Source organism: Papaver somniferum, chromosome 3 (assembly GCF_003573695.1).
Source record: "Papaver somniferum cultivar HN1 chromosome 3, ASM357369v1, whole genome shotgun sequence".
NCBI classification, from domain to species: domain Eukaryota; kingdom Viridiplantae; phylum Streptophyta; class Magnoliopsida; order Ranunculales; family Papaveraceae; genus Papaver; species Papaver somniferum.
The window spans coordinates 148,898,098-148,970,186 of record NC_039360.1 but is presented as its reverse complement, the minus strand read 5'-3'; positions in this window follow the sequence as shown (position 1 = coordinate 148,970,186).

Genomic DNA, 72,089 nt, shown 5'->3' with positions numbered 1-72,089 from the left:
ATTACGAGAACGTGACAGGAAAAGGTGGACGGTTGAGAGTGATGAGAGAAGTGAGCAAAGGTGTGATCGTGTGACAATCACCACTCATACACGACCCCACTGCTCTATCACTTCACCTCCTCCACTTCCTACGAGAGATGAAGGTTGTGCTCCATGACTTGTATAACTAGGTCCTTCACCTATTTCCAAACAACACAGAGAAACCAAGTGTTGTCACAGTATCCAGAAAACACCAAGATCTGATAGCTTACATTGTGCAAGCCAGTTCAACATTCTGATACAAGTCATAAACAGCCAACACCTTAAGAATCTCAACACCTTCTTCGCTTCCCTCCCTAAGATCAACCCCATCTCCTTCACTTTGTGACAGAAGTAAGTCTGGAACGCCCATTTCTTGGTTTAGGCCAGAATTGTATAGATTGATCTCTCGAATCAAAAGCACTTCCATGCAGTGCATTTGTTTAGGGTTTAGATTCATTTCTCATCCACACACACCCAAGATTACTAAAACCAGCAGAAATAGTTTTCACCCATAAACAATTGGCGACCATAGTGGGAGATTAATCTCTCGGTTGTGAAGTCAATTTATTCAATACCCAATCCCATTTGGCTGATTTCAAAATGGTTGGTCTTAGGACTGCCCCTACAGCTTCAAATACCGGTCGAAGTTTCTCCAATGGAGATACCCCTCTTCCCAACAGTATATCTGATGGTGTGACCGGAAGAATCTCAACATTGATCGAGTTAGCACGGGTACAGGAGATTCACACGAGGAACATGGACCTGATCAAAGAAGCAATAAACGGCATACTCGATCTCCTCATCAAGATGACATCAGATATGAGCGGTTCTCCTGTCACGGAAACTTCTACATTGGGGACTGATCCTCGCAACGATCCTCCTCAAGTCAATAGTTTCACTATGAACCAGAGGCCGGTGGATTAGGAAGCGGCTTCTCTAGTGGAAATTTTATGCGAACTTTTACACCTCTCGAAGAATCAGCGGGTAAAGACGTTTGCTGCAATCAACCAGATAACCCTGGAGTGCATTTAATTCCTTTGCGTCTAGAAGCCTCGAAAACACCAAAGATGTCTGTGAATAATGTCACATTTACATAAGAATACATGATGGTGGAAGAAGGTCACAACCGGGCCCTACACATTACTGCACGCATCAAGGATTCAGAGTTCAAGAGGGCCCTCATCGACATAGGAGCGTCTTCGAATGTGATTACTCTCAAGATACTCAGGACGGCCAAGGTTCGCCCAAACAATATCGTGCGACAGCCTACCACGATGACAGACTATGAAGGAAACCAAACCAACACGTACGGGTATGTCAATCTGAATTTATCTGTAGGGCCAGTCCAATCAAAGGTAAAATTCGAAGTCATAGAAAAGGATCCGGACTACCATATGATACTGGGGAATAAAGAAGTCATTCGTAGCATCATTGTCTCCTTACGCACCAATATGTGGAGTGAATTGTTTGAACCAAGAGAAGCTCCGTGGGAAGGATCAGACAAAGTTCATTGCATCCCACTCCCCACATGGGCGTCAATCCAGGGGGAGGACCGACTTGCATCATTGAAGGATAATCCCCATGATGCATCCTTGATGACAAGGCATCTCAATTCTTCCTCATCATGTGAAGCCGCGACCCACGCTCGCACTAAGAGAGAATGAACTTTTGTGGCAAGCCGTGACCAGAAAGGAAAACCGTGTACCGACGCCGCTGTTAGCAATTAGCAGGAGAGACTGTTACCCAGTCTCTCCACCCAACGGAATGCTACAACAAAGACGGGCCACAAGAATAAGTGCTAGATGCTCCACGATAGATGCAAGATGGCACCAACTCCACAACTGATGAGCTCGAATCGTTAACATCGGGAATGATGGAATCTCCTAGGCCTATCTCCATCAGCTTAACCTTGTGTATGGATGAACGCACGAAGCTCGTATACCTTCTCAAAGAATACCAGGACATATTCGCTTGGACATATGAAGAAAAGCCCGGTTTAGATGAAAAATTGGTCACCCATCATCTACATGTCATACCTGGATCCAAGCCGCTTAAACAATCTTTGAGGCAATTCAGGCACGAGGTAGAAGAGAAAATCAAGATTGAGATTCAGAAGTTGCTAGTTGCTGGATTCATCAAACCCATTCATTATCCAACCTGGTTAGCTAACGTGGTTTCGGTAAAAAGGAAAAATGGACAGATCAGGTGTTGCGTGGATTTTAGAGACTTGAACAGATGTTGCCCCAAAGATGATTTTCCTCTACCTAACATCGACATGTTAGTGGATGCCACCAGCGGACACGGCGTGTTCTCCTTCATGGATGGATATAGCGGCTACAATCAGATAAGGATGTACGAGCATGACGCGAGTAAGACAGCTTTTCGAACTCCTCTCGGAAATTTTTGTTATACTGTAATGTCATTTGGTTAATGCCGGTGCAACGTATCAACACGCTATGACGGAAATCTTCCACGACATGATGCATAAGCAAGTTGAAGACTACGTGGATGATATAGTAGTCAAATCAAAATCTCGGGCGGCCCACACAGGAGTCTTACGACAAGTGTTTGAAAGGTGACTACTGAGGGAATCAAAGTGGACCCATACAAGACCCAAGCTATCCTCACGATGCTACCTCCGCGAACTGTGAAGGAACTCCAAAGATTCATGGACAAGGTGAACTACAGTTTTATATCTGATTTAACCCAACTTGTTGCTTCATTCACCCCCTTGCGGAAGAAAGGAGCAAGTTTCACGCTACAACAGGAAGCGTTTCGGAAGATTCAACGAATATTGTCATCTCCAAATCATCATAAAGGGTTCTCCTATTATGTTAGATGTCCGCATCATCATGTCGAGAAAGAATCTGCAGCTTGGGCGAATCACTCTGTCAGACTTAAGAGGAATGCTTCAGTGAAACAGCGAACATCCAAATTGAAAAAGCATGGGTCTAACAACACCACCCAATATTTCACTTAGAAATATGTATGGACTAACTCCGAAACACTTTCTAGAGAATCAACTAGACAGTCAGACTCAATCTAGGTAAAAGTATCTCAAGGAGTTAATATATCTCTTTTGTTTTGATTCACTCAAGCTAATAGAAATCAGCGAGTCCTAATCAAACACAAGGAATAACTTGGACGGTACCAAAGACCAATGTCCAAGGATCAATCAATATCAATCAACAACCAAAAGTCGGATTTCCAATTGATTGATTCAAACGCACAACCTGTATTATTTCAATTATATAAACAAATATAATGCGGAAATAGAAATAACACAGACACCAGAATTTTGTTAACGAGGAAACCGCAAATGCAGAAAAACCCCGGGACCTATTCCAGATTAAATACACACTGTATTAAGCCGCTACAGACACTAGCCTACTCCAAGCTAACTTCGGACTGGACTATAATTGAACCCCAATCAGTCTCTCACTGATCCAAGGAAAAGTTGTACTCCCTACGCCTATGATCCCAGCAGGATACTGCGCACTTGATTCGCTTAGCTGATCTCACCCACAACTAAGAGTTGCTACGACCCAAAATCGCAGGCTTTAACAATAAACAAATCTGTCTCACACAGACAAGTATATTAAAGGATCAATCTGTCTCCCACAGAAAAACCCTAAAAGTTTTTGTTCCGTCTTTTGATAATAATCAAGGTGAACAGGAACCAATTGATAATTCGGTCTTATATTCCCGAAGAACAGACTAGATTAATCAATCACCTCACAACAATCTTAATCGTATGGTAGCGAAACAAGATGTCGTGGAATAACAAACGATGAGACGAAGGTGTTTGTAATTACTTTTTATATCTTGGATATCGGAGAACTCTCACGATCTCAAGCCAATCAATATGATTGTAGTTTTACGATAGAAGATGCAAGATCAGATCATACAACTACGATAAAAGTAGTATCGGTTTGGCTTCACAATCCCAATGAAGTTTTTAAGTCATTAACCTGGTGTTGATGGTGGTTTTTATCTCAGGGTTAAAACCGTAAAACCTTACACCTGGCATGACGTCACTACCACCACTGACACATTTATTGAAACATTTAACACGCCTACGTAAAAATTACCGGGGTACCTTTTCTTTTTTACTAATTAGAGTTCCGATAGACCGAACCTAATTACCACAACACCGTGCCAGCAGCATGCCAAACATGCCAGCCGCACCACCGTGCCAGCAGCATGCCAAACATGCCAGCCGCACCACCGTGCCAGCAGCATGCCAAACATGCCAGCCGCACCACCGTGCCAGTAGCATGCCAAACATGTCAGCCGCACCACCGTGCCAGCAACATGCCAAACATGCCAGCCGCACCACCGTGTCAGCAGCATGCCAAACATGCCAGCCACACCACCGTGCCAGCCACGTCTCCACGCCAAGGCATGCCAATCATGCCACTTGCACGTACCGTGCAATCTTTGCGCCAAGTCATGCCAATCATGCCACTTGCACGTACCGTGCAATCTATGCGCCAAGGCATGCCAAACATGCCACATGTGCCAAACGCACATACCACGCACTCTTTGCACGCCAAAGGCATACCATGCCAGCCGTACCACCAAAATCTATCCTTGGCCATGCTGCCACCCCTCCCGAATTCTTCATGGTTTTTAATGTCGGGCTGTTTTCACCACCCAAACGAACTCAAAACCTAAATATTCCCTCGTAGGAGATGGAGAATTCTTTTCCGGTCAGATGGAGGGGTTTATCGTAAAAATCCGAGTTCGTATGCGAATTCTACGACGATTCTAGTAAAGGGCGCTAATTAGGGTTTCGGTATGCCAAACCCTTGGCCCCACCATGCCAAGCCAACCGCACCTTGCCTTGGCCCTATCCATGCTAGCCGCACCATATGCCAACGACATGCCAAGCCCTTGGCCCCACCATGCCAAGCCAAACGCACCTTGCCTTGGCCCTAGCCATGCTAGCCACACCATGCGCTCATGAAATTCCAAATCCGCGGCCCCACTATACCATGATGGCCTTCCCTACGCGGCTACCAAAACGAAGGCGTGCAACAATCAACGGTCTCCCTTCAATCCCAGGAGCAAATCCTAGCCGTCCAAGGTAACCAGACAACGCATGGTAACCTTTGACCCAAAACCCTAGTTTGGCCACACCAAACCGCGCCAAGGCATGCCAACCTTGCCGCGCCACCATGCTGGCCTTCCCTACGCGGCTACCAAAGCGAAGGCGTGCGACAATCAACGGTCGCCCTTCAATTCCAGGAGCAAATCCTAGCCGTCCAAGGTTACCAGACAACGCATGGTAACCTTTGACCCAAAACCCTAGTTTGGAAACAACAACCCGCGCCAACAGCATGCCAACCTTGTCGCGCCACCATGCTGGCCTTCCCTATGCGGCTACCAAAACGAAGGCGTGCGACAATCAACGATCGCCCTTCAATCCCAGGAGCAAATCCTAGTCGTCCAAGGTTACCAGACAATGCATGGTAACCTTTGACCCAAAACCCTAGTTTGGCCACACCAAACCGCGCCAAGGCATTCCATGCCAATGGCATGCCAACCTTGCCGCACCACCATGCTGTCCTTACCTATGCGGCTACCAAAAACGAAAGTGTGCCATGATCAACGACTACCTTTCCTATTAAGATGCAAAATCTCGACCGTCTAAGGTCACCAAGCCAGCAAGTCTCCCAAGCTCGACTTTCCAGGCGGCAACAATATGCTACATATTTTCCACGAAAACATTCGAGACATCAACACATATCACAAACTGGGGGATCCTCTTTGGATATTGGTTTGGCGGTTTACAGCGTGCGGCGTACACTACGCCCGTCATAAGGAAGTGTCATAAGGATGAGGCGGTTAGTAAATACAGGGAGTAATGGTGAAACGCTCTCTTTTATGGAACATCAATTCCATGCGTTAACGGTTACCACCTCCTCCCATTTACTCACCCATTTTCTCCATTCCTTAATGAGACTAGAGTACGTTTCACTTCGACTTGTATAAATAGGTCTTACCTATTTCCACCGAACAACAAGTTCAGTCAGCAGCATACAACACTCAGAAAACATTTGCTAGCTTTCCATCTGTTAGCTTCCCACTTTCTGATATAAGTCGTAGAAAACAACTACTCTTCCAGAATCAACTATTCTGGTCTCAACACTTTCTTTGCTTCCCTCCCAAAAACCAACCCATCCTCCTTCACTTAGTGACCAAAGCAATTCTGGAACGGCCATTTATTGGTGTAGATGGGGAAAAACGATTTGCTGGTTTTTAAGGAATTGAGGAGACGACCGTACGGAGGAGACTCCTCGAACCGAGTGAAATGTTAAACCTCACACAGATGCACCGCTGCAAAGGGGGTGCTTTAGATTCAAGAGATCAATCTGTAGTACTCCGGCCTAAATCAAGACAATGACCGTTCCAGAGTAAATTCGGTCACAAGAGAGGATGGGTTGATCTATAGGAGGGAAGATGGGAAATGTGTGGAATCAATGGTAATCAAAGATTTTGGGTGTGTGAATTTTGAATATGATAAGCTATGAATGATTGAAATTTCTCAATTGAGAGTAGTTTCTCAATTGATGAGTTGATGATCTCGTGTTGTCGATGAGATGTGAGATTGATGATACTGTTGATACCGATGATTCAATCATGATTCAGAGACTTATTTATATTGCTGGAATTTTAGACACCATGACACCATGAAGTGTGACAGTTGATGGAATCAAGGAATGGGGAAGTGGAGATTGTGTTTGAAATCAGTTGCTCAACGTGTGGAGACTTGGTCGATTTTCCACCCACTACCTCGTGAATTCCTTCAACTGATTGCACAACTTGCTCACATTCCATCGTGTGTTTGAACATACGTGTCGTAGACCGCCAGATCAAAACCCTAAGTGATATCCCCCCAAAGTGACACGATTGACGTCTCGTGGTATGTTAGTAAATTGATTACTTCGTGATTTGATGGGACAATGAGTCCATATAGTTGCTGAGTTGAATATGATGTTCTGAAACTCATGAGTTGAACATGTCATGAAACAGAGGTACAGTTCTTACGATGAAGTGAGCAAGTATTTCTCATTCGATGGATCGTTGAATATTGATTGTTGAACCAATATTCCTTGGTTTGATAAAATATTCATCATCTGAGCAAGTGTTGCTCATGTGATGAATTGTTGAATATTTGATCATCTGAGCATGTGTTGCTCATCTGATGGATTATTGGCAGCGTACCAAAAATATTAATTAGAATACTGGTCGTTGAACCGCGCATAATTAATAAAATTAATGACCATGAGGTCGTCGTAAAATTATTAAGGTTGGAATCTGGAATGATGATCCTTGGATTCAGAAACCCTAATTTGATCAATTGATGATCAATTCATGGTTCGTCAGAAGTTTAACCATGGGATGAAGGAGGGAGTGGCTAGATGGGACAGTGGATCAAACATGTAGTGTCCATATGCCCACGTGAGCAAATAAAAAAAACTCCTTAAGAGTTAACGATTTGTTGGTGAAAGAATGATCAAATGCTGGTTTAATCATTTATCCGAAAATGCTCGTCTGAGCCTTAGGTGAGAACCTAATTAATTATGACGGAGTGAGGGACCGACCATTGAGTCATAAAAACGGCCCTACGTAGTCACGTGACTGCCTGATGATCAATTCATGAAAATCTAAAGTGTTTGGAAGAGTCCTGGACCTAATACGTGCAATTGTGCAGATTAGGTCAAAACTGTGAAACTTGATGGGACCGGCTTCTGTAAGCTAAAGAGCCAATCTTGGTCGGTCAAGATAGCGTTCTCGTGTCCCCAAGGCGTCCGCGTCTCAGTCCTGAGAATTTTGATATTTTATGGCGTGCAATTGAGCATCCATTCGAGAAAATATGCCAAAATTAGGGTTTCGATGAAACTGAGGAAAACACCATGAGATTATGGAAAATAATTATAAAATAAGGAATAAGGAGAAGTGGGACCGCCGAGGCCAAGGCATGGTCGGCCGGTCGTGGCCACGGTCCCGTGGTGCCTTTTCCTTAATTTTATAATATTTTGATGATTTTATGAAAAATTCATGAATTTTGAGAAATTTGATGAATTTAGGGAGTTTCCATGAATTGAAGGAGTTTTTATGAGTTCAGGGAATCAAAAATATTAAAATAATAAAAAAAGGGCATGCGGGACTGTGGAGGCGCGGCCGGACGGCTAGGGCCCGGTCCCACGAGTTTCCCAAATTTTTATGTATTTTTAATGTATTTTCCCATGATTTGAAGGGATTTTCCTAATTTGAGAGAAATACCATGAAATCAAGGAGTTTCATGGGATGAAGGAAATCCTAAAAATAATAATAATGAAATACAGGGGCGTGTGGGACCGGCTGAGGCATGGTCGGCCAGTTGGGGCCCTGTCCCACGTGTTTCCCTAATTTTATATTATTATTTTTTTATGTATTTTGAAAATACCATGATTTGAAGGAATTTTCATGAAATCAGGGAATTAATAATAATAATAATAATAATAATATAATGAGGAACCATAAGGTGTGGGGCCGGCTGGGACCAAGGCATGGCCGGTTGGCCAATGGTCACGCCCCACACTATTTTTCCTTAATTTTATATTATTTTCATGGGTTTATGAAAACGCCATGAAGTCGAGGAGTTTCCTCGAGACGAAGGAGATTTGTTCAAATGAAAGAATTTTCGTCCGATGAAGGAAAATAATAAAAACATGATAAAATATAACACTGGCGTGGGATTGGTCATGGCACGGTCGGCCAGTCAATGAATCCAATCCCTTGGCGCCTTGGTCAATATTTCGATTATTTATTATTTTCTTCCTATTTTGCAATGGGTTAATCGTTTCGCCGTATTTTGAAATACTCGTTCGTGCGGTGACTGTTAGTGCATCGTCGTTGAACACACTTTCACCATTTGGATCGGGGCTTACTTAGAGGTAGCTCAGATGCCCGGTTGTTGATTATTTATTACTAATTGTGGAATTCAGTGGAGAATAATTCACAAAACTGAGTAATAAGATGTTTATTATTAATTCATAGGATCAGCTGAGGATTCGACTACGAATTCAGAATAATAAAGTGAGCATTACCATTCCATGGGATCGTATATTCGACCATAAAATCGGAGTAATTAAGTTTTATCTATTACCATTTATGAGACCAGTTGTGGATTCGATCATGAAATCGGAGTAATGAGATAATATAGTTATTGTTATTCTATGAGATCAAGCCGTGGATTCGATCATAGAATCAGAACAATTGTTTATTGCCATTCCATGGGACCAGTCGTGGATTCGACCATGGAATAAGATCAATTGTTATTGCCATTCCATGGGACCAGTCGTGGATTCGACCATGGAATAGGAGCAATAATAGATTATTCTGGAAATTCAGTAGTGAATGTCACGGCAGAATTAATCTTAATTAGGAATAATTAACTTTGTGGCTCTATACTAGCAGAGAAAGCTGTCTAGGATCATTAATTATCCCGATATGAGCTTGTCGGTAAGTCATATCCTTTATATAGTCAGAGTAAACTCGTTGTTTGTTCCTGAAGACGTTATCACTCTATAATAGCAGAGCAAGCTGTCTAGGAGCCGTTCATCTCGTGATATTATATAGAAATAATCACTGAAAGTGTTCAGTATTCATGAGATATGTCGTTGTCCAGTAGTGAGACTACATATCTACATGTAATCTGAGAGAAAGTACTCTCCGTTGAGAATTCGATGAGAGACCCGGGTCTCAATACTCGCGTCTGATTGCTGGATCAGAGCTTCGTATAATTATGAGTTTATGATTTTAGCCCTTGTCGAAAATCCACCATCTACACTTGGTTTAGGCCGGGCTTGTACAGATTGATCTCTCGAATCTAAAGTACTCCCTTGCAGTACATTGTTTAGGGTTTAAATTGTTTCTCACCCACACACCCGAAATTGCCGAAATCAGCAGAAACCATTTTCACCCATAAACACCTGGTTTTAGAAGAAGAAAACCAAAGGTTAAAGGAGAAACGACTATAGCATGCAAACTAGTATCACACCTAAGGTGTGGGGATTAGTTTTGCACAATACTAGATGTCTCCTTTATATAGCCTTTCAAATTAGGGTTTTTCGTTAGTTACAAAACAATCAATATTCACCGTTAGGTGAAACCCTGATTTAGCTTCAAGCTAATATTTCTCAACCGTTAGATCGAAAACTTAGCTGTCATACACAAATGATTGTACGCTTCTAGGTTTGTTAACCGCACCCAAACGTGTACATTATTGGTTCAACAATAGTCTACCCAAAGAGGTTAACCATATAGCGTTTCATACCAACCATGTTCTTCTTCACCATAACTAGTCCAATTGACTGAAATGAACTAGTTAAGAGAGTTGTTCAATTGCAAGGAAATCTTATGTAACTACACAAGACACAATTGAAGCAAAGATGATTTGATTGACTCGAATCGTTTCATGAACTTTGATAGCCACAGTTTGCAAATGCATTCCTTAGTCTTTTAAGATTAAGTTCAGAAATCATCTTTAGATATATAACCTTCTCAAGTTCGCAGACTAGGTTCGAGGACTTAAGACACCGGATAGAGTTTACAAACTCCAGCAGAAATTCTCGGGTTCGAGAACTACGCCGGTTCGCGGACTGGGCTCACGCAAGTAGTTTGTCAACTCCAGCAGAAATTCTCGGATTTGAGAACTTCGACAGTTCGCGGACTGAGTTCGCGGACTTGGCACTTGCCATACTTCTGGTTCTCTTGATCAACAAAGTTCGAAAACTTCAGTTCAAGGAATCCATTGGTTATGTAATCTATTCTCTCATTCCAATCATTGAAATATTTTTAGAGGTTGTTATATATTTGTTACACTATTTCTCGTCAAAGCAATTTTCAAAGTGATTGAAACATTCATGAGTTTCGTCACTAGGTAAAGATAAACTTGGTCGAAGCGAAAAGCTTACCAACAAATATTTCGAGATATATATAGGCGAGGTATACTCGGCTCGAAATACCAAATGTGTATGATCTAGTGTATATGTATAGCATACGACTTTTGTCTCAAAGAGTAGGAGATAAAATAGATAGACTTTTGAGTGACAGATAAGTTCATGTCTCCACATACCTTTTTGTCGAGAAGTTACACCGGTTCCTTGAGTATATCTTCTTCTTGTATGATGAATCGCCATGAAGTCCTTAAGCTCAACTACACTTACTATCCTAGTCCGAGACTTGTCTATAAGAGACTAGAAATCAAGACTTATAGTTTTAATCACTAACATTGAGAAACATGCTTGAGATAGCAACGCATGCGAGTTTGACCGAGCAATGCTCTAACAATCTCCCCCTTTGTCAATTTTAGTGACAAAACTATCAATACATATGGAATACAAAAAAGATAATGAAACTTTAGTAGCTCCTATTCCACATGTCTAATCTTCAACATTCCTCGAAATCTTCGTCACTTCCAAGTACTCCAATGATCCCAAAGGTTGTAAGTTTAGCATCACCGTTGTTGAAGATCCGGAGCTATAACAAATGAGAAAGCATCAGTCTGGATCATTGTTATACAGTGTCATAGTATTATTATATAGTGTCAAAGTCTAATTGTATCACAACTTCAACAATAATACTATGGTGATATATATATATATATATATATCACTCCCCCTTAGTCAATAATCCATCTCACATGAAAACCACTCCCCTTTACACAATGATCCGAAAATCATATATATTTGTAGTGTGAACTACATATTAATTCTCCCCCTTTTTATCAATAAAATTGGCAAAGGTACAAGAACGGGATCATAATGAAATTTCCGTAAGAGACATTTCATGACTGAGAGAAAGAAACACACATCATCTTATTTAGATGCAATCATATAGCCGAAGCTAACAACATTCATCAAGGAGTTTAAAGATACAAGATAACCCCTCTAAAATTCCACAGCCGCACACCCCTCAAGATATGACCATTAAACACAAGTTCAAAAGAACTCTCCCCCATTAGATGTCATTCCCAAGGGAACAACAACGAGCGACCTTAATTTCAAGAGAAACGAAGGGTTTTATTGGACACCAAAACCATGAGAATCATTTTTATATCCAACACTCAATCAAATTATTCATAAGTAAGCCCATGAATAATCTAATCGGAATACATAATCAAATTAACCACAAAAGTGACCAATTTAATTCATTGTGCTCAACATAAGTAAGCTTACGGAGCAACGACTAAGTTAATAATACAAGAGTATGATTGTCTTAATCGTTCATGTACTCAACACAATATAACTTGTGGAGTAATAACTAAATAACCAAGGAGATGATTAATTTAGTTCTAAATGCTCAACATAACGTGCCTCACGGAACAACCAACCAAGCTAATCAAATAATCAACTTAGTTATATCGTGCTCAACATAAGACACATCACGGAGCCTCACGGTAATACAAAAAGATGGATCAATGAAGATATATACCATGGAATACACAAGGATTCATTCTTCTGCACAAGCATATACAATAGGAATAATCCTTGGATACAAAAGATTTTAACCTATCTTCCGTCAAGGGTTGACAATATAGGCTTAACTTTTGTATATGTCAAAAATCTATTCATTCTTAAACCAATACATGAATACCGATCATGAACGACTTTACTTTTGACAAAAAATGAGACAACAAAGTTCACGGACGTAAACACAAATATCCCATAACAAGTTGCAATATAACAAAATCAAAAATATTGCAAAAACTCCTCCAAATAGTTTTAGAATTTTAAACCAAAAAGCCTAAAAACAAGAAGATGAAAATAATAGCTATGTGTAGTCACAATCATCGCTATTCAAAGAACTATTTATTCTTCCAACTAAACCAAAAAGAAGACTTACTAGGCAACTAAACTCAGTTTTCCTTGATGATTTCATACCTCTTAAATGGTCCATAGAAATAGGAATCACTGATATCCTTGATCCTGTTGACCGTAGAGACACCATGCTCAAAAGTTAGGACGTTAGTTTTTCGATCAACAATGCGAGCATAATGACGAGCCTTTGCGCATTCAAGGATAACTTTCTTCTGATTTCTGATCAAGATATTCTGAGTACCAAGGATTTTTGTATGTCCATCAATGAGCTGGTTTATCTGCAGTTGAAGGTTAGCAAGTTCGCTCTTGACTTCATTCTGAACGCGAATTAGATCCTTGAAGGATTCTCCAATCCAAGAGTTATACTCTTTCCTTTCAAGCATCTTCTTCATGATGAACTCTTGAGAAGAATCACATCCTTTGAGATCATCCTCCATATTAGGGTTAACTTCTTCTTTTGGAACAGTTTCCATCGAGTTCATTTCTGAAGATTAATGAACACCTATAAGAATTATATGTGTTCAAGTATACACCCTAGATAGAAACCCTAAAGTTCCTTGAGGAGATATGGACGTTCGTGGGCCGACTGAAATTCCAAAGTAACTAGACCCAATTCAGAACACTGCATACTGTGTTCTTTTCAAGGATCCTTTTGTCTCTAAAGAGTCATAAGAAAGAAATACCAAAAAATATCAAACATCCAAACTGAAAGAAAATCAACGAACATACTTGAGCATCTCTCAAACATCATCCTTGTATCTCTCAAGTTAGATACAAAAATAGAGATTTTCTACTAGGTAGTAGAGGGAGACATAGTCTCACCAAAGGTTATGAGAGAATAGTTGTGATTTCCTCCAGGATATCTGATTTCAGCATTTCTTAACTTTTCACGGCAGTCTCCAGATTTAGAGAACTGTCTCACAACCCTTCCTGGAAGCACAAGAGAGGAGTCTTTCTGATTACAAAGTCTAGGACCTCTAGAGATTGGTTCTAGGGGATCTTCGGAAACTGGTCTCCATACTCTAGACTTAGATTTACCATAATTATTCTTATAAACACAGGACATGCTTTTATGGGTATCACAAGAAATTTTACCGCTAGAATGCAACCCAGTCGTGTAATTAATTTTAGGAAGAAGATCATTTTTATAAGAAGTCTGATTCCTTGTGAAGAAGTTCACTGCAGTAGTCGTCTGACTATTTACTCCATTGACAGTGGAAAGAAGAAAATTGCGAAGTCTAGAAATTTGTTTCTTCCTGGCAAAACAATGGACATCATAGTGATTTCCTTTTCCACACAAAGTACAGGTTCGTGGAGAAGATGCAACAGTTGGTATCTGTTTTAACTTTTTATCCCTTTGAGAAGATTGTAAGTTATATAAACTTTACTCGACATAATCTTCTCTTGGAGGATATTTCTTAATGTACCGTATGTCAAGAGGAACAGTTGAAACACAAGAAATTTTCCTTAAGACAGAGTTTTCCTTATCCAAGGTCATGCATTGTTCATGGGATAATGAAAGTGATGCATATGCTTTTATTTCTCAACGCGAAGTCTTTCAAGATCGGATGAATGTGTCTTGATCAAACATTTTTATCTAATTGATCCTTCTTTGATCAGCTTTTCAAGATCAATAATCTTTTTATGTTGTAGATTATTTTCTTGAAGAAGTTTCTCAATATTCTTAGAGAATGACTCTATGATGTTATAGAGCACATGTTCACGATCAATAGACTTTTCAAATTCATCAATGAGCTGTTCATGATTCTGAAGATCAACAAACTCAGTAGAATTTTTTGCAATTCTGGTGAGCTCCATTTCAGCTTTTGCCATTGTGTCCAATGTCTCATTGGAGGAAGAGTGGTCAACACAAGATGGGACAGTCTTCCTACCTCGGAATTCGGAAGAATCAACTAAGGAGTAATCCTTTGAGGTATTTCTGAGACACTTGACAAAGTTGAAAGCTTTATGAGGCATTTTGGTATGCGTACGAGATTTCGTCCTCAGACTCAGATTGCTACAAACATAGACTTATAAGGTCTTGAACGTGTTTTCCTGCTCTGATACCAATTGAAAAGGCGGGGGTCTAACAACACCACCCAATATTTCGCTTAGCAATCTGTATGACTAACTCCGAAACACTTTCTAGAGAATCAACTAGATAGTCAGACCTCAATCTAGGTAAAAATATCTCAAGGAGTTAATATCTCTCTCTTGTTTTGATTCACTCAAGCTAATAGAAATCAGTGAGTCCTAATCAAACATAAGGAATAACTTGGACGGTACCAAAGACCAATGTCCAAGGATCAATCAATATCAATCAACAACCAAAATTCGGATTTCCAATTGATTGATTCAAACGCACAACCTGTATTATTTCAATATTATAAACAAATATAATGCGGAAATAGAAATAACACAGACACTAGAATTTTGTTAACGAGGAAACCGCAAATGCAGAAAAACCCCGGGACCTAGTCCAGATTGAATACACACTGTATTAAGCCGCTACAGACACTAGCCTACTCCAAGCTAACTTCGGACTGGACTATAGTTGAACCCCAATCAGTCTCCCACTGATCCAAGGTACAGTTGTACTCCCTACGCCTCTGATCCCAGCAGGATACTGCGCACTTGATTCCCTTAGCTTATCTCACCCACAACTAAGAGTTGCTACGACCCAAAATCGCAGGCTTTAACAATAAACAAATCTGTCTCACACAGACAAGTCTATCAAAGGATCAATCTGTCTCCCACAGAAAAACCCTAAAAGTTTTTGTTCTGTATTTTGATAATAATCAAGGTGAACAGGAACCAATTGATAATCCAGTCTTATATTCCCGAAGAACAGCCTAGATTAATCAATCACCTCACAACAATCTTAATCGTATGGTAGCGAAAAAAGATGTCGTGGAATCACAAACGATGAGACGAAGGTGTTTGTGATTACTTTTTATATCTTGCCTATCGGAGAACTCTCACGATCTCAAGCCAATCAATATGATTGTACTGTTACGATAGAAGATGCAAGATCAGATCACACAACTACGATAAAAGTAGTATCGGTCTGGCTTCACAATCCCAATGAAGTCGTTAACCTGGTTTTAGAAGAAGAAAACCAAAGGTTAAAGGAGAAACGACTCTAGCACGCAAACTAGTATCACACTTAAGGTGTGGGGATTAGTTTTGTACAATACTAGATGTCTCCTTTATATAGCCTTTCAAATCAGGGTTTTGCCTTAGTTACAAAGCAATCAATATTCACCGTTAAATGAAAACCTGATTTAGATTCAAGCTAATATTTCTCAACCGTTAGATCGAAAACTTAGCTTGTCATACACAAATGACCGTACGCTTCTAGGTTTGTTAAGCGCACCCAAACGTGTATATTGTTGGTTCAACAATATTCTACCCAAAGAGGTTAACCATATAGCGTTTCATACCAACCATGTTCTTCTTCACCATAACTAGTCCAATTGACTGAAATGAACTAGTTAAGAGAGTTGTTCAATTGCAAGGAAATCTTTTGTAACTACACAAGACACAATTGAAGCAAAGATGATTTGATTCACTCGAATCGGTTCATGAACTTTAATAGCCACGGTTTTCAAATGCATTCCTTAGTCTTTTAAGGTTAAGGTCAGAAATCATCTTTAGATATATAACCTTCTCAAGTTCGCAGACTAGGTTCGCGGACTTAAGACACCGGATAGAGTTTACAAACTCCAGCAGAAATTCTCGGGTTTGAAAACTACGCCGGTTCGCGGACTGGGTTCGCGGACTTGGCTCATGCAAGTAATTTTTCAACTCCAGCAGAAATTCTCGGGTTTGAGAACTTCGGCAGTTCGCGGACTTGACACTTGCCATGCTTCCGATTCTCCTGATCAACAAAGTTCGAAAACTTCGGTTCAAGGAATCCATTGGTTATTTAATCTAAACTCTCATTCCAATCATTGAAACATTCTTAGAGGACGTTATATAGTTGTTACACTATTTCTCGTCAAAGCAATTTTCAAAGTGATTGAAACATTCATGACTTTCGTCACTTGGTAAAGATAAACTTGGTCGAAGCGAAAAGATTACCAACACATATTTCGAGATATAGATAGGCGAGGTATACTCGGCTCGAAAAGATTACCAACACATAGTCCAAGACTTAGCCATAGTAGACTGGAAATCAATACATCCTCTGAACTCCGTGAAGCTGCTAAACGCTCAGTTGCGACAGCACCTTCCCAGCTAGAAAGAACAAGCCTTGCAGTAATGAAGAGACTCATGATGTTCGTGGAAGCATACATCTCACCAACAGGCAATACAACCTTCAGCCTTCTGTAAGCAGTTTCGCTGAAGCAGCAAGAGTGCATGACTGCCACAATGATGAAACAACGTCCAAGATATTCCATATATGTATCGACGGCATCAACATCAATGAGAGACGCTTTCAGAGTTTCGTCTCCCATGGAAGAAGTAGTTATGTTACCAAAAGAGATTGCACCTGTGACTTAAGAGGAACTTCCATATTCCTCAAAGACACGATCCAAAGATGATAATGGCAAAGAAGTGTGACTGGGGAATGCTTAGCACTGCCCATCTTAAAGATGGTGAATTTAGAGAGATGCAAGCACGCTATCATTATGATTCCAAGATGTCCAAAGACGAGGATATACTCGAGAGAGCAGACGTATTGTCAAAGACCAGTGATGTTCCTGGACGTCTATGAAACGCAATGCAGACATAAAGACGGCCTCATGAACCCAGCGTGATAACGTCTATCAAGTCGAAGGCTCAGTAGATACTCGTGGGCAGGGGACTGTCTCCCTATTTTTCATTCTATGAGGAAACATCAAGGAAGCTATCGGTTCTAATAATGAGACAAACTCTACCACTATATGAAGACTTCCAATCCCGAGCTTCACCATAGCAACAACCACTACGGACATAGGTAATCCAAAATTCTGCATATTTTATTTTCCCATAGGGAAGTAATAGAGTCACGGAGGCGAGATGGCGATATATTTATTATGATAAACCCGCCGACCATACAAGATAGAACCATGTAAATCACGCTTGGGGACTGAGGCTCAGCATGAAGTTCTTTCACCGTCAGTCAAGGACTTCTTCGACACGAGAGAGATGGTCAATCAAGAAGCATGAAATTCAAGGGTAAATCAAACTGAAGAGGAATCCGCTTCAACGCTCCCTCCAGCAGAAGCCGCTTCAATGCTCGCTCTAGGAGAAGCCCGCTTCAACGCTCTCTCCTGAAGAAGCCGCTTTAACGCTCCCTCCAGCAGAATCCGCTTCAACGCTTACTAGAATAAGATGATTCAACGCTCTCTTCAGAAGAAGCCTCTTCAACGCTCGCTCTACGAGAATCCGCTTCAACGCTCTCTCCTAAAGAAGCCGCTTCAACGCTCCCTCCAGCAGAAGCCGCTTCAACGCTCACTAGAAGAAGATGCTTCAATGCACTCTTCGGAAGAATCCTCTTCAACGCTCGCTCTAGGAGAATCCGCTTCAACGCTCTCTCCTGAAGAAGCCGCTTCAACGCTCCCTCCAGCAGAAGCCGCTTCAACGCTCGCTAGAAGAAGATGCTTCAGCGCTCTCTCCAGAAGAAGCCTCTTCAACGCTCGCTCTAGGAGAAGCCGCTTTAACGCTTTCTCCTGAAGAAGCCACTTCAACGCTCAATCTAGAAGAAGCCGCTTCAACGCTATCTAGAAGAAGATGCTTCAACGCTCTCTCCAGAAGAAGCCTCTTCAACGCTCGTTCTAGGAGAAGCCGCTTCAGCGCTCTCTCCTGAAGCAGCCGCTTCAACGCTCTCTCCAGAAGAAGCCTCTTCAACGCTCTCTCTAGGAGAAGCCGCTTCAACTCTCTCCAGCAGAAGCCTCTTCAACGCTCGCTCTAGGAGAAGCCGCTTCAACTTCAACGCTCGTTAAAAGAAGATGATTCAAACTCTCCCTCCAGCAGAAGCCGCTTCAACGCTCTCTCCAGGAGTCGCTTTGACGTTCGCTTCAGAAGCTGCTTCAACGCTCTGTTCAGGAGCCGCCTCGACGTTCTCTTCAGAAGCTGCTTCAACACGCCTTCCGGAAGCTACATAAACGTTCTCTTTGGGAGATGCTTCAACATCTTTTCAGAAATTGCATCAGCATCCTTTTTAAGGATACTCCTCATGATAAGGATCGTCCACGTCAGAGTCGAGGATTATGACATAAACCGACATCATGCTAGGGGAACGCTTACCTGGACGCCTCTTGAACGTAACATGTTCCAAGGACATGACGACCCATCTCTCCTGGTAACATCTAACTTTGTCTCATAAGTTTATCTTTATTTGTCACCATCTCATGCCTACCCCACAATAATGCAACCATTATGTGCTAGGCTGGGGACTTAATGTTGATGGTGCATTTTAGTTCAGGGCTAAAATTGTAAAAACAAATTTAATGTGCTGACATCCTGCAAAGGATAAACCCGTGTGCTGACATCCTGCAAAGGATAAAGTCGTGTGCTGACATCTTGCAAAGGATAAAGCCATTTGATAAGCGATGAGCGCAGAAAACCTCTCGCTTTATTTATTTGAAGCAATTCAACAAATACACAAAATCCACCCAGAATGGTGCATGTAGCAACAATCCTAAATATTCTGTGAATTTATAGCATTATTAATTAACGCATGATTTTCCTAGTATTTCCTGTGTTGTTCTCAGCAGAACTCTCATTATTGGTGCGGCATGATGACTGAGTGTTACTCTCAACAGAGTAACATGAATCTCCAAGTGTCAATAGTGAGGTATGCACGAAATATCCGTACAGTCTACACCATTCTCTAATGAAGAGAATCTCGTATCGGCGTGCTTATATTAGCCCGATCGAGCATATTTAATTTCCTAAGGGAAATCTGGACTCTCTGTATCAGTCTCAGAAACGATCACGGCCACGCAAGTTGACCGCATGATTTAACCAGCCTAGACGAACCCTAGAAGGAGCAGGCGATCACCGTGATAACCACCGGCGGGCCCACTTATGACCTAGCCGTTCGAGCATCACACCTTGCTTCCCAGCATTCCAAAACGCCAACCCTAAAATAGGGTGGCCGCGTTGCTTTGGAAGAAGCTCGAACAAGCAAGACTGTTAAAGACAGTCTAAAACGATCGCGACCGTCCAACTTCACCAGCCTGATTGGACGGCTTAGATCGCACCATGAACGATTGAGGTGGCGCCAACACGCACATTTTCGGGCCCACTCTATCCCTACCTGATCGGTTTGCTCACGACGTAGTCATGGAGCCATGAACGTTTACCCGAAACACGATGGGTTTGATGCTTTCAAGGGTCACGAAAGTTCCACTAATGTCTTACATTGATCACAACCATCCAACTTAGCCAGCATATTTGTATGGCATAGATCGTGCCTAGGACCATTAGAAAGGTGCACACATGTTCACCTTCAGCCCAACGTGGGGCCCACACGATCGGTCTCTCCAAAGGAGAAGCATAGCTCGCCAAACTGTTTGGCCAAAGTCACGCGTGCGTGACTATTTAAAAACCCTAATCAGGGTTTGCGGCAATGCATATCTGTCGTAGTTCGATCGCGTCCATCCATCTTCACCAGCCTAAACGGAGATATAGACTCAAGAGGTCCCAAGGATGTTGACGCGATCACCGCGGGCCCACCTGTGCGTGTGACCGACCGGCCTAGGTGAACTATGTCCAAGGGGCATCGAAACGCACGCCCGAAGGTGGCATGCCACACGGCCTTCAATCTTTTGCGGCAATGGATTTCTGTCGCAAATCGATCACGACCACTCATCTTTGTCGGTCAAATTGAGCGGCCTAGATCGAATCTTTGTGAAACCGAGAGGCGTAGACATGCTCGCCGACAGGACGTCTACACGCATGCCCGGTCAGTCCCACCAAAATTAACGCCCGTGGTTGAGTTCGATCAAGCCAAAGAGGTATGCTTGTGCACATCTTAAAAACCCTAAAATTCCATCAAACGGTCGCAAATATATGCCGTAAACCATCTCGTCCGTCCAAATTTGCCAGCTTGGTCAGACAGCCTAGGTTAAAAGTTAGGCGACTAATGAAGCACCTCGATGATCACCGTCTGCCACTCTTCCACAGGGAGTGATCGACCAGGGGATGGCTCGCTCATGCGGCCTCCAAACGATCACTCGAAGATGGTCGGATGTGATGTTATTTTAAGACGCTTAATCCGCGACTTACTCGGTTAAGCTTTAAAACAGCGATGCTTCATACATATTGATTGTTTTCGATGCATTACATGCATCGAGCATACATGATATTTCATGAATATCAATTTCTTAAATAACTTGGTTATTTAACTTGGCACCGTATGCTATTTCCTGCAATGGGTCCCACAATTCACTCATTCGAGACATCAATGATGTCACAAACTGGGGGATACTTACTGGGGTATTGGTCTGGCGATTTACAGCGTGCAACGTGCAATGCGCCATTAGGAGAACGTGTCAGTAAAAGGTGGACGGTTAACAGTGATGAGGGAAGTGGGCAAAGGTGTGATCGTGTGACAATCACCACTCATACACGACCCCACTACTCCATCACTTCACCTCCTCCGCTTCCTACGAGAGATGAGGGTTGCGCTCCATGACTTGTATAAATAGGTCTTTCACCTATTTCCAAACAACACAGAGAAAACCAAGTGTTGTCACAGTATCCAGAAAACACCCAGAACTGATAGCTTACATTGTGCAAGCCAGTTCAACATTCTGATACAAGTCATAAATAGCCAACACCTTCACAATCTCAACACCTTCTTCGCTTCCCTTCCTAAGTTCAACCCCATCTCCTTCACTTTGTGAGCGAAGCAAGTCTGGAACGACCATTTTTTGGTTTAAGCCAGAATTGTATAGATTGATCTCTCGAATTAAAAGCACTCCCGTGCAGTGCATTTGTTTAGGGTTTAGATTTATTTCTCATCCACACACACCCAAAATTACCAAAACCAGCAGAAATAGTTTTCACCCATAAACAGGAGGAAGTTAAGTAGTGGAGAAGTAGGTTTGTGAGGAAGGTGGTGATTATCGTGTTTCTGTTATGAGGGAATATTAATCACACGTTCACCCACTATCTCATTGTTGTTAACCGTCCGTTCTTTCCTGACACTTTCTCGTAATAGGCGCATTGCACGCCGCACGCTGTAAACCGCCAGACTAATACCCCAATGAGTATCCCCCAGTTTATGACATGTTTGATGTCTCGAGTAAGTGGGTCGAGTTGCGGGACTCGTTGCTGAAATCAGCACACAGTGCTTTTGGTCAAATAATAAATTATTTGTGAAACCAATATTTATAAAGCATTGCTTATAATCGATGTATGTAAAGCATCGCTTTCGAATAAGTAGCTGAAAATAATCGATGTGTTAGAAGCATCGCTGTTTTTGAGCTCGATCAAATCAGTCACGGATTGAGCGTCTAAAAAGTAGCACGACCGGCCATCTTTGGGTGATCATTTGAGGACCCTATGGGCGTGCTATTACTTGGTCGATCACTTCCTATGGAGAAAGAGTGGCCAGCGATCACAATGCTGCTTTGTTAGTTTTCTGAAAATAAATCTACACCGTCCGACTAGGCTGGCGAAGTTGGACGGTCATGATTGATTTGCGGCAGTTGTATATTTCCGTTGATGTAATTTAGGGTTTACGGGCCATGTGGCCCTCCCTATTTTGGCTAGTCGAATCAAAGCACTGGGCGTTGATTCGAACAGGCCGCTTGGCCATGTGTGAAGATGAGCCGCTAGTGAGTGCGTTGACATCTCCTGGGTCATCTAAGATCGGATCTAAGCCACTCGATTCGGCTGGCGAAGATGAGTGGTCACGATCGATTTGCGATAGTAGCATACTGCCGCAAACATGAATTAGGGTTTAGAACAGCCGCGACTACTCTAGTTCAATCGAGCGATTCGATGCGTTATTGACTTCTCACAGGCAATTCGATTGAATGGTAATGAAGTTCGACCGGTGGTGAACTCATGTCCACCTTCTTGATCGTCTGAAACGCAATCTAAGTCATCCAACTAGGCTAGCTAAGTTAGACGGACATGAATGATTTACGACAGTAGTGTGTTACCGCAAAGCATTTTTTAGGGTCTTCAAACGGCGCGTTCTCCCTACTTTGGGTCGGCGATTTAATGTGCTCTGGTCTTGCTATGACCAAGTCGATCGACCAAGTGTGGAGTTGGGTCGATGGTGAACACGTTAGCACTTCTTTAATTATTCGAAGGAAAATCTAAGCCGTCCAACTAGGCTAGCTAAGTTGGGCGGTCGTGATGTTTTGAGACCGTTTTGGCCGGTCTTAGCTCGTTTGAGCTATTTTTCAACCGCGCGATCATCCTAATTTGGGAAATCGTTTTGATGCGCCTACGGATTGCCGGGTGAGGTTCGATCGGCTAAAGATGAAGGTGAATCACCGGAACACAACGGCACCTGTTTGATCGCCCAAAACACGATCTACGCCGTCCAACTTGGCTGGATAAGTTGGACGGATGTGATGCTTCTAAGACCGTCATGATCAGTGTAGCTCGTTTGAGCCTTCTTTTTAATAGCGTGAACGTCCATGTTCAGGCCATCGTTTGAGTGTGCAGCGGATGAGCTAAGGAGTTTCGACCGCAGGGATGCTAGTGGCCCCGCTGGTGTTTATCGTGACGATCGCCTAGTCCTGTTAGGAGTATGCTAGACCTATTAAATTGTGTGGCCAAATAATGTGCCGTGATCGTTTCTTAAGGCTGATATGGACAGTATGGATTTCCCGTAAGGAATTTAAACGCGTTCGATCGCGTTAACTTTTAGTTAAAAGGTGTATAAACACGCTAATCTCTTTGCCAGAGGATGATGCAGCCTATGCGAGTGTTTTCATGCATATCTCAATATTGACACTTCGGGAGACTCATGCTACTCTGTTGAGAGTGAACATTTAATCGTCATGTCATGTCAATATTGAGAGTTCAGCTGGGAACATAGCATAGGAAAATACTAGGCAAGTCATGCATTAGTGAATAATGCTGGTGAAAGATAAAATTCACAGAATATTTTGGGATTGATGTTGCATGCACCATTCTGAGTAAATTTCATATATACAGATATATTAAATTGCTCAATACATATGTGAACGAAGAGGTTTAAGCACTCATTGATTTTAAATGGCTTTTGTTCCTTTGCAGTATGACAATGCATTAAATACAGGGTTTACGATTTTATCCCTTAAACTAAAACCCACCATCAACATTAAGTCCCCTGCTTAGTACATAACAGTGACATTGTTGCGGGGTAAGCATTAGATGGTGACAAATAAAGGTAAAACTTATGAGACAAAGTTAGATGTTGCTAGGAGAGATGGGTCGGCCTGTCCTTGGAACATGTCACGTTCAAGAGGCGTCCAGGTAAGCGTTCCCCTAGCATGATGTTGGTTGGCCCCAGGTAGATTAGGCATAGGGTTGGTTGGGATCTTAAACTGCATTCCAAGTCCCTTGTACATCTGAGTATCGTTTGAGAGCGTGTCCAAGCTTTCCTGGCTTTGGTTAGCATGGAGGAAAAGTGGAAGCACGATGAAGCATCTCATCTAACAAGTGCTAGGGCTGAAAGGTTTGCTGCCCTGCTAAAGTGAAGGAGGCTGGAGCATAACATGAACTCCTAGATAAACATGAATACCCTTTTCATGACGGAGTTATAATCCTCGTCTCTGGTGTGGGCGATCCCTATCATGAGGAATATCCTCAAACGGCTGCTGAAGTAATTTCTGAAAAAAGATGTTGAAGTAGCTCGAGAGGATGTTGAAGCGGCTCAAGAGGATATTGAAGCGGTTTCCGAAGAGGATGTTGAAGCAGCTCCTGGAGAGGACTCTAGTGAAGACGCCATTGGCCTTGCCGTTGATGACACTTCTTCGATGTTTAGTGATCTTTGTTTCATGCGATTGGAGCCAGGGTTTGATCGAATATTAATCCCCCATTCATGCTGCTTTTATGATTAATATGTTTCCAGTCGGACGAATAAATGAAATCTCCCGACTATGAAATCCAAATTCTTAGAAAGATCTCGCAATATCTTGAAACTTTAGACGTAACGATCCTCGGTAAGGTTAGAGTAAAGCATGTGTACATGATTTTGCAATCTGAGCTTTCCCATTCTTTTTTTTGATATTCCCCTTGCAGACTACACGCTCTTTGAAGATTTGTGGCGTGCCGGCTAGGTATGTTGAAGGATGGACGTTGTGCCACGAATATTTAAGGACTTCGTTCCAAGCGACATCTTTTGAACCGTCTTCTGAATCTTGGATGGTTGTATGGAATGAGATGCAATGAGCAGTCCCAAGTTGCACTTCAGATTCGATGGCGTGGCTGGATATCTGAAAATATCTCTGATTTATACTTTTGGAGTCTTTGATGCACATGTATGTCTTCATGTTGAGAAATTTATGCGGCTCGTAAAGCTTCAACAGTGATGATGCTGATATTAGACATAAACCGGTTGAGGGATGTGAAGGCATCCTGTGCTGGCATCCCCCCAGGTGTAATTATCCCGAGCTTATTTTCTCTTGAAAGATGTACTTATACTGCATTTCCTTGTAAGGTATTGAAGCGTCTTCGGCCTCTGAAGAGAGCGCTGAAGTAGCTTCGGGAGAGGGTGCTGATACGGATTCGGGAGAGTGCGTTGAAGTGGCTTCTTCTGGAGAGAGCGTGCGTTGAAGCGGCTTCTGGAGCGTGCGTTGAAGCGGCTTCCTATGGAGAGAGCGTTGAAGCGGCTTCTGGAGTGTGCGTTGAAGCGGCTTCTGGAGAGAACTCCAGTGAGGGCGCCCTTAACCCTTGATTTCGAAAAATGAGTTCTTCTCATTCTTATGAGGCGATATGATATGGCAGATGGGAAGACGACACACAAATACTATTGGCCGGCAAGTCGTGTTTTTTCCTCATGGGAATGAATACCGTTTATATTGTAACATCTCGACGCATGCAACGCTCTCTTCCGGTAATTCAAAATAGAGGAGATAACAATAATGGTTAGGGATTCGACCAACCTTCAGTTTGATTTTCCTTTGCAAATTACATGCTTCTTGATTGACCGTCTCTCTTGTGTTGAAGAATTCATTGACTGACGGTGAAGGAATTTCACGCCAAACCTCAGTCCCCAGTTCACGTGGTTCTATCCCGTATGGTCGATGGGTGACCATGATGAGGGTATCACCCTTTTGCATCCGTGTTGATGACTATGTACAAAACCAGTTAGCTGGAGCTTGGATGGCTACGATCAAGATTCTTGATAGGGACGAGTTATGACTACATGCACAAACCTTGGTAGTCACGAGTGGTGGTTACAACCATGGATCTTGAAAGGAAGGAATGGCAGCTACGAGCACGTACCTTGGTCGGTCACGACCATGTACATTGACGGGCTTTAATAAATCACGCGTGCGAGTTTATTCTCCCTTCTTTATTTTTTTTTGGTGAAGCAGCTCTTCATTGATTCCCTGTGTGCGGAAACTCGCCTATTGTTGTTTGCATAAATGCTTCATCATGGTCTGTACGGTTTCGTGGACGGAGTCCCCAGGAACTATGCAACTCCTGACGGGAAGAGGGTATCTGGGAACTCCCTCAGTGCCTAATTGAAGTTCTCCTGCATCTGTGGTAACAATAATATTTGGGATTTTCCATTTGTTGCTGAGTTGGTGGGCGCCTGATAGGAGGTAGTTTGATGGCATCATCTTGAATCCATACTTCCAGGAGTTCAATCACTTCATCGATCCGGAACGGGAAGTTTGGAGCAGCATCTCCAGTTTCTTGTTGTTGTGCAGGAGTCTTTAGTCGCGGCCTTTCGGGATGGGGCCGTCTGATGTGCTGGTGCTGCATGTTTGAGTTGTTGTTCTTCAACTGGAGCTTTTCTCTTTCCTGCTATACTCACCATGCTTACAGAGGGTTGAGTGTTGTATTGTTTGTTGATGAGACGTTTATTTCCTCGAATCTCACGTGTATCTTTATTCCTGGCGGGCCTGATTCCTTCCAGCAAGGATGGTGCTATAGTAGCCAACCGCTTAACAGCTTCATGAAGTTCAGAGAACATATGGAAGCGCAGGTTCTCCAGTAAAGAGCGATAGACAAGTGTCATTATATTAATGCACAACTCTAATAATTGATGTTCAGTCACATTTGGATCATAATGCTTGAATCCAATTGGCTATACGGTTTGGTGTAATGTTGTTGTACCAGGTGTACACTCTCCCGTTAAGTGACTTTCAGAACTCTTTCAGGCGGAGGACATGATTGTATTCATGCTCTTCTAATTACTCCAGAAAACGAGAGATGTGTTCACGAGCATTACCTGTTCCGTCATAAAGGGAAAATTGAGGACAGTAGTATCCTCTCGGAAGAGAAACTCTTTTCACATAAGGAGGATACGGAGATTGATGCTGGTGCATGTCCACCGGGTTTTCCTTGCTTCGATTTTGGATGAGACGCTCAAGATCCTCACGAACTTCCTCATCCATGAAGGAACGCTCTGTTGAAGTGCTTGCGCCAAAAGTGTTGAAAGTACTCTTTATTGGCTCCACGAGATGACGCGGCTCTTGTGGTGAAGTTGGACGGCTAATTCTTTTCTCTTGGGCGCTCAGGATCAACACGAACTTCCTCATCCATGAAGGAACGCTCTTTTGAAGTGCTTGCGCCAAAAGTGTTTAAAGTACTCTTTATTGGCTCCACGAGATGACGCGGCTCTTGTGGTAGTCGTTCGGTTAGCGTCTTGAGGAAAGTGAGTACCTCTTTCTAAGTTGTAGCCATGTCCGTCTGAGCCTTAGCGAGAACTTCTTGTCTTTCCATCAAATCGAAAATGGTAATAGGGGGTTGGCCTCCTCTGGCTCCTCAAGTCTCTCGTCCTGATGGGGGAGTGGCAGTAGCTCTAGTAACAACCAGGGGCGTTACGCTCGAAGAAAAATTTGGAGTGGAGGCAGCGGCTCTGGCTCTGGTGATTGGAGGTGTCACGCCTAAGGGAATATTTCCTGCGCTGTTGGTGTTGGTGGTTGAGGATGTAGTGCCACGAGACGCGTTTATCGTGCTGGTAGGCGGTACAGTGGTGTCACCGGCAGGAATGTTGACACCATGGGTGTTGTCAGCGCTAGTAACATCGGGATTTGTCGCTGATCCAGATCTAAGATCCACCATCTTGAATTTGAGAAAAATTGGAATGAAATTTGAAAATTGATCTTGTAACCGAGAGATTAATCTCCCACTGTGGTCGCCAATTGTTTGAGGGCAAAAACTGATTCTGCTGTTTTTGGTAAATTTGGGTGTGTTGATGAGAAACGAATTCAAACCCTAAACAAATGTACTGCACAGGAGTACTTTTGAGTTAGAGAGATCAATCTGTAAGACTCTGGCCTAAACCAAGAAATGGTCGTTCCATATTCAATTCGGTCACAAAGTGAAGGAGAAGGGTTGATCTTAGGGAGGGAAGCGAAGAAGGTGTTTGAGATCAAAATGTTGAATTATGAAGGTGTGGCTATTTTATGACTTGTATTAGAATGTGGAACTGGCTTGCAGAACGTAAGTTATCAGTTCTTGGTGTTTTGTGGATACTTGGGTTGTCTGTCCGTTTGAATAGGTTGAAAACCTATATATACAAGTCATTGAGCGCACCCTGATCTCTTAGGAAGTGGAGGAAGTTAAGTAGTGGAGAAGTAGGTTTGTGCTGAAGGTGGTGATCATCGTGTTTTCGTTATGAGGGAAGATTAATCACACGTTCACCCACTATCTCATTGTTGTTAACCGTCCGTTCTTTCCTGACACTTTCTCGTAATGGGCGCGTTGCACGCCGCATGTTGTAAACCGCCAGACCAATACCCCAGTGAGCATCCCCCAGTTTGTGACATGTTTGATGTCTCGAGTAAGTGGGTCGAGTCGTGGGACTCGTTGCTGAAAGTAGCACACAGTGCTTTTGGTCAAATAATAAATTATTTGTGAAACCAATACTTATAAAGCATTGCTTATAATCGATGTATGTAAAGCATCACTTTCGAATAAGCAGCTAAAAATAATAGATGTGTTGAAGCATCGCTGTTTTTGAGCTCGATCAAATCAGTCGTGGGTTGAGCGTCTTGAAAATAGCACGACCGTCCATCTTTGGGTGATCGTTTGAGGACCCTATGGGTGTGCTATGACTTGGTCGATCACTTCCTGTGGAGAAAGAGTGGTCAGCGATCACAATGCTGCTTTGTTATTTTTCTGAAAATAAATCTACACCGTCCGACTAGGCTGGCGAAGTTGGACGGTCATGATTGATTTGCGGCAGTTGTATATTGTTGTTGATGTAATTTAGGGTTTAAAGGCCGTGTGGACCTCCCTATTTTGTCGAGTCGAATCAAAGCACTGGTCGTTGATTCGAACATGCCGCTTGGCCATGTGTGAAGATGAGACGCTAGTGAGTGCGTTGACATCTCCTGGGTCATCTAAGATCGGATCTAAGCCAGTCAATTCGGCTGGCGAAGATGAGTGGTCACGATCGATTTTCGATAGTAGCATACTGCCGAAAACATGAATTAGGGTTTAGAACAGCCACAAATACTCTAGTTAATCGAGCGATTCGATGCGTTATTGACTTCTCACAGGCAAATCGATTGAATGGTAATGAAGTTGGACCGGCGGTTAACTCATGTCTACCTTCTTGATCGTCTGAAACGCAATCTAAGCCTTCCAACTATGATGGCTAAGTTGGACGGACATGACTGATTTGCAAAAGTAGTTTGTTGCCGCAAAGCATTTTTTAGGGTTTTGAAACGACGTTCTCCCTACTTTGGGCCGGCGATTTGATGTGCTCTGGTCTTGTTATGAGCAAGTCGATCGACCAAGTGTGGAGTTGGGTCGATGGTGAACACATTAGCAATTCTTTAATTATTCGAAGGAAAATCTAAGCCGTCCAACTAGGCTAGCTAAGTTAGGCGGTCGTGATGTTTTGAGACCGTTTTGGCCGGTCTTAACTCGTTTGAGCTATTTTTCAACAGCGCGGTCATCCTACTTTGGGAAATCATTTTGATGTGCCTACGGATTGTCGGGTGAGGTTCGATCGGCTAAATAGGAAGGTGGGTCGTCGGTGAACACAACAGCGCCTGTTTGATCGCCCAAAACACGATCTACGCCGTCCAACTTGGCTGGCTAAGTTGGACGGATGTGATGCTTCTAAGACCGTCATGATCGATCTAGCTCGTTTGAGCCTTCTTTTTAATAGCGTGAACGTCCATGTTCATGCCATCGTTTGAGTGTGTAGCAGATGAGCTAAGGAGTTTAGACCGGCAGGGATGCTAGTGGGTCCGTCAGTGTTTATCGTGACGATCGCCTAGTCCTGTTAGGAGTAGGCTAGACCTATTAAATTGTTTGGCCAAATCATGTGGTCGTGATAGTTTCTTAAGACTGATATGGACAGCCTGGATTTCCCTTAAGGAATTTAAACGCGTTCGATCGCACTAACTTTTAATTAAAAGGTGTATAAACACGCTAATCTCTTTGTGAGAGGATGATTCAGCCTATGTGAGTGTTTTCATGCAGATCTCAATACTGACACTTCAGGAGACTCATGGTACTCTGTTGAGAGTGAACATTTAATCGTCATGCTATGTCAATATTGAGAGTTCGGTTGGGAACATAGAATAGGAAAATACTAGGCAAGTCATGCATTAGTGAATAATGCTGGTGAAAGATAAAATTCACAGAATATTTTGGGATTGTTGTTGCACGCACCATTCTGAGTAAATTTCATATATACAAATATATTGAATTGCTCAATACATATGTGAGCGAATAGGCTTAAGCACTCATTGCTTTTAAATGGCTTATGTTCCTTTGTAGGATGACAGCGCATTAAATACAGGGTTTACGATTTTAGCTCTTGAACTAAAAACCACCATCAACACCCGGTCCCGTGACACCTTCCCTAATTTTATGTAATTTCTTTGATGTGAAGGAAATACCATGAAATTGAGGAGTTTCATAAGGTTAAGGAATTTCCATGAGATGATGGAAATAATAATAATAAAATAAGGAACTATGAAGTGTGGGACCGGCAATGGCCAAGACATGGCAGGCCGGCCAATAAGCCCAGTCCCATAACACTTTTCCTAATTTTATATTATTTTTCATGATTTTAGGGAAATACCATGAAATCAAGGAGTTTGTTGAAATAAATGTGTTTTCCTTAAAGTGAAGGAGTTTCCATGAGATGAAGGAAATAATGATAATTAATAATAATAAAATAAGGGGCATGTGGGACCGGCCACGGCTAGGGCATGGTCGGACGGCTAGGGCCCAGTCCCGTGAGTCTTCACTAATTTTATATATTTTCCTTGATTGAAGGAAATATCATGAAACCAAGGAATTTCATGGGATGAAGGAAATAATAATAATAATAAAATAATAAGGAATGAAAGGTGTGGGACCGGCTACAACTAGGGCATGACTGGCCGGCTAGTGAGGTCGGTCCCACGACACCTTTCCTAATTTTTATTATTTCCTTGATACGGAGGAAACACCATGAAACTGAGGAGTTTCCTTGAAACGAAGGATATTTGTTCAAATGAAGGAATTTTCATGAGATAAAGGAAAAATAATAAAATATGATAAAATAAGGAATTAGGTGTGGGACTGGTCACGGCATGACTGGCCGGCCAGTGGGCCCAGTCCCCTAGCGCCTTAGCTTAATATTTTTTTATTATTATTTTTCTTCCTATTTTTCATAGGTTCATCGTTCCTTCGTATTTTTGAATGTTCGTTCGTGCATTCAGGTGCTCGGTAGTGCATTATTGCTGAATACACTTGCACTATTTTGGTCGGGGATTACTCGATAGCGGCTCAGATGCCCGTACGTTGAATATTTATCACTAACCCATGGAATTCTGCTGGGAAGAACCACGAATTGAAGTAATGAAATATTATGAAGAACGTAGAATATTTCCGAATATTCAGTTAATGAATTTAAGGATTAGAGATAATTAATTGATTGCTCTATACTAGCAGGCATGCTGTCTAGGAGCATTAATTATTCAATAATTGAGCGATATGAGCTTGTTCAAGCGTCATATTTCTTTTATATAGTCAGGGAAAACATTGTTACATCATGTACGTTATTGCTCTATACTAGCAGGCAAGTTGTCTAGGAGCCGTCCAATCGTTAAGATTCTATATGCATGTCTTTTATATAGTCAGGGAAAACGTTGTTACATCCTGAAGAAGTTATGCTCCATACTAGCAGGCGAGCTGTCTAGAAGCCGTCCAATCGTTCGATTCTATATAAAAGTGATTACTGAAATTGCTCAGTATTCATGAGATATGTCGTTGCCTCAGTTGAGAGACTGCATATTCACGTATGCTCTAAGAGACAATAAACTCAGTCATAGACTCTTGCGGCATGAGTTTTCATGCTTCAATGAGAGACATGAGCCTCAATTATGGTTTTACGATTTTAGCCTTTGTCGAAAATCCATCATCTAAACTCGTTCGTGCATTCGGGTACTCGGTCGTGCATCATTGTCGAGTACACTTGCACCATTTTCTTGCGCCTTACTCAGTGATGGTCCAGATGCCCGGTTGTTGAGTATTTATTACTAATTTATGAAATTCAATGGAGAATGATTCATGAAACTGAGTAATAAAGGTGAGTAGTTATTTATTATCAATCCATAGGACCAGCCGTGTATTCGACAATGAATTCGGAATATTAAAACGAGTATTACCATTCCATGGGATCGTGGATTCGACCATAGAATCGGAATAATAAAATGAGTGGTTATATTACCATACCATGGGATCGTGGATTCAACCATAGAATCAGAGTAATAAAATTATCTATTACCATTCCATGAGATCATCCGTGGATTCGATCATGAAATCGGAGTAATGAGATAAAATAGATTATCTTCTAGGAATTCAGTGGTGAATGTCACGGTAGAATTAATCTATTGCATAAGGGGATATTAGCTAGTAAAGCGTCATACCCGTCCTGAAAGGTTCATAGTCATGGAACAGCGAGTGTTGCCGACGTCCTGAAGGCGTTTTGCCCTCTCAAAAATTATATATGGAGAACCGCCTGAATATATACACGGTCTCTCTGCATAGTCAGGGAACAGTAAGTGTCACCGACGTCCTGAAGGCGTTTTCCCCTCTCAACAAACAATTATGTAGGAGAACCACCCAATCGTTCTTCTATGTAGAGGTGGGTCTCTCTATGTAGTCAGGGAACAACGAGTGTCACCGACGTCCTGAAGGCGTTAAGTTCTTAATCATACGGAGAACCTCCCAATTATGTTATTCTATATAGTGATCCTGACGAAATGAGAAGCATTGAACGCTCCGGGGAGGCCTTTCGAGTGACATATGCATCATGGCTCGTAAAATATGAATCGTCACATGCGTTCCTGAAGCCGTGTCAAAAACATGCAATATCATGATTTTACGATTTTGACCTTTGTTGAAAATCCACCATCAACATTAAGTCCCCTGCTTAGTGAGGGACAGTCATGTTCCGCGGTAAGCATTAGATGTTGATTTTCAGTCGACGAGATCAGTGGTTGAACTCATTTGTACAAAGGTATTTTCATAATCCCCGATTTGCTCCAATGGTGTCATGTACGAGCAAATGCTCAGGTGAGGATCCTGATAGTATGATAGAGTGTCATCCCGTGAGCACGGGGAGATGAGGCACTGCTGATTTGGACGGTTGGACGTCCAATTTTGGTCAGTTTAGCGTTTGCGGGCCCGAGCCCAAAAAGGAAATCCTTGTGTTAGGAACAAACGTTCATTCGTTCGTTAGTTTAAGAAACAAATAAAATAGACCTAAGTCTAGTGATAAAATTTTTGTCTATGCGCTTTCACGAAAGCCAAAATTTTATTTTTTAAATATGTGAGATTTCACAAAAGAGAATAAACTCTCGTTTCAAAGGTGGATGCTCGTACGAGAGAAAGGTTTTTTTTTTTTTGAATAAACGTGCGTCTGTTAGCAATAAAATTTTTGTCTATGAGCTTTCATGAAAACATTGATTTTCAATATGTGAGCTTTCATAAATTTTTGAAAATACACTTGTCGTTTCAAAGACGGATGCTCGCGATAGGGAGCAAAAATACATACATATATTTTCAAAGTTACGTGAATTTCGCGTTAATATATATTTTTTTGTAAAATCAATGTTTTGATTTTGAACAACTGTTGAAAGTAGACAATTATTCACGGTGAAATAATGTTTGTATGTGATTTTTCACAATTGTAGAATGGACATGTGTCCAATTTTTGAAAAACCCGTGGATGTTCACACAGTGAAAATTTATGTGAAATCAAATTTTGATTTTCAGCAATTGCTAGAAGTAAACTGTTAGAGCATGGCTCGGTTGAACCCACCAAGCGTTGGTATGTCAAGTTTAGTTGTCATATTTTAGTGAATCAAAACTCATGTTAAGAGTCTCTTGATTATGTACTAGAGTCAACTTCGTATAGGTTAGCTTGAAAGTATTAGGATATCAGACATTACAAGTATTGCGAAGTCGTGAAAATGTGAAGAAGCAAGGAGATACAACGACAACAATCATCCTTCCACTTGAGGTTAGTGATATTTGACTTGAACCGTTTCATTCCCTAACATATCTTTCAAGTCGTGCATATTGAAAACATAACTGCGAAGCATATTTGAACTCTAGATATACATAGTATTAAGGAATACAATACGAGGTTTATTGCTTAACCATTAAACTTTGTAGATAAAACATCGCCATAATCATTTGAATGCTATTGTGATTATGTATGGGTATGAGGTGAGGATTTCATTTTAGGCAACAATGTTTACATGTGTTCTAAGGAAGTAAGTTCATAAACTTGTTTGTGATCCGAAAAGGAAATTGCCAGGCGTTATTGGTTTTGTTATTCATTGCATATCTTATGAACAACCAATATGTGTGATTGACTATAACCGCTCACAACTTGTTTGTGTTCTTGGTAGAACTATTCACAAAGGCCTGACTTATGTATTGGTATGACTTTTATTAGTGAAACCGATCTTAAGTAATTACTTGAGATGGTATGATCGGGTTTGTGTTTTGTCTGACAAAATATGGGAAAGGGGAACCGATCCTAGTAAGAGGTGCAGTACATCACAAAGGGGAACCGATTCTTGTATGGGGTGCAGCAAGGTTTATAGCAAAAAGGGGAACCGATCCTATGGACATGTGCAACACGTTTTTAGGCAAAGGGGAACCGATCCTATGGATATGTGTAACACGTATAAGTTAGATACCATATATATGTGGGGAACCGATCCTAGTACCTAGTCAACCGAATTTTGGAAAGCTAGTGTGACTATGCACAGAGAATAGTCTACAGAATAGATAAATCTGTATTCCACAGATAAACCTACAAGTTTTGTTCCGTCTTTTGATAAATCAAGGTGAACAGGAACCAATTGATAACCCGGACTTATATTCCCGAAGAACAACCTAGTATTATCAATCACCTCACAATAATCTTAATCGACGCGGCGAAAGAAGATATTGTGGAATCACAAATGATGAGACGAAGATGTTTGTGACTACTTTTCTTCTTGCCTATCGGAGATAAAGATCTCAAGCCAACTGTTACGATTGTACTCAAAACGATAGAATCAGCAAGATCAGATCACACAACTACGAGAAAGTAGTATCGGTCTGGCTTCACAATCCCAATGAAGTCTTTAAGTCGTTAACCTGGTTTTTAAGAAGAAACCAAAGGTTAAAGGAGAATCGACTCTAGGTAATACAATTATTATCACACAGGAGGTGTGGGGATTAGGTTTCCCAGTTGCTAGAATTCTCCCTTATATAGTCTTTCAAATCAGGGTTTGCAATCAATGTTAGCTTGGTAACAAAGCATTCAATATTCACCGCTAGATGAAAACCTGATTAGATTCAAGCTAATATCTTTCAACCGTTGGATCGAAAACTTAGCTTGTTACACAGAAATGAAATCTACTATTTTGGGTTTATGTAAACCGTACCCAAACATGAACATTTGTTGGTTCAACAATAGTTAACCATATGGTTAGCCATATGAGCACTTTCATATCAACCATGTTCTTCTTCACCATAACTAGTTCAAATTACTCAAATGAACTAGTTAGAGAGTTGTTCAATTGCAAGGAAATCTTATATAACTATACAAGACACAATCGAAGAAAAAATGATTTGATTCACTCGAATCGGTTCATGAACTATATAGCCACGGTTTGCATTTATCATTCCTTAGTTAATATAAATAAGTTCACAAATAATTGTCTTTAGATATAACCAGATTAAGTTCGCAGACTTAGTTCGTGTACTTAAGTTCCCGGAAGGAGTTCTCAAACTCCAGGAGATTTTCTCGGGTCGAGAACTTCCGCCAGTTCGCGGACTGAGTTCAGGGCTCTTGTTCTGGTTCTCTTGATCAACAAAGTTCGCAAACTTCGGTTCAAGGAAAAAGGACTTATACATATATGTGTTGCCACACAATGCTTATATCCATCATTGGTTATTTAATCTAAACTCTCATTTCAACCATTGAAACATTCTTAGAGGACATTATTTCAAAGTAAGCAATTTTCAAGGTGATTGAAACGTGTCATGACTTTCGTCACTAGGTAAAGATGAACTTGGCGAAAGCAAAAGCTTACCAACACATATTTCGAGAAATAGATAGGCGAGATAAACTCGGCACGAAATAGCAAATGTGTATAATCAAAGTTTATATAGAAAAACAACTTTTATCTCAAAATAGGAGATAGAGTAGATAGACTTTTGAGTGATAGATAAGTTCAAGTCTCCACATACCTTTTAGTCGATGAAGATCCACCAGTTCCTTGAGTAGTCCTTCGTCTTGTATGATGATTTCCATGGAGTTCTTGAGCTCAACTACACTTTCTATCCTAGTCCGAGACTTAGCCATAGTAGACTGGAAATCAAGACTTATAGTTTTGATCACTAACATTGACAAACATGCTTGAGATAGCAACGCATGCGAGTTCGACCGAGCAATGCTCTAACAATCTCCCCCTTTTTCAATTTTAGTGACAAAACTATCAATACATATGGAATACAAAAGTAAATGAAATAAATTTTGTAGCTCCTATTCCACATGCCTAATCTTCAACATTACTCGAAATCTTCGTCACTTCCAAGTATTCCAATGATCCCAAAGGTTGTAAGTTCAACATCATCGTTGTTGAAAATACGTAACTATAACAAAGAGAAAACAAGAGTTCTCAATCATTGTTATACAGTGTCATAGTATCATTATATAATATCAAAGTTCAATTGCATCACAACTTCGACAACAATACCATAGTGATATGTATCACTCCCCCTTAGTCAATACTCCATCTCACATGGAAACCATTCCCCCTTACATAATGATCCTAAAACCATATGTATTTGTAGTGTGAACTATATATTAATTCTCCCCCTTTTTGTCAATAAAATTGGAAAAGGTACGAAAACGGGATCCTAATGAAGTTTCTGAAAGAGACATTTCATGACCAAAAGAAAGCACATATCATCTTATTTAGATGCAATCATATAGCCGAAACTAAATGCATTCATCAAGGATTTTATAAAGATACAAGATAACCCCTATAATATTTCACAGCCGCACTCCCCAGAAAGATTTGGCAATTAAGCACAAGTTCAATTAAGAACTCTCCCCCATAATATATCATTCCCGAAAGAACAACAAGAGCGACCTTAATTTCAAAAGAAAAGAAGGATTTCTTTGGACATAACAAATCACATACAAGTATGAATTTGAATCCAAAATACTCAATTAAATTAACCACAAGAGAACTCATGATTAATTTAATCGGAAATGCTCAACATAAGTGAACTTATGGAGACTCAAAAAAGAACAATTAGATTAATCACAAGAGAACCCATAATTTAATCTAATCGGAATACACAACCAAATTAACCACAAAACGTAATCAATTTAATTGGTCATGCTCGACATAAGAGAACTTACGAAGCAACAACTAAATAACCAAACGTGAATGATTGATTTAGTTGAACATGCTCAACATAAAGTACCTCACGGAGCAACAACTAAGCTAAAACTAACTCAGTCGATTGTGCTCAACATAAGACACCTTATGGAACAACACAGTATGTACACAAAAATTGTGGATCGGAGATCGACCTTATACCGTGGAATAAACAAGTATTCATTCTATTTTCCATCATCATTTGCACAATGACATACAATAGACATAATCCTTGTAAACAAAAGATTTTAACCTATATTCCATTAATAATTGACATAATTGGCTTAACTTTTGTATTTGTCAAAAGTTCGTTCCTTCTTTTATCAACACATGCATATCGACATATAAAGGACTTAACTTTCGAAAAGGTATAGGAGAATCACGGTTCACGAACGCAAACACATATATCCCATAAGAAATTGCAATAAAGAAACCATAAAGATTAATACTGCAAAAATCATCTTCCAAACAATTCTAGAATTTAAACCAAGAAATATAAAAACATGAAGATGAAAACGTTGGACATAGCTATGTGTAATCACAATAATGGCTATTCCAGACTCTAGTTATTCTTCTAAACAAAACAAGAAAATAGAAGATTTACTAGATGTTAAGACCTTTGAAGAATTCTTTATCATCCCCGAACTCCTTGTCGTCAACAGCCATTGGGACATAAGGTTCATGAAGATAGGAATTAATATCAATAAACCTTCTTGACTGATGTCGAACCAGGGCCTTCTGAATCTCATAAGTCTTAAACACAAAAGCCTTTATTTGATGAATCTCCTTTTGCATCTCCTTCAACACTTCAAGAACATCAGAAAACTTCTGAGAATTTGAAGGAACAACTCTAGGCTTCCTCACAGTCCTTCTTTTTCTTTTCAATGTCGGAGCTAACGGAGATTTCTCTTTTTTCTTCATGATTGGTGGCTTGACAATCATATTAACATCCTTTCCATCAGAAGACATGGTACTTGGAGCATCCATAGGCGTATGGGTTTGTGAGAGGAAATCACAATCTCAACAAGTGGTCTTGAGATAAAAAGAAGTTTCAAGGAAGGAAAAAAGGAATGTAGGGTTAACCTTTAACAGGTTCGTGCACGCACAATTCTGAACCCTAAAGAGAGTAGAATTGTCGAGAATAACCCTCCTTAATTGATAGACACAAAACTAAGAAAAGAAGAAAAAAAAAACTTTTCTTAAAAGCCTGAAAGGTACACAATCTTGTCTCTTTTGATCAGGCACATGAGACAGGATTTACCAATCAACACAATCAAGTTGTGCTGCGGTGAATAACGATTTGTCCACCATTTCCTCTTGAGAGGAATCCACAGACCTCTGTCTATCAAAGCGATTTGACCATACTTTCTTCTCTAATGGTCTTGGTTTATCCTTGGAAACTAACTTCTTAGACGAAGATAAAATCCTACATACCTCAGCGGTCTTCTGAGCAAGTTTAAGCTTGTTTGCTAATTGATTTGCTCTTCGTTGAAATTTGTTGACGTGCCTCAATTGGTGTTTGTACTTGTAACACTTTGAAAGTTCAAAACCCTTTAGAGAACAGTACGAGCACGTCAATCTAGAATAAAAATCAGGATTCTAAGATGTGCAAGAAGCTAGACACATGGTGGAACCTGAAACATTACATATAGAGTTTCCAAGAAAAGGGTCAATTTTTTCTTCCAGATTAGTTGGGTTTTCTTTTGAAAGAATATCAAGATTGATGTATGTATTGCTACAATTATCAAAATCCATATTTTCACCAAAAAGTGCAACACTGGATTTTCCGTCTTCATTAGAATCATAGTTGTCATACATTTCATCAAGAGTTGCAGCAAGACCTTTGTTCCCAGTGTATTTTCTACGATTTGGACACTCGTTTGCAAAATGACCAAATCCTTTACACTTAAAGCACTGAAGCATATCCTCGTCATCAGTTTCATCAATATCCCTATTTTTAGGAGGAACACGATTATGAGGTTTGACTGATGCTTTAGGCTTATCTCTGGAGAACCGTTTACTTCTCTTCAACAGAAGATCCCTAAACTGTCTTGTGATCATCGAGACCGATTTGTCAAGATCTTCATCTGATGAATCAATCTCAGAGTGATCGTCTTCAGAGATATACACTTTTTTACTTTTATCAAGTAATTTAGTGTCCTTTAGTGCTTTGAATGCAACATCCTTAGATTTGGATGAATGCTCATGATCAAAGATCTTAAGCTTCCCAACCAGCGTATTTCTGGAGAGATTATCTAGGTTATTTCCCTCAACGATGGCATGCTTTTTAGAGTCGTATCTAGATGGCAGCGATTTGAGAATTTTCATCACAATGTCCTTTTCAGGAATAGTCTTACCCAATGCAAAAGATGCATTAACAATTTCAGACACTTTGTGATTAAACTCATCAAATGTTTCTTCGTCTGCTATACGAAGGTTTTCCCAATCGGAATTAAGGTTTTGAAGCCTAGCTTCCTTTTCACTGGTATTACCTTCGAATACGGTTTCTAATATATCCCACGCTTTTTTAGACTTAGTGCAATTTGACACATAGTGCTGAAGATTCTGGGTATTGGCATGTATAATGGCATTCAAACCGTCGGAATTTTGCTTTGCAGCAAGTATCTCGGCAGGGCTGTATTCACCAATATCCTTGGGAACGTTTACATCTCCAACTGCCACAACGGGAGCATTATAGCCATTAACAACATATACCCATGATTGAAAATCACGTGCTTGAGGAAAAGATCGCATAGCGATTTTCCACCATAAGTAATTAGATCCATCGAAGACTGGTGGTACGGTGATAGAGATAGCATCTCTGTCCATAGAGCCAGATCGCTACAAACACATACTTGTAAGGTCTTGAACGTGTTTGACTGCTCTGATACCAATTGAAAAAGAAGGGGTACAACAACCGAACCAATATTTCGCTTAGAAATCTGTATGGACAAACTCCAATATACTTTTAAGAGAATCAACAAGACTCAATCTACAAAAAGTATATCAAAGAGTTTTATCTCTCTTTCTCGATTCAATTCTTTCTCAAGCAAATAGAAATCTGCGAGTCTAATTGAATACAAGAGAAATCACTTGAATGGTACCAAAGACCAACAATGTTCAAGGATCAATCAATTTTAATCAACAACCAAAGGTCGGACTCCCAATTGATTGATTCAAACGCACAGCCTGTGATATTTCAATTACATAACAAAATATAATGCGGAATAGAAATAACACAGACACCAGAATTTTGTTAACGAGGAAACCACAAATGCAGAAAAACCTCGGGACCTAGTCCAGATTGAACACCACACTGTATTAAGCCGCTACAGACACTAGCCTACTACAAACTAACTTCGGTCTGGACTGTAGTTGAACCCCAATCAATCTCACACTGATCCAAGGTAAAGTTGCGCCCCTTACGTCTCGGATCCCAGCAGGATACTACGCACTTGATTCCCTTAGCTGATCTCACCCACATCTAAGAGTTTCTACGACCCAAAGTCGAAAACTTTAATAAACAAATTTGTATCACACAGAAACATAATAGATAAATCTGTCTCCCACAGATAAACCTACAAGTTTTGTTCCGTATTTTGATAAATCAAGGTGAACATGAACCAATTGATAACCTGGACTTATATTCCCGAAGAACAACTTAGTATTATCAATCACCTCACAATAATCTTAATCGACATGGCGAAAGAAGATATTGTGGAATCACTAACGATGAGTCGAAGATGTTTGTGACTACTTTTGTATCTTGCCTATCGGAGATAAAGATCTCAAGTCAATCGTTACGATTGTATTCAAATGATAGAATCAGCAAGATCAGATCACACAACTACGAAAAAGTAGTATCGATCTGGCTTCACAATCCCAATGAAGTCTTTAAGTCGTTAACCTGGTTTTTAAGAAGAAACCAAAGGTTAAAGGAGAATCGACTCTAGCTAATACAACTAGTATCACACAAGAGGTGTGGGGATTAGGTTTCCCAGTTGCTAGAGTTCTCCCTTATATAGTCTTTCAAATCAGGATTTGCAATCAATGTTAGCTTGGTAACAAAGCATTCAATATTCACCGTCAGATGAAAACCTGATTAGACTCAAGCTAATATCTTTCAACCGTTGGATCAAAAACTTAGCTTATTAAACACAAATGAAATGTACTATTTTGGGTTTATGTAAACCGTACCCAAACATGAACATTTGTTGGTTCAACAATAGTTAACCAAATGGGTAGCCATATGAGCACTTTCATATCAACCATGTTCTTCTTCACCATAACTAGTTCAAATGACTCAAATGAACTAGTTAGAGAGTTGTTCAATTGCAAGGAAATCTTATGTAACTACACAAGACACAATCGAAGCAAAAACGATTTGATTCACTCGAATCAGTTCATGAACTATATAGCCACGGTTTGAATTTATCATTCCTTAGTTAATATAAATAAGTTCACAAACAATCGTCTCTAGATATAACCAGCTTAAGTTCGCAGACTTAGTTCGCGGACTTAAGTTCCCGGAAGGAGTTCTCAAACTCCAGCAGATTTTCTCAGGTCGAGAACTTCCGCCAGTTCGCAGACTGAGTTCAGGGCTCTTGTTCCGGTTCTCTTGATCAACAAAGTTCGCAAATTTCGGTTCAAGGAAAAAGTACTTATACATATATGTGTTGCCGCACAATGCTTATATCCATCATTGGTTATTTAATCTAAACTCTCATTTCAAAGATTGAAACATTCATAGAGGACATTTCGTCAAAGTAAGCAATTTTCAAGGTGATTGAAACGTATCATGACTTTCGTCACTAGGTAAAGATGAACTTGGCCAAAGCAAAAGCTTACCAACACATATTTCGAGAAATAGATAGGCGAGATAAACTCGGCACGGAACAGAAAATGTGTATAATCAAAGTCTATATAGCAAAACGACTTTTGTCTCAAAATAGTAGATAGAGTAGATAGACTTTTGAGTGATAGATAAGTTCAAGTGTCCACATACCTTTTAGTAGATGAAGATCCACCAGTTCCTTGAGTAGTCCTTCGTCTTGTATGCTGATTTCCATGGAGTTCTTGAGCTCAACTACACTTTCTATCCTAGTCCGAGACTTAGCTATAGTAGACTAGAAATAAAGACTTATAGTTTTGATACTAACATTGACAAGCATGCTTGAGATAGAAACGCATGCGAGTTCGACCGAGCAATTCTCTAACAGAATTAATCTATTGCATAAGGGGATATTAGCCAGTAAAGCGTCATACCCGTCCTGAAAGGTGCATAGTCAGGGAACAATGAGTGTTGCCGACATCCTGAAGGCGTTTTTCCCTCTCAACAGTTCTGTATGGAGAACCGCCTGAATTTATACACGGTCTCTCTACATAGTCAGGGAATAGTAAGTGTCACCGACGTCCTAAAGGCGTTTTGCCCTCTCAACAAACAATTATGTAGGAGGACCGCCCAATCGTTCTTCTATGTATAGGTGGGTCTCTCTATGTAGTCAGGGAACAACGAGTGTCACCGATGTCCTGAAGGCGTTAAGTTCTCAATCATATGGAGAACCGCCCAATTAGGTTATTCTACATAGAGGCCATGACGAAATGAGCAACACCGAACGCTCCGGGGAGGCCTTTCGAGTGTCATATGCATCATGGATCGTAAAATATGAATCGTCACATGCGTTCCTGAAGCGGTGTCAGAAACATGCAGTATCATGATTTTACGATTTTGACCTAATGTGGTGCTGGTGGGCGCAACTTGAATCAAAAATACTCCACCAGCTTCACGTCTAGTTTGATTGAGGAAGAAGTTCGGAAAAATCCTCACAAGAAGCCTAAGAAAATTGCATCTGATTTCCAAACCAACTATGGGATTACCATGGAGTACTATCAGGCCTATAATGGTAGGTAAAAGGTTATGAGACCATTTATGGCGACGATGTGAAGTCATACTCGTACTAGGTATGGCATATTGATGTTATAAGGGAAACCAACCTTGGTAGTGTGATAAAGTTTGAATTTGATCCTGCAAAGAAACAGTTCCAACATATTTTCATCGCGTTTGATGCATGCATTAAAGGGTACCGGTTTTGTTGGTCAATGGTATACTTGGATGCTACTTTTCTTACTGGTAGATTCAGAGGTTGCTTGATGGCAGCTACTGGGATCAATGGTGGTAAAGGTATGTTTTTTTATGTTTTTTTTTTGAACAACTTTAGTTGACAAATAACTGAGAGTTACATATGTGTAGCTCTCAGTTACACATTGGTTTACTCAGTGTGTAACTAAGGGAATAACATCTGTAACTTTAAGTTACACATTTTTTTAGGATGTGTAACTTGTATTTACACATTTTTTTCTGTTTTTGTGAAACTTATTATTTTTTCAATTCTGCACACTTTTTTTGTAGGGTTTTTCCCACTTGTTGTGGCCCTAGTCGATTCTGAGAATGTCAACAACTGGGAGTGGTTTTAAGGAATTTGACTGAAGTTGTTGGTGATGGGAGGCCAATCACCTTCCTTTCGGATCGCCATGAAGGACTGTTGCAGGGTGTTCCACTTGTCTATCCATATTCATTCCACAACTTCTGCTACTATCATTTGAAGACTAATCTGCCCATCAATGGCTCACATCCTAGGTACACGCTTGTGCTGGACCTTTTCCAAGAAGCGACATACGCACTCTCACCTGAAAACTATGCTAAGGCCATACATAAAATTAGAGATTTGAACTGCGATTGGGTGGGTGATTACATCGAGACCATCCCACCTGAATCATATGTGAATGCTTATTTAAAAGGTTGTCAGTATGGACGCACATCTAGTACTATAGCAGAAACGCTCAATAACTGGATTCTGGTTCACAAAAAGATGCCTGCATCTGCTCTTCTTGATCAGGTTAATAGAGTGTTTTTTTTGTCTTTTATTTCTTGTTTTGTCACTTTTTATATTCATAAATATTTTTCCTTTTCAGATTAGGAGGAAAATAATGGTAATGATGGCAGACCGTCGTGAAATTGGCGCTAATATGATGACTCCATTAACCCCAGAGTATGAGGAAAAGCTTGAGGCTCTTCAAGATAAAGTATTGGTGGCTAGTCCTACCGTGTTTGAAGTTTTTAGCGAAAGCACTCACATGGTGGACCTCGAGCACCAGACTTGCACCTGTCAAAGGGTTTGTTTCTTATACCTTTTTTTCCTTTTTATATGTTAATTTTTTTGAAAGTTTACAGGATGTGTAACTTCTAGTTACACTAGATATATGGATGTGTAACTACTAGGTACACATCTTATTTTCCATGCCATAACTGGAAGATACACATCTTGTATATGCATGTGTTACTAGCTCATTTTTGTGTGTTTTATGATTTGCTTATGTAACTAGCCGACTGTTTATATTCTTGTTTTTGTTTTTTTGAAGGTGGCGCGTATACGGTTTCCCTTGTGCTCATGCTCTTGCATCCATATGGAAGAATAAACGTGAGGTTATTGATTTCATTTCACCGTATTTTACGAGGGACTATTTTAGAAAGACTTATCTTCATTGCATCCAGCTGATTCCAAATTACAACAGGCATGTTGATATTGATGAAGACAACACCATTAACCCTCCTATTGTAAAAAAACAACTAGGTAGACCCCCAGGAAAAAGGATTATTAGTAAACATGAAAAGAAGGTAAAGAGGAAAGTTCATTGCAGCAATTGCAAGGAAGCAGGTCACTACAGTGCAGGTTGCAAAAATCCTCCGAAATACGCAAGTATTGATTTTAAGCTTAAGAAGTTCATGTTTACCTTCCTCTTTACCTTGCATAAAATAAGAAACCAAAAGTTAAAGCTTAAAGCTCATATAAAATGTGTGTTTGAGCTTTAAGCTTAAAATGAAGAAAACTAAAAAACAAATAATCCAAGACAAATAAGAAACCACATATAAAATCAATACTTGCATAAATGAACTTCTTAAGCTTAAAGCTACAAAAGCTTAAAGCTCAAACACACATTTTAAATGAACTTCTTAAGCTTAAAGCTCAAACACACATTTTAAACCAAAAGTTACAAATGCACAGTGATTATATAACCAAAAGTTACTCATAAGTCCTCGGGTTTTACACTTAAAAAATATGGATGTGTAACTTCAGATTACACATTATAAATGGATGTGTAACTTCAGATTACATATTTTAAATGCATATGTAACCTCAGGTTACACATCACACTTTGCCAACATTAAAAAATGCGAGCATGTTATCATAATCTTACAACAACAATTACACATTATAAATGCAAGAAGATTTTAAATCTTTCGAAGTACTTACATATGCTTTCGGGGAGAGGAATATCGCTTTCTCATATTTGTGGTTTGAGTTCATCTTTGTCCTCAACCTGCTAATGTAGAAATCAAGGAATTCCGACTCCAAGTAGGCTTCTTTCTTGGTAAGATGAAGCATTAATTCTCCGCTTATATCAAAGAGCGGGCTACCATCGTCTTTGAATTCCATCCAAGCAATGTCTCTATATTACAAAGAAGAAAACAATTAAAAAACATAACAGAATTAAGTAGTAAAATACAATGTTCAATATTAAAATCTACATTTAAACACCATAACAGAATCAAGCATGAGTTTTGGTTATAGCTACTTACGTTGTGGGATGAGTATTGAAATATTCAAGCACTTTCTTCTTTTGCTCGCCATCCATCCTTTCAATCACTAGGGAACCTTTCACATTCTTTCTCATTGTCCCATCATCTTCTTCAGCAACCTCAACCATTCTTTCATTCTTCTACTTCTGGAACTGCGACCATTCTTTATTCTTCTACTTCTTGGACTATGGCCATTGTTTCTTCATTAGCAGTCTTCTTAATCTTCTTTGCCTTACTTTCAAACTGTTTCAGATCTTGTGTTTGAATTTTTCTATTTCTCAGCACGCGTTGGTGTACGAATCCTGGTTGGCTTTCTTTTAGTCTATCCAAAACTTCTTTGAGTAGTTCTCCTACAGGTTTTGGAATTTTATCTATGCCAAGGCTAAAATTCAATGGATCACTACCAATGTTTTCTTGTGTTTTAGCTGCGCAAACAAAAATAGGCAGAATCAAAAAAAGTTGCACATGTGTAACAGAAAGCTACACTTGGTGGCCAAGTATAACTTAAAGTTACACAAGCCTAAATAATATGTAACTTCAAGTTATAATTGTATTATAAATCATGTATTGTATGTAACTTAAAGTTACACAAGACCTACAATATGTAACTTCAAGTTACACTTGTATTGTAAACAACAAAGAAACATGGACTCAGCAAGGAAGAAAAAATTTATAAGAAATTACTTAAGGAAGATGGGTTACTAGTGGAGGTAGGTTTTGCATTCTCCATCTCTAGAGGCCCATGATCAGAATTTTCTACACCTTGGTTGATGTAGCTGACGACCGCATCTACTACTTCATTTACCTCAACATCCGTCATATCACCTGGTTAGGTCCTAATTGCACCAACCTGTAGGTCTCAGGATTGTCACCCTGAGTTTGCTGAGTTGTAGCAGTTACCACCAAAGATTCATCAAACTGTGCTGGCTGAGTTGAAGCATTCATCTGCAAACTGTCATCAATAGTTGCAGGTGTCTCTTCATCTGTGGGTTTCTCTGGCAACGAGTCATCAACATTTGTAAATATCCACCTGCTTGTATTCTGGAGTTCCTGTAAGGTTCCCTTCTGATATCCCTTCTCTGGAAATTTTATGCACTGTATCAAATACTTGTTGGTTTGCTTGTAGTTGCTCTTTTAGTTTTTCGTTCTCAATTGTTCTCTGTCATAGCCACCTTTTCAGATCACCCTTGGTTGGTTCCACTATTGATATACCAAGCTCCTTTTCAAGTTGTGAAAACTCTTCCAGAAAGCTAGCAACTGGCTGCATTTAACAGACTGAGAGGTCAAAAAGAGATGGCAATAATGCATGTGTAACTTAAAGTTACACAATCCAGTGGTGAGATCTGCAAGTGTAACTTAAGGTTACACAAGCTCATCTATATGTGTAACTTTAAGCTACACATGCCATATACAAAATATAACTGATATTTTGCATGTGTAAATATCAGCTACACAAGCTCTTTTGCAAGTAATAGTAAACAAAATATAAAGCAAGTAATAGCAAACACTTACGGTTAACTCTGTCATGTTTGCACCAGCTATGAAATCTGATATCACTTGTTGTTTATGGGTGAAAACTGTTTCTACTGGTTTTGGTAAATTTGGGTGTGTGTGGATGAGAAACGAATCTAAACCCTAAACAAATGCACTGCATGGGAGTGCTTTTGATTCGAGAGATCAATCTATACAATTCTGGCCTGAACCAAGAAATGGTCGTTCTAGACTTGCTTGGGTCACAAAGTAAAGGAGATGGGGTTTATCTTAGGGAGGGAAGCGAAGAAGGTATTGAGATTGTGAAGGTGTTGGTTGTTTATGACTTGTATCAGAATGTTGAACTGGCTTGCAAAATGTAAGCTATCAGTTCGGTGTTTTCTGGATACTATGACAACACTTGGTTTCTCCGTCTGTGTTGTTTGGAAATAGGTGAAGGACCTATTTATAAAAGTCATTGAGCGCAAACCTTCATCTCGTAGGAAGTGGAGGAAGTTGAGTGATGGAGTAGTGGGGTCGTGTGGGTGATTACATGATCACGTCTTGGCCCACTTCCCTCATCACCTTAACCGTCCATGCCTCCTGACACGTACTTGTAAATGGGCGTGTTGCACGCCGCAAGCTGTAAACCGCCAGACCAATACCCCAGTAAGTATCCCACGGTTTGTGACATGCTTGATGTCTCGAATGAGTGGATCGTGGGACCCACAGGAAATAACATACGGTGCTAAGTTAAATAACTAAGTTATTTAAGAAATTGATATTCATGAAATATCGTGTATGCTCGATGCATGTAATGCATTGAAAACAATCAATATATATGAAGCATCGTTGTTTTAAATCTTAATGGAGTAAGTCGCAGATTAAGCGTCTTAAAATAGCAGCATGTTCAAACATCTTCAAGGGATCGTTCGAAGGCCGTATAGGCAGGCCATCCCTTGGCCGATCACTCCCTATGGTAGAGTGTCGTACGGTGATCACCAAGGTGCCTCATTGGCTGTTTAACTCTTAGTTTAGGCTGTCTGACCAAGCTGGCAAAGTTGGACAGATGAGATGATCTACGACACATATTTGCGACCGTTGGTGGATTTTTAGGGTTTTAAAGAGGTGCGCAAACATCACTCTTTAGCTTGACCGAAATAAATCATGGACAACGTTTTTGGTGGGACCTACCGGGCATGCGTGTAGACAGCCTGCCGGTGTGCATGTTCGTACCACTTTATCTCATGAAGGTGCGATCTAGGCCACTCAAGTCGACTGGAAAAGATGAGTGTCCGTGATTGATTTGCGATAGAAATCCTTTGCCGCAAAGGATTTGGGAACCGCGTGACATGCCTCCTTTGGGCGTGCGTTTCGAGGCGTTCGACCATGGTTGGCCTAGGTCGATCGGTCACACGCATAGGAGGGCCCACGGTGATCACGTTGATACTCTTGGTACCTCCTAGGAATATATCTACACCCTCCGTTTAGGATGTAGAAGATGGATGGACGCGATCGAACTGCGACAGTTATGCAGCGCCGCAAACCCTAATTAGGGTTTTAAAACGGTCACGCACGCGTGACTTTGGCTAAGCGGTTTGGAAGGCTATGCTCCTCCTTTGGAGAGACCGACCGTGTGGGGCCCACATTGGGCCGACGGTGGACACATGTGTACCTGTCCGATGGTCCTAGGCGCGATCTAATCCATCCAAATATGCTGGCTAAGTTGGATGGTTGAGATCAATTTAAGACACTAGTGTGATGACCCTCGAAAAGCCTCACACCCATCGTGTTTTGGGCAAACACTTATGGCTCTATGGCCATATCGTGAGCAAGCATATCAGGTAGGGACAGAGTGGTCCCGCCAATGTGCGCATTGGCGCTTCAATGATCATTCGCAGGATGATCTATGCCGTCCAACCAGGCTGGTGAAGTTGGACGGTCGTGATGATTTTAAGACTGCCTTGAACAGTCTAAGCTCGTCGAGCTTCTTCCAAAGCAGCGCCACCACCCTATTTTAGGGCTGGCGTTTGACGTGCTGGGAGGAGTTCGTGTGATGTTCGACCGGTTAGGGCATAAACGGGCCCGCCGGTGGTCATCACGATGATCGCCTACTCTTGACAGGGTTTGTCTAGGCTTGTTAAATTGCACGGCCAACTTGTGTGGTCATGATCGTTTCTGAGACTGATATGGACAGTCCAGATTTTCCTTGAGGAAACTAAATGCATTCGATCGAGCTGAAAGTGCATCGACTCGAAATTCTCTTTGTCAGAGAGTAGCCTGTACGGGTATTTCGTGCATGTCTCAAAATTGGCACTTGGAGATTCATGTTACTCTGCTGAGAGTAAAAACTCAGTCGTCATGTCATGCTAATTATGAGAGCTCGGCTAGGAACAACACAGGAAACACTAGTCTAACCATGCATTAATTAATAATGCTAAAACTCACAGAATATTCGGGATTGTTGCTACATGCACCATTCTGGGTGAATTTTGTGTATTTATCGAATTGCTTCGAATAAATAAAACGAAGAAGTATTCATCACTGATCAAATGTCTTTGCCCTTTGCAGGATGTCAACACATTAAAAATTGGTTTTACAATTTTAGCCCTGAACTAAAATCCACCATCAACATTAAGTCCCATGCCTAGAACGTAATAGTTACACTATTGTGGGGTAGGCATTAGATGGTGACAAATAAAAAGAAATTCACGGGAAAGGTTTCAGCGCGTGTTACCAGGATGGAGTCTGGCTCGTTCTTTGGGCGGGATGTGTTTCTTCTTATTACACGGCAGCTGCCCTCAGATATTCGATAATCATCCACTGTTCGCTATCCCGCATCTGTAGCCTTTGCAGACGGAAAGTGGAGAATCATTTTCTTCCCGGGATCTTATTAACTTGTGAAATATAAAGAAGACCCTGAGTCTTCTCCCATCGCAGAATTGTTTCTTTCCTTATCCCAGGTATTGCTCCCGCAGGATCTCATGGAGGCCGCTAGTAAGAACTACTCTGGTACCTCTCCAGAAAGAAGCTTCGAGGTCAACAAACCTGAGGCTGATGATGCGTTCGAGGAGGTGATGGCTAAAATTGATGTTCCGCTTTGCGAGGCTGATCCCGCTATACGGGGCATGTCGATTCTGCATCTGCAAATTGCTCGAGAACGCACTCAAAACCTTTTGACTTCAATCGATAGAGAAGAAAAATGGAGACATGATGAGGTGTCGCAACCAATGGTAAGCATGAGAGCTGAGAGGTTTGCAGTGCGGTTAAATAGGCGACGGGTTGAACATGAATGGTCGGGTAAGGATAAGCGCGATTATGTGATTCACGACGGTGTGATAATCTTTGATTATGATACTGATGAACCCGCGCGTCCATAGGTTGTCAGCACAATCTCCCATGCTGCGTTGGTCTTTGAAGAAGATATGGAAGTTGTTCCTACTGAGGACGTTGAAGCGGAGAACGTCGCTGACTTCGCAGAAATATCGGAGAGAGAAGCGGAGGTAGATCCGGAAGAAGGAGTTGCATCCCATGACAACAGTGTTGAAGCAGACTCCGGCAATGGCGAAGGCACGGTTGATCTCCTTGATGATTAAATCTCCATGTTCCCTGTCCCCCCCTTTTTTTTGGACGAGTATTTTCTCGTAATTTGTGAACACTTTCTCCTTGTACTCAGTGGCGGCTGAGTTCAAGGTCTTACCCTTTCTGCTTGCTTGTTTAGATAAGGGTTTCATGTTGTTTTGATATAAATCTTCCAATATGGGTATATCAAAGTCTTCTCAGGTTCATGTGATTGCACGTTATTCTTGTGATGAAAAATAATGCTATAATGAAACACCACGAACCTGCCTATGCTCCTGACATGAGATCTTCCTGATTTCCGTCGGAGTAGACTGCTCAAAGCGCTTTTCCTTCTTTTCCTCTGTACATATTTCTATTCCTCCAACGTTTTCTAGGGGATACAAAATGTTTCTTTTAGGGTTTTCTTTCTGGTTTAATCTAGTGGGTAATGATGGTTTAGGCTGACTTAGAATTCTGTGTCATGTTTTAAGAGGCAAAGAGATTCCTAAAAGGGAATAGTTCTTTGATTAATTGAAAATTGAAACCCTAATAGTTATGAATGAAAATAGTGTAATCATTTTGGAGGAATTACAAACATTGCATTATAGGGAAATTGTTAGAGGAACTATTACGGAGAATACTGGAGAAAAAGGGGTAGCACAGTGCTCCTAGGTATTGTAGGTCTTGAGCCATCGTGAGTGAATCGTCACGCCCTCAATCTTGTCGGCATTGATGATCTTGCAATAGCCTCCTAGGATGACATCTGTTACCAAATACGGTTCATCTTCCTTCGTTGTTGGCAAATCAGATTGGGTAGTCATCTTCACCACCACGTTTCCAACTCGAAACATGGTCATCTTTGTTACCATATCTCCAATTTGAAACGGATTTGGGATCGGCACAAAACCTTGATTCTGGGACACGTTGTCTCTGACTGGTTCCAAGCTCTTAGCAAAACACTTGAAAGGACCAGCACCCCACTCACATCTCTTAGTGGCGGTTAGGTTGTTGATCGAAACAAGTCCCCGAGCCTCAGCAGGAATAGGTTTTACTGTTTGTAAAAAAGGTTGTTCGATGAGACTTACTTGGGCTTGGAACCTTTTAAGGTATGAGTTCGGGCTTTCTCCAGGAAGTTGTGTCACATTTCCAAGGTGTTGATATGGCACCAAATAATCTTCAGGATTGGTAGGACTTGAAAGAATCCTACGACTATGTCTAACTGCAAGTGAACAGTGTCACAATGTAACACAGGGCAAGCACAGGTCGATCCACATGGACAAGGTGGGTGTATCTTGGAAACTATGGTCTCACTACAACTGATTTCAGATCAATAAGTAACACAAATAGGGGATTTTGTTTGCCGATACGGCTAGATGTTGGTTATATAACACAAAATAGAAAACAAGAATGCATATTAAAGGGCACTAGGGCAGTCGAATCCACCACCTAATCTCATCTAAGTCAGTCCAGTTTCAATAATGTTCTTATCCCTTTTAATGGACACCGGACAAGATGCAAGTCTGCCGTTTATCCAGGGTCTCAATGGATGGATTAATATCAACTAAGCCAACTAACTAATCCCTAGTATTAGATGTCTTCTCGCAGTACAACTAATCACAGATCAATTTGATAACTTAGATAATTAAACCTTTCCTAAGATGGATATTCTAATCGCAATTAGGGTATCTTTCCAAAGCACTAACTGTCTTTTCAGGGCACAATTAGTCAAGGGATCAATAACAGACAATGAAGCATGAATTGCAGCACATTCATCACAGAAGTATTCTAACTACAATGGATGCATGACATACACTGTGAAAGTAAAATGATGAAGAGCTCAGATTATATTTATCCTAAACAAGTAAAGCACAACAAGAACAATATCAGAAACATGAATCAAACTTAGCAGTAAATTAATGGTTTCATCTCAACCCTAGCAAAAGTAATTAGAACATGATGAACACAATATACTACTACAGCTTGGTGCACCGTCTAATCCGGGCATGCCTTATACAACAACCCAAGGTCTCAATTTATAGTTACACAAACTAACCCTAAAAATCCCTAATTTCAGAATTAGGGTTTCATAAAAAATAAAATTAACTCTTACCTAATCTCTGAAAACACTCAATCATCTTCACCCATGCTTCTATTGCTTCTTGTCGTCCAACTGCTGCTCCAATTGCATGTTATTTCTCAACCTAATTTACTAATCTCACACGCCTAGGGTTTCTGAGAAGAGGCGTGAAAAATTAGTGAATTAGGTTGCTGAAATGGTTGAGGAAGTAGGTAATGATGGTGGTAGTGATGGGTTATAGTGGTTGATGGATTTGATGGCTTTGGTGGTGGTTGGAGAAGCGGCAGGAGGAGTTGGTGGCGGAGGCGTGGGTTTCTGCAGAGAAGAGATGGGATGAAGAAGAAGAAGAACCCGATAGGTTTTAGGGGTTGTTTGTTTTGGGTGAAATAGATTTGGGTGTTGTGGTGTTGAGAGGTATCATCAAGTTTTGATGATTGGTGAGGGGAATCCGTAGGATGAGAAGATGATGGATTGATCCAACGGCGCGATAGAAATGGGTTTGGGGAGACCGTTGGATGTGATATACATCAAAACTGACGTTCCAAGATGGAGTTAGGTACTATGATGTGGAACTTCAAAGCTCGATGTACTCTGATGAAGCGACCGTTAGATGATGGAATGGATCCAATATGACGGTTAAGAGGGGAAACGGGTTTGGGTTTTGAATTTAGGCTTAGGAAATGGATTTGAGTAAGGGTTTTGGGCCTTGGGTACGCCAAGCCCATATCTTCTTTAAGGACAATTCTTCCTCTTCAAGCCCACTTCTATTTGATCCGGCTCTTGCAAACATCATTCTTCGCTGCCTTTCTGCGAGAGTCTTTGCCGTTTCTTTGCTCTTTTCGCTCCGTGAGTTAACCAGGCTTTATTTAGTACCTAAAAATGCAAAATTAATTGAGATAAGTATTTATTCTTGAAAACAACGAAAACACAAAATATGGGATAAAATGGAGCGTTACTGCACAAATGATGAGTTAAATGCCAATAAAAAGGTGCAAATATATACAATATTTGGCACTCATCAAATACCCCCAAAACTGAATTTTACTTGTCCTCAAGTAAAACAAAACTAAGGAAATCCTACCTATACCACTGTCGCTGGTCTCTCGATTGCATTTAGCGAATGCAATAAGCCTTTTAAACTACTAAGTGTCCCTAGTGGACGAGTTGAAGTCTCGTGAAGGTTTGCTTAGAACGTACCTCCAAAGTTCTAGGACAAAATATAAGCTCAGATTCCATCAAATGTGACATGTGCAAGACAGTAGAAGCTCACAGCAAAATGGAGATGTCAATCTAGCTATCAAAGGCACAATCCTAGCACTGATAACAAATAAAGACATGTGATAAGAGTGTAAAGTGTATCTACACATGTGTAAAGAAAGATCGGATGTTATGACTACTAATCACCAAGAGATAGTTTCTCAGGCTAAGAACCGAGGTCGAAATCTAGCTAGCTGTCCGGACTTTACGAGAATTGTGAATGAGTTGGAGGTATTTCACAATTACTCGCGTTGTACATAAATGGCATACACCCTTCCTTGCTTATAACACAAAAACACAAAAGATGACTCTTTACATGACTCTTATTTACATTGACTACTCTTTTTTATTTTCGGAACAAGAGAGGATGAAATTGATAAATACTTGATTTTTTTTTATTTTCTTTTTTGATATTTTTCTGAATATATACATCATTTTTTATTTTTTTTGGTTTCTTTTTTTTTTTTTTTTTTTAACATGGTAACACTTTTGATACATAAGCAAAAAGAAACAAAAAATTACATGACACTTTGCAAGAGGTAGCCCTTTTTGATGCACCCAGTTAAATTCGATGGTTGTCTTTCTTAATGTAACCTCCACCTTCTATCCCAACCAACCAAAGAACAAGCTAGTCAAGTTTGATTTAGTATTCTAAAGTGATTGGCAATCGTGACTTCCGATAAAACACCTCAAGGATGAGGCTATACATGTATTGGTAGATCGTGCGCGTGCAAGTTTCTTATCACTATGTGAATTGTGCTAGAAACAGGGTGCCTAAATATCTAGACTAAGAATCCTTATGTTTACATACATGCACAAGAGTCAATTTTTTTTCATTTTTTTTTTTGAATCAAAAATAAAGAGTTTTGTTTTCAATTATAGCATGTTATCAAAGTATCTAGTTTTCACCCCCAAACCTAAACTAAACATTGTCCTCAATGTTTCAAAAGATAAACATGATTATAACACATACCATGAGAACGATGCTAAGTGTAGAAAAAGGAAAGAGATTACCGGATATTGGCGAAAGCAAGTTTTGAACTCCATTATTCAAGGCAAAACCCAACAGTAACTCAACTGAATTCACATTTGGTTAGCACAATATATACAAGAAACATATGATTCCACTAAACATTACCTACCAGATTAGATACAAACAATTCACTATATACATACAGTCTAAAGAGTTGAGGATCAACCCAAAAGACAAAGTGTTGAAACATAGACAGTTTCAAACAACTATAGTTGGACTGAAATGCGAGTGAGAGTGAAAAACCAAATGAATCACCCCTAAACCTATATTTTTCAACAGATTTATTTTTAAGCACAAAATCTAGCAATTTTGGGGTTTCGGGATTCACCAGGTCTAACTCAAAATGGACTTTTTGCGGGATGGGCAAAGAAATGTATTCCAATTGTGGCTCCTTAAAAGTATTGTATTTTGATGCAAAATAGTCCAAAAGGACTTGGGAGGCACACAATTCCAATCCTAGGTTGGGAATTTTCAGAAAATTTGGTTTAAAAGTTTTGTTACAAACCAAATCTAGGTTGGGTGGAATAATCTGAATATGCGATTTAGGTAAGAAAGTTGGTACTTCTAAGTTATTTTCATGGATAAGATCAATAGTACCAACACATACTTCCCCTAAATCAGAAATCGGTAAATCATGCTCACATTCATCGAACAAAACATCAAGACCTAAATCGGTATCATGATTGTCCGTAGTACTCAAATCAGCATCGGAAGAAATAACATTTTGTGACTTAGGCAAGGAATCAGACACATCAAATTTGTTTTCATGCATATTAACATTAGTGTCTACAGAAGATTCAACTATTCATATGTCATGCTCATCTTCGAAGAACAATTGTACGAGTACCATATCAATATCAAAATCATATGATTTGATATGAGTATTAGAAGAAACAACATTCATGAAGGTCGAGGGCGAGAATCCATATGTTATTGAACCAAAAGGTTCCAAAATATTTTCATGTTCTTCTAACATAACATCATTATCATCATAATCTTCATAATCATCATCATGGTAACATGCATATTGGTCCTCATTAACAGTGGTGGTGTCATTAGTCGATTCATGTTCCTCTAAATTAGGTTCATATTCAACATCATTTACATGAATGGGACTAGACACTTCATTAGGGACAACATACATTTCCTCATGAATTTCCTCCTTTTGTAGGTGAAGCAAAATCTGATCTAAATATGCCTGAATTCATGATGTAGATCTAGCAAAGTTTTGCTCACTGAGTCCGAAAGCTTCTGTGGTGGAGTCTAAATTCATGGGAGTACAAAATTCTTCATGTTCAAATTGTGGTGAATGGTACATGTGTGCATGGTCATTAGGGTTTATAAAAGATTGATCGCAACCCTCAAAGGATTGATTATGATCCCAATGACTACCAGCCTCACAATTTGTGGGCATTTCATAATTTGGATTTTCATGGGATTCTCTAAATTGCCTATAATCATGCAAAATATAGCAATATTTATCCGGGTGGTCTAAACCACCACATAAGGTACATGCATAGATTTCAGGTCGTCTATGTGAACTAGATGCTACAGATTTCTCATGTGTTTGCATTTCTAAAGCAGTGATCCGAGCCTCTAATTGATTCACAAGTGACGAATGTGTGAGTTGGATATTGTCTAAATGTTCATTTTCACTCAATGGTGGATGATACATGTGTGAATAGTCATTAGGGTTTTCATATTGAGGTTCATGACCTACAGAAGGTCCATAATAATAATCCCTATAACTATTGACATCATGGTCTGTGGGAGGCTCATAAGGTGAATCTTGCCCGTAAGCTTCTCTAATAGATTTATTCCCAGTGGCAGACCAAAATCCAGATATGTTATGTTTATCAAACAATCACACAATTCAAAAAGAGAAATAAGGCCCACATTTTTCAGTTATGGGTTTCAAAAATTTGGTTTTTTTTTTTAGGCTTTAAAGGTAAAGCCTATTTGGGATTTTTGGTTAAAAAGAGGGAGAAAAATTTTGGTTTTTGAATGGGAGAAAACTTTTGGTTTTAATTGGGAGATAAAAAGAAAAATTTGGTTTTTAATATTGGGAGAAAAACTTTGGTTTTAAAATTGGGAGCAAGCCCACATTGGTGGAGCAAGAATTTGGTTTTGAGTTGGGAGAAAAATTTGGTTTTTGGGAGCAAATTTGGTTTTAAAATTGGGAGAAAGCCCACATTGGTGGGAGAATTATGCAGCCCAAAAAGAAGTTTTGAATAGGCCCAGTTGGTATTTTAACAGGTCCCAAAAAATAGCCCAGTAGTCTTCAGGAGGCCCAACAGGTTATTTGGAAAGTGAGGAGCCCAACAGGAGTTTTTGAAATTGGAAAACTTGATAGATTTTCAAAGATTTTAAGCCCGCTGTTCTCAAAGTTCCAAAGTTGTTGTTTTGAGTACAAGGCCCAGTTAATGTTCAAAGTTATAAGCCCACAGTACAATTAAAATTACAAGCCCAAAATTCCAAAAACACAAGCCCACTGTTGGGTTTAAAATAATATTACAAGCCCAGAAAAAATATAAACCCAATAGACAATAAAGAAGGCCCAGTTGGGCTTTGCTAATGGGTTCAGGCTTACTTGTTTTTGGAGGGAAACCCAGTTGGGCTTTGGTCCCTTTGTGTTTGTTGCAAAAGCCCAGTTGGGCTTTGGATCTTCCTAAGCTTTTGTTGAAGCCCAGTTGGGCTTGGTTCAATCTTCACTCCAACTTGTGCAGCCCAGTTGGGCTTGGTAGTTCTTTTCCTTGACTTTGAGTGGCCCAGTTGGGCTCTGAATATCTTCTTCTTTAGCTTTTTTGTGTAGCCCAGTTGGGCTCACAGCAATTGGGTCTGATGGTTCAAGGCAGGGTTCAGCAGGACAGGCTCAGAAGCAGCTGCAGCAAGGCAAATCAGCTTGTTTCAGCTTTCATCCCAGTTGGGTCCAGCAGTTTGCAAGGCCAAAGAACCATCCTAGCAACTTCAACACCAGCAAACTAGGCTCAGCAGGTTCACAGGGCCACAACAGAGAAGCAGCACCAGCAGGCAGCAACACAGCACCACAGCCCAGCAGCAATGCACCAGGACCAGCAAGGGAGCTCAAGATTAACCACAGCAGCAAAGCTGCAAGTACACAACACAAGAAGCAAATTCAATCAAGGGACAACAGCAAATTCAAGCAGGGAAAAAAAATTGTAGCCAGCTCCTAATGCTAAATGCAACAACAATGCAAGTATGCATATGGTGAAGATGCAAACAAGAATATGCAGCAGGAATATGATATGCAAGATGAAAGACTAAGATGCAAGACATCAATGCTATATACAAGATGCTAATGAGAATACAAGATGAAACAACAAAGACCAGGTAAACAATGAGCAAGCAATGAAGCAAGGTTATCAGAGAAACAAAAGAAACAATAACAGCGCCGCTACCGAGTCCCTGGCAGCGGAGCCAAAAACTTGGTAGGACTTGAAAGAAGCCTACGACTATGTCTAACTGCAAGTGCACAGTGTCACAATGTAACACAGGGCAAGCACAGGTCGATCCACAGGGAAAAGGTGGGTGTATCTTGGAAACTATGGTCTCACTACAACTGATTTCAGATCAAGAAGTAACACAAATAGGGGATTTTGTTTGCCGATACGGCTAGATGTTGGTTATATAACACAAAATAGAAAACAAGAATGCATATTAAAGGGCACTAGGGCAGTCAAATCCACCACCTAAACTCAGCTAAGTCAGTCCAGTTTCAATAATGTTCTTGTCCCTTTTTATGGACGCCGGACAAGATGCAAGTCTGCCGTTTATCCAGGGTCTCAATGGATGGATTAATATCAACTAAGCCAACTAACTAATCCCTAGTATTAGTTATCTTCTCACAGTACAACTAATCACAGATCAATTTGATAACTTAGATAATTAAACCTTTCCTAAGATGGATATTCTAATCGCAATTAGGGTATCTTTCCAAAGCACTAACTGTCTTTTCAGGGCACAATTAGTCAAGGGATCAATAACAGACAATGAAGCATGAATTGCAGCACATTCATCACAGAAGTATTCTAACTACAATGGATGCATGACATACACTGTGAAAGTAAAATGATGAAGAGCTCAGATTATATTTATCCTAAACAAGTAAAGCACAACAAGAAAAATATCAGAAACATGAATCAAACTTAGCAGTAAATTAATGGTTTCATCTCAACCCTAACTAAAGTAATTAGAACATGATGAACACAATATACTACTACAGCTTGGTGCACCGGCTAATCCAGGCATGCCTTATACAACAACCCAAGGTCTCAATTTATAGTTACACAAACTAACCCTAAAAATCCCCAATTTCAGAATTAGGGTTTCATAAAAAATAAAATTAACTCTTACCTAATCTCTGAAAACACTCAATCATCTTCACCCATGCTTCTATTGCTTCTTGTCGTCCAACTGCTGCTCCAATTGCGTGTTATTTCTCAACCTAATTTACTAATCTCACACACCTAGGGTTTCTGAGAAGAGGCGTGAAAAATTAGTGAATTAGGTTGCTGAAATGGTTGAGGAAGTAGGTAATGATGGTGGTAGTGATGGGTTATAGTGGTTGATGGATTTGATGGCTTTGGTGCTGGTTGGAGAAGCGGCAGGAGGAGTTGGTGGCGGAGGCGTGGGTTTCTGCAGAGAAGAGATGGGATGAAGAAGAAGAACCCGATGGGTTTTAGGGGTTGTTTGTTTTGGGTGAAATAGATTTGGGTGTTGTGGTGTTGAGCGGGATCATCAAGTTTTGATGATTGGTGAGGGGAATCCGTAGGATGAGAAGATGATGGATTGATCCAACGGCGCGATGGAAATGGGTTTGGGGCGACCGTTGGATGTGATATACATCGAAACTGACGGTCCAAGATGGAGTTAGGTACTATGATGTTAGACAGGAACTTCAAAGCTCGATATACTCTGATGAAGCGACCGTTAGATGATGGAATGGATCCAATCTGACGGTTAAGAGGGGAAACGGGTTTGGGTTTTGAATTTAGGCTTAGGAAATGGATTTGAGTAAGGGTTTTGGGCCTTGGGTATGCCAAGCCCATATCTTCTTTAAGGACAATTCTTCCTCTTCAAGCCCACTTCTAGTTGATCCGGCTCTTGCAAACATCATTCTTCGCTGCCTTTCTGCGGGAGTCTTTGCCGTTTCTTTGCTCTTTTCGCTCCGTGAGTTAACCAGGCTTTATCTAGTACCTAAAAATGCAAAATTAATTGAGAAAAGTATTTATTCTTGAAAACAACGAAAACACAGAATATGGGATAAAATGGAGCGTTAGTGCACAAATGATGAGTTAAATGCCAATAAAAAGGTGCAAATATATACAATATTTGGCACTCATCAAGGATTTGATGGTTCATTGGAGATTCTTTCAGGTATTGAAATCGGCAAAGGACACACTATCAGTGCTGCTTTGTTGTCGTGTATCCACGGGCGTCCCAGGACCATGTCGTAATTCGGATACTCTTTTACTATGTAAAATTTAGCCTGTGTTAGAGCATCACCGATTTTAACTTCAAGGTCAATGCATCCATAGGCGTCTCCGAATTCTCCTTTTGACCCCCTGATCACGGTTGGCTGCGAATAGCTTCTTGTTTTGAAATCTTTGCGGCTCTCAGAGTCTTAACGGTGATGACGTTGAATTCGGAGGCTGCATCAATCAATGTGTTTTCGAATCGACATCCTTCAAACGAGTGACGGTCAAGAGTCCCCAGTTCTCCTTGATGGTTGCATCTTCCAGAAAAGACTGAGTTTTCGTTGTTTCCCTTTCTGGATACAAACGCCTGCCTGACACAATGCGGTTGAGGGCTGCAAATATGTCTTGACGTTGTGCCATGGAGAAATACAGGATTTCTCACAAATGTTTCATTATATACTGTACATTCTTGTGAACAGAATCCCCGGAGATCATGCATCTCCTAATGGAAGGGGGTCCCTATAAACACCTTCGTTTCCTAACTGGAGCTCTCCTGCCTCCACCTTTTCTCTGAAAATGTGTTTCAACTTGTTGAAATCCTTAGTCGGGTGATGGACGAACCTATGGGAACGATAATATTTGGGATTTTCCATCTCTTCCTCGGTCGGCGGACGTCTGATAGGAGGTAGCTTGATCGCGTTATCTTGAATCCACGCTTATAATATTTCTATGACTTCATTCATGAGAAACGGGAAGTCCGGGATGGTATCACCAGCTTCTTGCACAAGAGTTTTGCCCGCTCCCTTTCGAGATGAAGTTTTCTGCGTTGGGGCTGCACGCTTGGGTTGTTGTTCTGTTGCTGAAGCTTTCCTCTTTCCTCATTTGCCTACCATGCTTACAGAAGGACCAATGTTATATTTCTTGTTGATGAGACGCCTGTTTCCTCGACTCTCACGTGCATCTTCATTTCTAACAATTATGGGTCTTTCTAACAATGTTGGGGACGTTGTGGTTGAACGCTTAGCGGCTTCATGGAGCTCAGAAAGTGTTTGAAAGCCCAAATTCTCTAACAAAGCACGGTATATAGGCACCATCCCGTTAATGCATAATTCCACCAACTGGCGTTCGGTATCATTCAGATCATGACAATCCAACGCTTGAATCCCGAATCTTTTAACGAAGTCATTTGGATGCTCGTTGTTCCATTGAAAGATTCTTCCCAAGTCTGAAAAGGTGATCTGCTCAGACACGAAGAAATACTTCCGGTAGAAAGCACTGACCATCTCACTCCAATTGGATATGTTGTTAGGCACGATATTGTTGTACCAGGTGTACGCTCTTCCAGTAAGTGACTTTGAGAACTCTTTCAGGCGCAAAACATGATTATATTCATGTTCCCCTAAAGATTCCAAAAATAGAGAGATGTGTTCACGAGCGTTACCAGTACCATCATAAAGGGAGAATTGAGGATAGGTGTATCCTCTTGGAAGAGGAACCCATTGTACATCCTGAGGGTATGGAGGTTGATGCTGGTGCATGTCCATTGGATTTCCTTTGCCCCGGTTTTGGAGGAGTCGCTCCAGGTCTTCACGCGTAATGAAGTCGGATGGTTGGTTCCTTTCCCTTGGACGTTCAGGAACAACACGAGCTTCTTCATCCATGTAGGTCCGCGTCGTTGAAGTGCCCGCTCTGGGTGCATTGAAGGTGCTCCTTGTTGGATCCATAGGTTGTGGTGACTCTTGCGGCAATCGCTATGTTAATGTTTTGATAAAAGTAAGTATCTCTTTCTGAGTTGAAGCCATGTCCGTCTGAGCCTTAGCAAGAACTTCATGCCTTTCCATCAAATCCACAATGGTAATAGGGGGTTGCCTTGCTCTTGTTCCTCCAGCCCCTCGTCCTGAAGGAGGAGTAGAAGTTGCTCTGGTGACAACTGGAGGAGTTACACTTGAAGAAATACCAGGGTTTGCGGCTGCTCTGGCTCTGGTGATGGGAGGCGTTAGCCCAATGTAACATCTCCTGCTCCGCTGGCGTTGGTGGTAGAAGACGTAATTCCACGAGATGCATTGATTTCATTGACGGGTTGTACGGTAACGCCACTGACCGGGACATCGACGCCGATAGTACTGTCAGCGCTAGTTCCGTCGGGATTGGTTGCTGATCCATACCTAAGATCGACCATTTTGGAATCAGTAAAATTTAACTGGGTATTGAAGAAATTGACTTCACAACCGAGAGATTAAACTCCCACTTTGGTCGCCAATTGTTTATGGGTGAAAACTGTTTCTACTGGTTTTGGTAAATTTGGGTGTGTGTGGATGAGAAACGAATCTAAACCCTAAACAAATGCACTGCACGGGAGTGCTTTTGATTCGAGAGATCAATCTATATGATTCTGGCCTAAACCAAGAAATGGTCATTCCAGACTTGCTTCGGTCACAAAGTAAAGGAGATGGGTTTGATCTTAGGGAGGAAAGCGAAGAAGGTGTTGAGATTGTGAAGGTGTTGGCTGTTTATGACTTGTATCAGAATGTTGAACTGGCTTGCACAATGTAAGCTATCAGTTCTGGGTGTTTTCTGGATACTATGAAAACACTTGGTTTCTCCGTCTGTGTTGTTTGGAAATAGGTGAAGGACCTATTTATAAAAGTCATTGAGCGCAAACCTTCATCTCGTTGGAAGTGGAGGAAGTTGAGTGATGTAGTAGTGGGGTCGTGTGGGTGATTACATGATCACGTCTTGGCCCACTTCCCTCATCACCTTAACCGTCCATGCCTCCTGACACGTACTTGTAAATGGGCGTGTTGCACGCCGCAAGCTGTAAACCGCCATACCAATACCCCAGTAAGTATCCCACGGTTTGTGACATGCTTGATGTCTCGAATGAGTGGATCGTGGGACCCACAGGAAATAACATACGGTGCTAAGTTAAATAACTAAGTTATTTAAGAAATTGATATTCATGAAATATCGTGTATGCTCGATGCATGTAATGCATTGAAAACAATCAATATATATGAAGCATCGCTGTTTTAAATCTTAATGGAGTAAGTCGCAGATTAAGCGTCTTAAAATAGCAGCATGTTCAAACATCTTCAAGGGATCGTTCGAAGGCCGTATAGGCGGGCCATCCCTTGGCCGATCACTCCCTATGGTAGAGTGTCGTACGGTGATCACCAAGGTGCCTCATTGGCTGTTTAACTCTTAGCTTAGGCTGTCTGACCAAGCTGGCAAAGTTGGACGGACGAGATGATCTACGGCACATATTTGGCGACCGTTGATGGATTTTTAGGGTTGTAAAGAGGTGCGCAAACATCACTCTTTAGCTTGACCGAAATCAAGCATGGACAAAGTTTTTCGTGGGACCGACCGGGCATGCGTATAGACGGCCTGCCGGTGTGCATGTCCATAACACTTTGTCTCATGAAGGTACGATCTAGGCCACTCAAGTCGACTGGCAAAGATGAGTTGACGTGATTGATTTGCGATAGAAATCCTTTGCCGCAAAGGATTTGGGAACCGCGTGACATGCCTCCTTTGGGCGTGCGTTTCAAGGCGCTCGACCATGGTTGGCCTAGGCCGATCGGTCACACGCATAGGTGGGCCCCCGGTGATCACGTTGATACTCTTGGTACCTCTTAAGTCTATATTTACACCCTTCGTTTAGGCTGGCGAAGATGGATGGACGCGATCGAACTGCGACAGCTATGCAGCTCCGCAAATCCTAATTAGGGTTTTAAAACGGTCACGCACGCCTGACTTTGGCTAAGCGGTTTGACAGGCTATGCTCCTCCTTTGGGGAGACCGGTCATGTAGGGCCCACGTTGGGCCGATGGTGAAAACATGTGTACCTGTCCGATGGTCCTAGGCGCGATCTAAGCCATCCAAATATGCTGGCTAAGTTGGATGGTTGAGATCAATTTGAGACGCTAGTGTGATGACCCTCCAAAAGCCTCACGCCCATCGTGTTTTAGGCAAACATTCATGGCTCTATGGCCATGTCGTGAGCAAGTCGATCAGGTAGGGAAAGAGTGCGCCCGCTAATGTGTGCATTGGCGCTTCAATGATCATTCACGGGATGATCTAAGCCTTCCAACCAGGATGGTGAAGTTGGACGGTCGTGATGATTTTAAGACTTCCTTGAACAGTCTAAGCTCGTCGAGCTTCTTCCAAAGCAACACAACCAACAATCAGATGTGAGTATTGAGACACGGGTCTCTCATCGAATTCTCAACGGAGAGTACTTTCTCTCGGAGTACATGTAGATATATAGTCTCACGACTGGACAACGGCATATCTCATGAATACTGAACACTTTCAGTGATTATTTCTATATAGTATCACGAGATGGACGGCTCCTAGACAGCTTGCTCTGCTAGTATAGAGCGATAACGTCTTCAGGAACAAACAACGAGTTTACCCTGACTATATAAAGGATATGACTTACCGACAAGCTCATATCGGGATAATTAATGCTCCTAGACAGCTTGCTCTGCTAGTATAGAGCCACAAAGTTAACTATTCCTAATTACAATTGCTCCTATTCCATGGTCGAATCCACGACTGGTCCCATGGAATGGAAATAACAATTGTTCTGATTCTATGATCGAATCCACGGCTTGATCTCATAGAATAGCAATAACTATATTATCTCATTACTCTGATTTCATGATCTAATCCACAACTGGTCTCATAAATGGTAATAGATAAATCTTAATTACTCTGATTCTATGGTCGAATCTACGATCCCATGGAATGGTAATGCTCACTTTATTATTCTGAATTCGTAGTCGAATCCTCAGCTGATCCTATGAATTAATAATAAACATCTTATTACTCAGTTTTATGAATTATTCTCCACTGAATTCCACAATTAGTAATAAATAATCAACAACCGGGCGTCTGAGCTACCTCTAAATAAGCCCTGATTCAAATGGTGAAAGTGTATTCAACGACGATACACTAACAGTCACCGCACGAACGAGTATTTCAAAATACAACGAAACGATGAACCTATGCAAAATAGGGAAGAAAATAATAAATAATTAAAAATATTGACCAAGGTGCTGGGAACACGGACACACGACCGACCGACCGTGTCGTGGTCAATCCCACGCCAGTTTTATATTTTTAATGCATTTTTATTATTTTCCATGATTTGATGAAAATTCTCTCATTTTATCAAATCTCCTTCGTCTCGAGGAAGCTCCTCGGTTTCATGGTACTTCCATAAATCCATAACAAATAGTATAAAATCAAGGAAAGGAGTGTGGGGCGTGACCATTGGCCAACCGGCCATGCCTTGGTCCCAGCCTGCCCCACACCCCACAGTTCCTTATTATTTTATTATTATTATTATTATTATTATTTCTCTAATTTCATGAAAAAAACTCCTTGATTTCATGGTATTTTTTGCACAAATCATCAAATAATAATAAAATAAAATAATGAAAACTTGTGGGACCGGGCCACTAGCCGGCCGGCCATGCCCTAGCCGGTCCCACACGCCCTTTGCTTTATTATTTTATTATTATTTATCCTATTTTCCTTGAATTCATCAAATTCCTTGATTTTATGGTATTTCTCTCAAATTAGGAAAAATTCCCTCAAGTCATCAAAAATACCTAAAAATATTAAAAAATTATAAAAACTCGTGGGACCGGTCCATAGCTAGCTGGCCATGCCTCCATGGTCCCACACGCCCGTGCTTTTATTATTTTAATATTTTGCTTCCATGAACTCATGAAAACTCCTTAAATTCATGGAAACTCCCTAAATTCATCAAATTTCTCAAAATTCATGAATTTTTCATAAAATCATCAAAATATTATAAAATTAAGGAAAAGGCACCACGGGACCGTGGTCACGACCGACCGACCATGCCTTGACCACGGCGGTCCCACGCCTCCTCATTCCTTATTTTATAATTATTTTTCATCATCTCATGGTGTTTTCCTCAGTTTCGTCGAAACCCTAATTTTGGCATATTTTCTCGAATGGATGCTCAATTGCACGCCAGAAAATATCAAAATTCTCAGGACTGAGACGCGGACGCCTTGGGGACACGAGCACGCTATCTTGACCGACCAAGATTGTCTCTTTGGCACACGGAAGTCGGTCCCATCAATTTTCACAGTTTTGACCTAATTTGCACAATTGCTCGTATTAAGTCCAAAACTCTTCCAAACACTTTGGATTTTCATGAAGTGATCGTCAGGCGGTCACGTGACAACCCAGGGCCGGTTTCATGACTCCATGGTCGGTCCCTCGCCTCGTCATAATTAATTAGGTTTTCTCACCTAAGGCTCAGACGAGCATTTTCGAGTAAATGATTAAACCAGCATTTAATCATTCTTTCACCAAAAAATCGTCAACTCTTCAGGAGTTCTTTGTATTTGCTCACGTGAGCATATGGACACTACATGGTTGATCCACGGTCCCATGTAGTCGCTCCCTCCTTCGTCCCATGGTTAAACTTCTGACGAACCATGAATTGATCATCAATTAATCAAATTAGGGTTTCTGAATCCAAGGATCATCATTCCAGATTCCAACCTTAATAATTTTACGACGACCTCATGGTCATTAATTTTATTAATTATGTTCGGTTCAACGACCAGTATTCTAATTAATATTTTTGGTACGCTTCCAATAACCCATCAGATGAGCAACACATGCTCAGACGATCAAATATTCAACAATTCATCACATGAGCAACACTTGCTCAGATGATAAATATTTGCTCGAACCAAGGAATATTGGTTCAACAATCAATATTCAATGAACCATCGAATGAACAATACTTGCTCACTTCATCGTAAGAACTATACCTCTGTCCCATGACATGTTTAATTCATGAGTTTCAGAACATCGTGTTCAATTCACCAACTACATGGACTCATCGTCCCATCAAACCACGAAGTCATCAATTGACTAACAAACCACGAGACGCCAATCGTGTCACTTGGGGGGATATCACTTAGGGTTTTGGTCTGGCGGTCTATGGCACGTGTGTTCAAACACACGATGGAATGTGAGCAAGTCGTGTAACCAGTTGAAGGAATTCACGAGGTAGTGGGTGGAAAATCGACCAAGTCTCCACACGTTGAGCAACTAGTTTTAAACACGATCTCCACTTCCCCACTCCTTGATTCCATCAACGGTCACACTTCATGGAATCATGATGTCTAAAATTCCAGCAATATAAATAAGTCTCTGAATCATGATTGAATCATCAACATCATCAGTATCATCAATCTCACGTCTCATCGACAACACGAGATCATCAACTCATCAATTGAGTAACTACTCTCAATTGAGCAATTTCAATCATTCAGAGCTTATCATATTCACACACCCACAATCTTTGATTACCATTGATTCCACGCATTTCTCAGCTTCCCTCCTACAAATCAACCCATCCTCTCTTGTGACCGAATTTACTCTGGAACGGTCATTGTCTTGATTTAGGCCGGAGTACTACAGATTGATCTCTCGAATCTAAAGCACCCCCTTTGCAGCGGTGCATCTGTGTGAGGTTTAACATTTCTCTTGGTTCGAGGAGTCTCCTCCGTACGGTCGTCTCCTCAATTCCTTAAAAACCAACAAATCGTTTTTCCCCATCTACATATTGGCGACCACAGTGGGAGATCATTCTCTCGGTTGCGATCTCACAATTTCACAAGATGGTTGAGCTCGGGTCGGGTTCAGTTATGTATCCTAACACAAACCGTGCTAGCACTAGCAACAACAATAATCAGAATATCCCGGAGACAATTCCGACCTCCAACATTGATGGTGGTGAAATTACTCCTCCTCACGCCGAAGGTCATCCACTTTCCGGACGATACCCTGAAGAAGTCAGAGGAGATTCACCACCTTCCATTGCTGATCTTATCAAAGCGCAGGAGACTCTTGCAAAGAATCAGACTGATATGGCTTCTACACAGAAGGAGTTGTGTAATTATCTCAAAACTCTTACTAAAAAGATGTCAGAGAAGACTCAAGAGAAGGGAAAGGAGAAGGAGAAATCCTCATACGACGATCCTGAAGTAATTCCAAACCATACAGTAGAAGACGATGAAGTCCGCAAAACTGCTGCAGACAACTCATCAGCGAAGGGATCATCGAATTTCATCACTCGCGAGGATCTGGAGCACCTTTTGGAGAACCATGGAAAAGACAAAACATCGCATGTCCATCGTCATCAACCTCCTTATCCTGCCGCTACACAGAGGATTCCAATCACCAAAGGTTACGTTTCTCCAACCTTCACCTTATATGATGGAACTGGCAATGCTCGGGAACATGTCTCTCGTTTTCTCGATGCCCTGGGAGAACATGTCATGTCGTTCGTCTCAAGGAATTCTCAAAATATTTGAAAGGCAGAGCATACACCTGGTATAACAACATTGCACCAGGGACTATCAACAATTGGGGAGAAATGGCTAACGCATTCTACATGAAATACTTCATCGTGTCAGAAAAAGTCACCCTCTCCGACCTTGGAAGGATGTTTCAGAGGGTCAGTGAAAATCCCAATGATTATATGAAAAGGTTCAGAATCCAAGCCCTGGATTGTCATGACTCAAACGTCACGGAGCAACAATTGGTGGACTTGGGCATCAATGGCATGCTCCCGGTCTACAGGGCCTTGCTGGAAAACCTTCGATTCCAGACTTTCTCAGAGCTTCACGAAGCTGCGAAGAGGTCGGAAACCACTGCACCCGCTCTTTTGGAAAGAGCAAAGTCTACAAAGACTGAGGATTCAAAAGACACTCGAGGAAGCATACGTTTGATCAACAAGCAGTACAACCTGCAACCTTCAACAAATGCTGTCGCGGAAGGGAGTAAGCGAAAAGCAGAATCACCGCACAAGCATACTTCCCCAACCCCTTCAAAGGCACACAAGAAGGAGAATTCGAAAATCCCTCCTCAGCATACGGAAGATCCAGAAGCACCTGATTTTCCCTGTTCAATGGAAGAAGTTAATGAACTACTCGATGCCTGGATCCAAGATGGTGCAATCAAATTGCCTTATGTCAAGAAGGAACCAACTGAAGAGCATATAAAATCCTCGGTATTGCCGCTTCCATAGATACGTCAGCCATCCCAAAAGTGATTGCAAAATTTTGAAGCGCATATTCAAAGAAAAGGTCGAATCAGGAGAGCTCAACCTGGGGACTGAGGGAGTGCACAAAAACCCCCTCCCAGTCAGAAATTTTACCATCTCTGAACCTCATGTTAAGGAAGCGGTCCAATCTCTAATCGAACATGTATGCGAGTTTTTGTATCTTTCGAAAGCTCAAAGAAAAGACATTTTTGCTGCACTGAACCACATCGTGTCCGGAAAACGTCTGCTGAGCCAAGAAACCACCACCGAACCTTCAGCCACCGACAAAGAAATGTATGACTGGGGACTGCTCACCACAGTGCACATTAAAGGAAATGATTTCAAAAGGGCGTTCGTCGATGTTGGTACCGCTGTCAACATCATCCCTTTGAAAACTCTCAGAGCTGCCGGTATTACTCGACAGGAAGCCACCCACGCTCCCATAGCAATTAGGGACCACGAAGGAATCTCTAGAGACGCATACAGCTTCACACTCTCAAAGTTACAGAAAGATTGATCTGCACTGAGGCCAAGTTTTTCATAATCTGTGAAGACCCTGGATACGACATGGTCCTTGGAAGAACTTGGATTCATGCCGGAAGGATAATGATACCTTCAACACATCCTGTCATCAACAAGGATTCCGAGTCGGTAGACGAAGCAGAGGACGCACCACTGTTTGAGCATCTGGAAGAAGTAAAAACTCTGATGGGACTTACGCATGAACTTGGAGAAAATCCGCACACCTGTGTCAGAAGGTTTCGAGCTCAGGCAAGTCTTATTACTCCTCATGCTCCAATATTACCAATGTTCAAATACGCTACTATGGTCCAGGGACTTATCCCCATGAACAATTTAGCAGTCATCAAAAGCTATGAGTGGGTAACTTCACCTCAGCAATATTACACTCAATGGTTGGGTTCAGAACTTCTTCAAATCGGTCACTCCATCGAGAGGTTTATTGCTGAAGACCTGGCTAAGCATGATCAACACTATGTTGGATACTCTCTTCCACGCGGGTGTCCATATGTGCCACAATCGTGGAATTCCGTCAAACAGGGAATTCCAAATCAGCGGAAGATATTCAAGGCACGATCGACCAAGCCTAACAAGTTTCATGAAGGGGACCTGGTTCTCAAAGCAGTTCAGCGCGGTCTTCATTCTACAAGGAATTCCAATTGGGAAGGACCATTCATGGTCGCTAAGTCCGTGGCCGGAGGATACTACAAATTGATCAACACAGATGGCAGAACCCTACCAGTAATTCACGAAAATTGGCTCAAGGCGTTTATCTGAAATTATTGGACATTTAAGGTATTGGGCGTTCGAAGCATCATGGCGTTTGGATTTAACATTTAGGATTTTCTTTCATTTGTATTTCAATTCCTCCAAAACATTTGCAATACTTGCAATCAGTATTTGAATTCAGCAATTTATCAAAATTCAGTTCATATTTCGTAAAAGAAAATCTCTATCAAATCTACAAGAAAATCCTTAACCATCAGTCAATCCAAAACCATCTAAATATCAAAACCCAAGTATAAACCTCACATCTCTCAGAAGTTCAGTTCAAGTTCAAGAGATC